At 47.9% G+C, this 60,100-nt stretch overlaps 1 protein-coding gene across 1 annotated transcript; it reads left to right on the forward strand.

The window, feature by feature from the left end:
* The first annotated feature begins 3,151 nt into the window (after positions 1 to 3,151).
* Positions 3,152 to 51,856, forward strand: TBL1X (transducin (beta)-like 1X-linked). The gene is made up of 14 exons (XM_006892355.1): positions 3,152 to 3,230; positions 29,576 to 29,721; positions 31,310 to 31,559; positions 32,268 to 32,400; positions 33,194 to 33,335; positions 34,618 to 34,681; positions 35,006 to 35,103; positions 40,520 to 40,580; positions 43,171 to 43,292; positions 44,597 to 44,671; positions 45,108 to 45,235; positions 47,705 to 47,870; positions 48,941 to 49,042; positions 51,824 to 51,856. The coding sequence occupies exons 1-14, from the start codon at positions 3,173 to 3,175 to the stop codon at positions 51,848 to 51,850; spliced, it is 1,572 nt and encodes a 523-aa protein (XP_006892417.1). The 5' UTR covers positions 3,152 to 3,172; the 3' UTR covers positions 51,851 to 51,856.
* The last annotated feature ends 8,244 nt before the right edge of the window (positions 51,857 to 60,100 follow it).

Consider the following 60,100-nt stretch of genomic DNA (forward strand, 5'->3'; position numbering starts at 1 on the left):
TTCAGCACAAGAGTCAACAGGTTTGCAGGCAAACAACCTTACTCCCTTAACAGGACAAAAGGACTGCTTTCAGAGATCAGAAAAGCTCCTTTAGGAATACCAAACCCCACCGCCATGGAGTGGATTTGCCCTCACATGGACAGTGGAGGGCAGGGTATCAAGGCCCTGTAAGGTTTCCAAGGCCGTCATCCTCAGGGAAGCAGACAGGCTCAGCTTTCTCCCTCAGAGCCGTTGATGGGTTCAGATGGCCAACGTCTGACTCAGTCACTGCAGCCAGGGCTCCCTCTGTTGATAATGGGGTGTGTGGTGGTGTGCTGCAATCCCAAAAGCACAGGGTTTGAATCCACCAGCTGCTCCTCGAGAGAAAAATGAGCAGCTTCCTCCCGTGGGATTTAAAGCCTCTGAAAATCCCCCAGAGGGTTGGCTATGGCTTGGTTCTGACTCAGTGGTACTCAGCAACATCCATTGCCTTAGATCTGACAACAAGCCTTGGTGGGAACATGCAAGTAAAGTGAATCTTTGAGGCTCCACCCTTAGGTCGCCTAGGGGTATGGCTTCTAGCTGCCCCAACTGTGCACGTTTGGTTTGCCATTCATCAGTGTCTCCATTATCAACAGCTATGAGACCAACGTGAGAGAGCTCTCAGACTGTAGGCAGACTGTAACAGGTGTATCTTGATGGAGCCAGGGCTAGAGCTCTTGAAATGGGAACCTCAATGCCAGGAAAGAAGAGAAAACAGAGAAAGCAACACACATCCTTCGGGGGCTATTGACTGATAAACTGCTGGGTTAATTGAGGAACTATATCTTACTGTTCTGCAGAGGCTTCTTGTATTTGTGTTGCTGGACTGCATCTGGACTTTGACTGTGATCTATCCTTTGCCTTCCCTGCCCTCCTCAACCTCTTTCCCTAATAAACCCCACAACTGTAAGGGGGAAAAATTGATAAAGTCTGTGTGGTAATTTGCAATGAGTATGAGTCAGACCCAGTAGTTAGTAGAAGTTGGTGCAGAAGCGTGAGGGACCATGCCTGACCTTACAGAAATCAGTTTTATACTGTGGATATTGTTGATGGGGCAGTTCCCTCTTGGGGAGTTAGTAGAGGTCAGACTCAGTGGTCTCCACACTGTCCTTGTTGATACTGCTTCTTTTACAGGGGATCTTATTAAAAAGGAACTATTTCCCTCAAAGAATGAAATTCTTATATTATCTCCCCTCTCCTTAAACTACGGAGCACTGGTGGTTTAGTGCTAAAGAATTGCACTGTCAGTACAAAGGGATACAATTCAAATCCACCTTGAGAGAAAGATAGATGATCTTCTCCCATGCAACACGCTGCCTCGGAAAATCTACTGAGGGTCACTTCCGACTGAGGGAGCGCAGCCACAAGCACCACCCCCTTAAATTAGGAAGGAGAGCACTCCCTTTAACCCATGTGCACTGTAAGTGTTAACTGTTTCAAAACCCATCACTCCTCTAGAGTGGTGGTGCCTATTAATTTTGACTTGGGACAACCCTAAGTGACAGAGTAGAACTGTCCCATCCAGTTCTTCCTGGTTCAGAAATGTACACATACCATTGAACAAAAGACATTCATAGACTTGCTGGATGCAGAGTCAATTCTGACTCAACAGTACACAACAACAACAATTACCTATAGATTAAAGATTTATTTGGGAGGCAGGATTTTACAAAGAGGAGTTTGGCATCAAGACTGGAGGAAGATTTATCAACAAACTTGCTTGCTGAAACTGAGGAGAACCTGAAGTGCTGGCTGTGGAAGGTCAAGGACTGTAGTCTTCAATATGGACTGAAGCTTTACATCAAGAAGGCAAAGATTCTCACCACTGGGCCAAATGGGCAGCACCACAACAGATGGAGAAGAAACTGAGATTGTTAAGAATTTCAGCTTCCTTGGTTCCACAATCAACACCCTTGGCACCAGCAGTCAGGAAATCAAAAGATGAATTGCATTAAAAAAAAGGTTCCTGTTATCAGGGACCTTTCCAGAGTGCTAAAAAGCAACAATGTCAGTCTAGAGACTAAGATGCACCTGATCCAGGCCATGATCTTTGCAATTACTTGCTACACATCAGAGAATTGGACAGTAAAGAAGGATGGGGGGGGGGAAATTATGCCTTTGAGTTGTGGTGCAGGAGAAGAGTATTGAAAATACCATGATCTGCCAAGGGAACAAACAGGTCTGTTCTAGCAAGGGTGAGGCCGGGTTGCTCTTTGGAGACAAGAATTGTAAAGCTCTGTTTCACATACTTTGAGTACGTGGCCAGGAGGGACCAGTCCTTGGAGGAGGACGTCATACTTGGAAGAGTGGAGGGACGGCGCAGGAAAGGATGATCCCAGATGAGATGGATTGATATAGTAACTCGGACAATGGGGTTAGATGTGTCAGAGACAGTGAGACTGGCTCAAGACAGGGCAGGGTTCAGAGCCATTTCTTGTGCATAGGGTCACTATGAGTGATTCAACAAAATATAGTTATGTGACATAAATCAGACATTATCTACCTTTCTTTGGGAGCTCTGGTGGCGTAGTCCATAGGGAGTTGTGCTGCTAAACCAGAGGCAGCACCGTGGGAGAAAGATGGGCAGTCTCCTTCTATGTGATTTACAGCCTCTGAGAACCCACTGGAGGGTGTCAACGGCAATGAGTTTCATGACATTTACCTTCCTTCGTGTGTATAACTTCCTGTGTATTATTAACTTCCGTCGTTTCTAAATGGAATGCAGTAAAATCTATTTTGAGTCCTGGTGGCTTGGCGGTTACAGTGTTTGCCTGCGAATTTGAAGATTGGCTGTTAGAACCCAATAGCTACTTTGCAGGAAAAAGTTGTGCCAGTCTGCTTCTGTAAAAAATTATGTTTTTTATTGTTTTTTAATGGATGCAGTTTTTTAAAAAGAGATCTAGAACATATAATTATATATAATTTTTTTATTTTTAGGTTTTTTATTTTATACTGGTTTTACTCATCTCTCCCTTCGCTCATCAAATTGTGTGACCTTTTGATTGTTTATTTATATTATATATAATTATGTTTATATATATAAATTTATAGGCAGTAGTTAACACTTTTTGCTGGTTATTTTTTTTCTCCCCTTCACACAGAGGGTGGCCCTCAGGTTGCAAAGAACTCAACGGCGAGTGGTGAGGCTAAGATGAGCATAACCAGTGATGAGGTGAACTTTTTGGTGTATCGGTATCTCCAGGAATCAGGTAAGTGGCAAGAAATTATCTTCAGCATGATATGTGCACATGCACAGCCATTGGCTAGAAAGCAAGATATGTGGCTATTTTATCTGGTTATTGTTGAAAAACATAAACAGAAAATACACCTATTCGGCACTTTGTACATACACTATTCCATGATCTTGATTAGACTCAGTTATGCAACCATTCTCGCCCTTCTTTTCCCACTTGTTCCCCCAAACACCTACAATTAACATAATTCACTATCCCCTAAAGTTACTAATATCCGAATTGCTGTTGTCAATTTGAATCCATATAGATAGCTCTTAAAAGAGCACAAGGCAGACTTCTTTACTAATTAAGTGAGATTATCATTTGGTTTAAAGAAGACTTCAAGATCATTTTTAGTTTAGGTTTAAAGATTTTTTTTTAAACTTAACTTTCCGAGATTCACCCGGTTTCCGTGGCTCAAGAAAGCCAGGGATCCATGACAATTTATAATTCTGTTCTGCATTGCTCTCGTTCTTAATAAAATCAAAACTTCAAGCTGGTTCTTCCTGGTTCAGTCATGGCTGATAAAGTAAAAACAGAACTGGCTCAAATTTGTAAAATTTGGGTCTACTAGACTGGGAAAATGTACAGATTGATGCCTGCTTAGAATCTCTCTCTTAGGAAAGAATGGCACTATGCACATTAAATATCAGCTCAGTCTCTTTGCCAGCGGAGTTGGAAGTAGCCATATCCCACTCCGAGACGGCAGCTGGCCACTTGACTTTCAGTGCTTGTCATTTTCTACAGGCCTAGAATAATCCATTCTCCCAATAATCAGGCTCCAGAGAGGGTTCTTTATGCCCCTTCTTAGTCTCTCATTCTTGGTGTTTGACCCATAATTTTTCTTTTCCTGGTTATTATTTAATACACCCACATTTTACAAATATTGACCTATTCTGATTTCACTGAGGTGACCATAACTGAACTGACTCAAAGCCCTGATCAAAACTTTGAACAATAGTAGCTGGACCCTATCTAGTTCTGCTGGTCTTATGGTAGGAGCAATATTATTAGGACTGTTCAAAGAAAGGAGAGCAGGTTCTAGATGGTCCCATCTGAGGAATGGAATCCCAGAGACTGGTTTTTCCTCACATGAAATCTTTGTTCAGTTCTGTATGCTTGGCTTGGTTCAGAGGGGGAGGGCGTTTGTGGACTGGTGTACAAGCCGTTAGCACCAGTGTGTGGATTGATCTCTGACATGCACTGATGGAGCCCTCCACTCATCCCTCCTAAATGGGCCCTGGGAAATTGTCTGAAGCCCAGGGAGAGTTCTAGTTGCTTTCAGCACCATGGAATGTGGCCAAATGGATTAGGTTCGGGTAAGTAATGAAGGAGCCAAGTAAGCACATGTGTGTCATGTTGACAGCTTGCTTGTGACAGCTGCCTTTCTTGGGGGGCAGGGCCTGGCTCTGACATTGGCCAGGGGCATTCTAGGAATAAGTCTTGTGACATAGCTGAGCCTTGGCTCGCTCTTTACAGAGCACTGGAGTTGCTGCAGACAGTAGGCCCTAAATGTAGTTAGGGGCTCGTGCTTTTAAAAGTACGGTCATTTCTCAGGTTATGAATGTTGAACTTACAGATAGTAAAGGTCCTTTCCCTTTAGTGTTTTGTAAATGTGCTTTCACTTTAGCACTGAGCCCTGTATATTGTAAACTAACAGCTCTCCCTTCTCAGCTCCTTATTTCTGTGGCGATATTAGATTGGATGCCACCAGAACACAGCAGGTTATTCTTAGTTGCTCTCAAATTAACCCCATGTGTGTCAAAATAGAACTGTGTTCTATAGAATTTTAATTGTTTTATTTTTCCTGTATAGTCTTTACAGAACCTCTAGGTGGGTTTGAACTACTAACTTCTCAGTTAGTTGTCAGGCACTCAACCATTTGTGCCACCCAGGGATTCCTTGAACATAGTATAAATGATAGTTATAAAAGTTCAAATCTATAATCAAAACCCACCACTCGTCTGTCAGCTTGCCGTACTGTGGTGGCTTGTGTGTTGCTATGATGCTGGAAGCTATACCACCAGTATTTCAAATACTAATGGGTTTACCCATGGTGGACAGGTTTCAGTGGAGCTTCCAGATTAAGACAGACTAGGAAGCAGGATTGGCCATCCACTTCTGAAATATTGAGCCGATGAAAATTCAGTGAATAGCAGTGGAACATTGTCTGACTTAGTGCCAAAAGATAAAGCCCTCAAATCAGAAGGCCCTCGTAATAGAACTGGGGAAGAGCTATGATATTTTTCCATTGCTTTAAAGGCATATGAAAGCTGGATAGTGAATAATGGAGACCAAAAGATTGATGCCTTTGAATTGTGGTGTTGATGAAGAATATTAAGTCATATGCATATATGTCATAATCATACATGCATGCCATAGTACATGCATATGGCGCTCTGGTGACAGAATGGTAAGAAGCGGTGCTGCAATACCAAAGGCACATGGTTCAAATCCACCTGCTGCTCCATAGGAGAAGGATGGGCAATTTCCTCCTGTGTCATTAAAAGCCTCTGAAAACCCACTGGAGGGTCAGCTTTGGGTTGGTTCTGACTCGACGGTACACAACAACATGGATTGCAATATTATTAATATCACATGCAAGCGAAATACTGTTGAAGATAATTAAAATAAAAAAAAACAACAACTAGAACAGTATGTAGATAGGGAACTACCAGACGTTCAAGCAGGATTTAGAAGAGGCCATGGCACCAAGGATATCACTACTGATATCAGATGGATCCTGACTGAGAGTAAAGAATACCACCAGAAGGATGTATGTTTATGCTTTATTGACTATGCAAAGGCATTTGACTGTGGATCATAATAAGTTATGACTAACACTGAGAAGAATGGGAATCCCAGAGCACTTAATTGTGTTCATGGGAAACCTAGATCAGGAGGCTGTTGTGCAAACAGAGCAAGGAAACACTACATGGTTTAAAATTAGAAAGGGAATGTGTTAGGGTTGTATTCTCTCTTCATGCTTATTTAATCTGTATGCTGAGCAAATTATTTGAGAAGCTGGACTCTATGAAGAGGAATATAGCATAAGAATAAGAAGGAGACTCATCAAAAACCTGCATTATGCAGATGATACAGCCTTGCTTGCTGAAAGTGAGGAGGACTTGAAGCATTTGTTGCAGAGGATCAAAGAAGACAGCCTTCAATATGGATTGCACTTAAGTGTCAAGAAAACAAAGATTCTTACTACTGGACTGATAGACAACATTAGGATAGATGGAGAAAAGGTCAAAACTGTCAATAAATTCATCTTGCTTCTCTCCACAATTAACATCCTTGGTACCAGCAGTCAGGAGATCAGGAGACGTTGCACTGGGAAAGTCTGCAGTTAGGTACCTCTCCTAATTATTGAGAAGTAATGATGTCAGTTTGAGGACTAAGGGTCATTTGATTCAGGCTGTGGTCTTTTAGTCACTCACTATGCATCTGAGAGGTGACCAGTGAGTAAGGATGACAGAAGAATTGATGCCTTTAAGCTGTGGTGTTGGAGAAGAGCACCGAACATCCCGTGAACTGCCAAAAGAACAAATAGATATGTCTTGAAGAAGATACATCCAGAGAGCTATTTTGAGGCAGTGTTGATGAGGCTTTGCCTCATGTTGCTATGAAGGGGCTATTAGAGAGGGCCATGGTACTTGGAAAGGTAGAGGGTCAGTGAAGGAGAGGAAGGCCCTCAACCAGGTGGATTGACACAGTGACTGCCACAATGGGCTCTAATGTGTCAGGAAGTGTGAGGATAGGACAGGGTTCAGATTTCTTGTTCATAGGGTCGCTGTGGGTCTTACTTGACAGCAGCTAATAACAACAACGTGGATTGCCAAAAGAACAAACAAATTTATCTTGGAGCAAGTAGAGCCTGACTGTTCCCTAGAAGCGAGGGTGGTGGGACTTCATCTGATGTACTTTGGGCATGTTATCAGGAAGGACCCGTTTCTGGAGAAAGACATCATGCTTAGTAGAGAAAGAGAAGACCTTCAGATAGGGATTGGCACAGTGACTACAACAGTGGACTTCCAGCAGAGCCGAAATTGTGAAGGTGGCACGGGGTCGGCAGCATTTTATTTCAGCTGTGGGATGCTTCACTGTAAGTAGGACCCCACTTGATGACACATAATCATAGCAGCATAATGTATAAATACAATGTTGTATATAAAAAATATATATACCTCACGTAAATAAGGAACTACTGAAAACCCTACTTTATCACTTTAACCTCAGAACATACAGAAGTCACTCACCCAAAGTACAGTACTTACCTATTTCAGAATGGATTTGAATGAATTTGAATTCTGCTCCTCATTTCTCTCCCATTCATCCTGTGACCAGGTATCATAGCCCCAGTCAAAACAGTCAGTGGTTTTAGCTGGGCACCGTCTAGTTCTTCTGGTATCAGAGTACATGATCTGTGGCTCTTGTAGACTTGTTCCTTCTCTGTGCTTTTGTTACCTTCTTACTGTTTTGTTCCTGGTGACTAGCGAGCTGTAGCTTACATGGCTGCTTGCAAGCTTTTAGAACTCCATATGCTTCTCAGTTCACTAGGATGCTGATCCTGATTTTTGGGAACTGTCTTATGCGAATTGATTGAGTTTTCCCATAAGTCTGTGGTCCCTAAGCTTTCAAACCTAGAAAACCATTAATAGGAGGTGTTTGGATATGTCTGAGGATTGCCTGTATTTGTGTCTTTAATACGTGGTTTCCTAGACCTATTTACAAGCATTTGTAAGTACAGGATGACAGTGGGGTGTTTTGTGTTTGTTTACTTTTATAGATATTTCTGTCTCTTCCCATATATGTCCGCCCATGACTGTGCTCAGATTTTCCAGTTTGCTTGTCCTCATCCAGAAGCGTCACTTGTTTTAACTTTGCTTGTGTGGTACTCACTACATCCACAATTGGTACCACTTTTCCCATCCCCAGAAATAGCAAGTCTGTGCTATAAGCCTACTTCCCTTGCCCATCTCTGTATCCAGGTAACCAGTTGAGCACTGGTCTCTGTAGATTTGTCTACTCTTGTTGTGTTATAAAAGAGAGACCATGCAATATTTGTCCTTGTATACTTCACTGACTTCACTTAGCAGTGTATAGTAGCCCTCAAGGCAACTGGCTTGTTTTTTTTAATATTTTTTACCCTATTTTCCTCTCACTCCTACTATTCTGAGCTTAACTACTTCAGTAATCTTTATTACTAAATTATTTTTTAAAGGAATACTACTTGATTGTGTTTTGGTGAAGGTGTTACACATTCTGCAAATTGCTATTCAAGTTGTATTGTACTTGACTAGTCATTGTTGTACTGCTAGCATTCTAGGCACATTCTTTGCAATGCGTGAACATTCTCATTATTTCTCTTCTGGATATTCCATTTCTATTTGATTTCCTTGCCCTCATACCTCCCCATCTTTGTTTTAAAGTCATTCTTGACCATTTGGTCTCATGGATGATTTTTAAAGGACACCCAACACTTAGGTGTTATTCTTTATTTTTTGATCCTGTTTGCTCTTCAGTTTCAAGGTGACCTCGGGTTGAGCCCATTTTAAAGACATACACAGTTTGTGTGTCCACCTTTCAAGCTGAGTACCATTTAAATTGTTTACAGTTTTTTTTTAATTACATATAAAGCTGCCAGAGACATTTGCTGGCAAGGATTCTGTGGGAACATCGATTACCTTCCTCTGGCGTGAACACCTAGGCTTGAGCTCTAACTAGACTGCGTGGTAAGTGTGGGGTTTGACTTTTTAGGAAGCGACTGCCTCCTTTTCATCTAACTCAGCAACAAAGCACTTAATAAACCTCAGTGGTCTTATAGATTGATTGCAGTTGCCAAGCTAATTTGTCCCCTTAGTGCATGGCACACTGGGAAGGAGGGAGGCGATCAGCCCAGCACATTTATCTGCAGGATACCAATGCACTTCCTCTCTCTCTGTGAGCTTATGTGGGAGTCCCGGTCTCCCGCCATGAAGCTGACTCAAATCTTCTGAGTCGGAGTGTCCTGGTTCTAGAACACTCTCCTTTGCCATTGTTGTGGGTTCAGCCTTCTGCTTTAACTAAAAGCTTAGGAGCGTAGCTAGGTGTCCCGAGGATAGGCTAGTGACTGCCAGTCTCTGCAGGCGACTAGGGAGCAAATAGGGACACTCCTTGCATTTGCCCACCTACCCGAGATTATCAGGTGGCCGAAAACCTGGTGATTGATCACTGTCCCCATCTTGCATTCTGTGAGTGGAGTTCAACACACCACCAGGAGGAAGCTGCTCACCCAGCCATGTGATGCTGGTGCCAAGGAAGAAGCAGTGCCAAATCCAATTTCACTCCACTTTTGCCAGGTATAAGTGTTTTACCAGTAGCTATGTGTCACCAGTGGCTATGATTCTAATGCTATTCTAGTTTTAAGTATTTTATCTAGTAAAAGCTTGCTAGCGAAGTAGTGTCAGTGTTTGCCTGCTAACCATAGGCCAGCAGTTGGATTCCACCAGCTGCACTGGGGAGAAAGCTATGATATTCTGCTTTCATAAGGATGTCCAGCCTTGGCGCCCCTTTCGAGCAGATGCGTTCTGTCTTTATGAGCTGCTATGAGTCCAGATTTACTCAACAACATTGGAGATTTTCTTTAATCATGATGATAAATGATAAAAATGACTTTCTCATTTATCCTAGCTTGCTAAGTAAAATACCTGACAACCTTATTCATTGTTAGGATGTAAAACTGTGATTAGAAGCTTCTTCTGTGCTGGAACTTGTTTCCTGATTGGCCTTGATTTGTAGTCAAAAGGCCAATGTTCTTTGTGCTTCTTGTGCTTCTACTAAAATCACCTCACAGGACCTGAGAGGTCAAGGCTATTAGTCCAAATGTCTGCACGTGAGAGAGACTCAGTTTTACTAAGATCTATCCATATATGGGGTTAAATGGCATAGATTAGACATATGCACTGGGAGCCTTGGTGACACAGTGGTTAAGTGCTTGAGTGCTAACTGAACAGTCAGCAGTTGGAACGCCCCAACCACTCAGCAGGAGAAAGACCCCAGCACTACAGACCCCAGGGCGCAGATCCACTCTGTCCTTCATGATCGCCAAGTTGGAAGGTCCTCAGCAGAAACTGGTTTATAGAACCAGTTTGCCTGGCCTTTCTTCTGAGGCACAAATACTCAGGCCCAAACCACCATCCAGTACAAATAATTTGCACCACCTAGACCTGCTTTGAGTGTGGGGGTCGTTACACAAATCTACCTCTAGGATGAAATGGCATACAAGCAGCACTGGTGGTGCAGTGGTTAAGTGCTCAGCTTCTGACTGAAAGGGAGGCTCCATTAGCGCCGACAGCCTTGGAAACCCTCTGGGGCAGCTCTGCTCTGTCCTGCAGGACTGATGTTGTTGCTGTTGTTGTGTACCAGCAAGTCAAAGTCAACCCATAGTTGACCCTCCAGTGAGTTTTCAGAGGCAGTAAATCACATAGGAGGAGATTGTCCATCCTTCTCCAATGGAGCAGCTGGTGGCCTCGAACCATGTGCCTTTGGAATTGCAGCTTTTTACCACTAGGCCATCAGAGCTCCCCTTTGCAGCATTATTATGAGGTGAAAATGGCTTGATGACAACAAGTCTGAGTAGCGCAGGGGAACATAGGTGACAACAGAGCAAAATTTGCATTCAGGAGTGTACCGAGGCCCTTTTCCATAATCTCCTGCCACTCTTGGGACATCACCTTAAGAGGACACTGGAGGGGGCAATGGGACGTGACTGTATAACAGTAAAAGAACTTTTTGCCCAAAGAAAAAAGCAAACTGGGGGGAGGAATGGCAAGGAGGAAAAAGTGCAACAATGAATGAATGGAAATTCAAGTTCTTCATAAACTTTCATTAAAATCTCATTTTAACAAAGAAAAAAAAAGAGGATGCTGGGTGATGGGTACATGAAACTCTATCCTAGTTTTGTACCTTTCTTCGAGTCCCTAATCAGTTTAGAATGCAAAGTTGAAAGATCCAACCTAATCATAATCATTTTAGGCTCCAGTGCCTGGGAACGTTGGGGTGTGGTAGAGAGAAGGTGGTCAGCATCACAGACGAAGTAGATATTGTCATTAAATGAAGCAGGTTGTTAGCCCCTGCAGGGAGTGCAGCTTCAGTGGGGGTGTAATGAATTCACGCAGCAGCCACATTCAGAGCGCATGGCTGCACGCACATTCCAGGGCTTTGGGAAACAGGAATAATGAAAAGCCATGGGAGATGAGTACTCTTGTTTTATGGATGTACCTCAAGGTTTTGTATCCTTAGAAGTTACTATGTTGTGTTTTTTCCCTACATTTGACTTACCCATTGGTATTTGGTACTGGCATGTTGATTGCAACTTATTGCAACCCCATTATGTGCAATAAATATAATAGAGTGCTGCTGATCCTGTGCCGTCTTCACAATGCTGTCTTTGAGCTCATTGTTACAGCCATTATATCAAGTCATCTTGTTGAAGGCCTTTGTCTTTTCACTGACCCTCTACCAAGCATGATGTCCTTCTCCAGGGACTGGCCCCTCCTCATAATGTGCCCAAAGGAGGTGAGACAGAGGAGTGCAACATCCTTCCTTCTAGACAGATTTATTCATTCCTGTGTGTGTGTGTGTGGGGTTACTCAATATTCTTTGCCAAGAGCAAAATTCAAAAGCATCATTTTTCTTTTTATTTTCCTTATCCTTTGTCAGGCTTTTGCAGGTATATGAGGTGATTGAAAATATCATGACTTGAGTCAGGCCTACCTTAATCGTCAAAATGACATCTTTGTTTTTTTAACACTTTATAGTGATCTTGTGCAGCAGATTTGTCCAGTGATAGACAGTGAAGAGATTGAGATTGTTAACAGCTTTAGTTGCTCAGCTCCACAATGAACACTCTTGGCACCAGCAGCCAGAAAAATCAAAAGACGAATTGCATTGGGAAAGTTTGCTGTCAGGGATCTCTTCAGAGTACTGACGAGCAGTGATGTCAGTCTGGAGACTAAGGGGCGCCTGATACAGGCCATAGTCTTTGCAGTTATGTACTATGCATCACAAATCTGGACTATGACTAGGAATGATAGAATTGCTCTCTTTGAGTTGTGGTGCTGAAGAAGAGTATAGAATATACCATGAACTGCTAAGAGAACAAACACGTTCATCCTGGAGAGGGTGAGACCAGACTGCTCCTTGGAGGCAAGGTTTCTGAAGCTCAGTCTGACATACTTTGGACAAGTTGCAAAGAGGAACCAGTCCTTGGAGAGGGACATTATTTTTGGGAGGGTGGAGGGACAGTGCAAGAGAGGAAGATCCTGAGTGAGATGGATTGACTCAGTGACAGGGGTGGAGGGGGTAGGTGTGTCAGAAATAATAAGGTTGGCACAGGACAGAGCAGGGTTCAGAGCTGTTGTACTTAGGGTTGCTATGAGTTGCAAGTGATTTGATGGCACATAACAACAACAACAAGATATTCTTTGATATCTTGACTGCTGCTTTAGTGAGTGTTGACTATGGGTCCATGTGAAAGGAAATACTTGGTAACTTTAATCTTTTTCCATTTTCTGTGATGTTTCTTACTGATACAGTTGTGAGGATGTTGTTTTCTTTCTGCTGAGTTTCTGTGGGCTGTTACGACAACGCACCACACACTAAAGGACTCAGAACAACAGAAATGGATTCCCTTATGATTCTGAAGGTTAACAATTCCAATTCAAGGCATGAGCAGAGCCACAGTCTCTGTGAGGGCTCTAGAGGATGATCTCTTCCAGGACTTCTGGCTTCTGGTGGCTCCAGGCAGTCCTTGGCTTGTGGTTGCATCCTTCCAATCTCTGCCTCCTGGGTCACGTGACTGTCTCTGCCTCCTGGGTCATGTGACTGTCTTTGCATGTTCCTCTTTTATAAAGACACCATTACTCTTGGCTTGGGAACTCCCCTACTCCAGTGTGACCCCACATTGAGCTAGTAAATAACACTTATTATTATTATTACCCTTTTTCCAAACAGGGTCACCTTCACAGGTGCCGGATGTTAGGACCGTAATGTAAATTTGTGAGAGGACACAATTCAGCCTAAACAGATAGGGCTCCCATTCACGCGGCAGGCTTCCTTCCTGGGTGGAAGGCTTAGAAACTGTTAGGATCAATCTGGAAGTTTCTGCTCTGGATAAGTGATCTGATTAGTTGAAGTGGAAGGTCCTCAATACACTACTGGAAGGACTGCAAGTGGCTGCAGCTCAGTGCCTGAGGCCACGCAGTCCCACTGCTGGCATTCGGAGCTGGACACTGGCGGGCTGTCCTTTGCTCTATAGGGTTTGGAGCAGTGTTCTTGGCTTCCACTCCAAACACGGCCCAGCTCTCCCTTACTTGAAAAGCACTGATGTAAATTATTCACTATGGCCTCTGGTTTTCTTCCAGCAAGTTGTTCCCGGTAAGTGGCTTTTCCGTGAGTTCAGATCTCCAGCTCCCATCTGTAGCTTATCTGTTCTCACTGCAGTGTTTATCTTCCTTCCGCTGCAGAGTTCAGACACGTTAGGAGCGAGCACTGTGCAGTCTAGACTCATACTCATTTGCTCTCTGGTCCTTTTTCCCTTGAGGAAGGGAAGGTCTGCATCTGTTAGCAGACAGGGAAACCATCTGGAGGGCTGGCTTTTCTTAGCACCTGGAGGGCAGGTGAGAGAGCCGGGGAGGGTGTCGTGGGGGGTTGCAGATCGTGGTGGCCTCAGAACCCACCAGCACCCTCCCCGTTGTAATCCCAGCCGCCAGCACATTCCCAGGTAGCTTTCTCCATGCTTCCTTGGACCTTAGAACGCCTTCTTATGCAAGACACGTTCGCTCTGATTCGGAGAAATCATTTTAATGGCTCAGCTATCTTAATTAAACAAAAGTTCAGAGCTCATTGTTCAGCTGAGTCTCCAAAAATATATTTTGACTACAGCGGCTCTTTTACATTGCTAATGTGTGTGTCTCTGGGTTGTTTTGGGTTTGGATTCTTTTTTAAAAAAAAATATGAAGTGCAGAATGGCAGGCATTTCTTAAGGACAGTGGCAGTCTTTGTTGTGAGAAAATATTCATTTTTACCAAATAATAAACAAACAAACAAAAAAACAGCACCCCACTGCAGTCATATCAATTCCACTTAATCCCCACCCCCACCCCCGTGGGGTTTCTGAGGCGGTCAATCATAGGGAAACAGACTGGCACGCCATTTTCCCCGAGGAGTGGTTAGTGGGTTCAAGCTGCAGCCTTTTTGGTTAGCAGCTCAACACTTAACCACTGTGCCCCCATGCATGAGTACGGAATAAGGAAGACCGGAAAAGAAAACTATAATCCGCTGCCATTTAAGTTGAGTCTAATGCATAGCGGCTGTCTGTCAGGTTTCCACAACGGTAAGTCTTTACGGGAAGAAGCTGCCCATCTTTGTCCTGCAGAGCAGCTGCTGAATTTGAACTGCCTACTTTCTGATTAGCAGCTTCATATATTGTGCGCTGTGCCGCCAGGGCTCCTTGATAATACATAAGGGAGACCCAAACAATCTTACCATAATACTCAAGGAAGAAAGTGTCTTTAAAGCAATATAAGACAGGAACAGGAGCATCTCCCATCGTGATACACTCTGTGCATCACACACCTTCTGTTACACACAATACATAACATCCAGTATAGTGCATTTGTGGTGGTGTGTCAAGGTGGTGTGTCAGTGGTGGCTCAGTGGTAAAATTCTCGCCTCCCACATGGGAGACCAGGGTTCTGTTCTTGGTCGGTGCAGCTCCTGCCAGTTGCCTGCCTGTGAGGGCTTGTGTGTTGCTGTGATGCTAAACAGGTTCATGCAACACTTGTGGATTCCAGTGTATGTTCTACTTCCAGAAAAACAGAGAACTTAAGGGAAGTGTGGAGGGGCAGGTCGTCAATTCTTCACGGTTCTCCTTTCTAGCCCAGTGGCCTTGAGGTCCTGGTGACCCCACAGATGTGGAAGTGTAGCTGGGCTCTGTAGGCTTTCCACTGGCTGGTTTGGGCAAGGACCTCACCCGGCCTATCTTCCAAGCTGCCTCTGAGTGGATGCCAGTCTTTTGGCTGTCATCCAAGTATGTTAACCATTTGCACCAAACATTTGCTTTTTCATTTCTGGTTGATATTAGGTGCCCGTGGGTTGATTTTCTCCTCAGATCAACTATGCTGTGAAATAGAACTGCCTTCATCAGCTCTGGTGGGAGCAGATTGCCACAGTATTCTCCTCCGGGGCCACAGGCTGGGTTTGAACCACCAATCTATGGCTCAGGAGCCAAACACGTGCCTAACCATTGCATCATCAGGGCTCCTTTGTCTTTCATCGAGAGACACGATTAAAACCTCACCCTACCCAGTCTGGTGGTGCTAATAGCTCCCTTTTCTCTACCAACTAAGCGTATCCATTCTACTTTGTATAGAACTAGTGGTGCGTGAATGCTACCGTGGAACCTATATTAAGTGCTAATTGTTTAATCACAAACCCTCTTGTAATGGCATTTGTTCCAAACAAGCTCCCTGTCATTTGCAGGGAGTGTTTTCCTAAATTGTTCTTTTGGTCTGATTACACCCACTTACAGTAGCAAAGTAGAATAGGCTAGAAGTGGCTGTTTCCTGCTTTCCAGACATTCATTCCCATCGCCACTGGGTGCCCTGGGTTAGCGATTCTGATTTGCCTGAGTGTCGAGCTAAGATCTCACGCTCTCTGCCCCTATTCACCAGGCCTTTTGAAGTTAGGTCTTCAGGAGTGGAGAAGACTTTGTTTCCACAGAGCTGGTAAAAGGAGTTTACAGAGCAGAGCTAACTAAGCTTCTCACTCAAGACTTGCCATTCTGGTGGCCATTGCTTCGTTAGAGACAAACGGAAGCAAATGGGAGCGAAAACAAGGCTGTGTTTCTAAATTATAGTGGTTGGAAAATGTGCATTTGTGCAATGTGGGCAAAGCAGTTCCATTAGCATTAATATCAGAAAAGGTTCGGTTCTGCTGAGGACATCTTTAATGCTTCCCCACCCCTTCCTCTTATAGAAGTGGCCGCGCCAGGAAAAGGTCTGAGGGCTCACTTTCCCTGCTTTCTGTTGGGTGCAATAGCCACTTAGCGAGCAGCTGGCCTCCTACGCTGTGCCATGGCTCTCGGGTTCTAACAGGACCTTAAGTGTCCCATAGTGGTGTGTTTTGTTTCCTGCCAAATTCCAGTCCTTCTCTCCTTTTGCACAGAGGCTTGGTGGGAGAAAGATGCGATAGTCTGCTTCTGTAAAGATCACAGCCTCGGAAATTCTGGGCGCAGTTCTATTCCTCTGTCCTTTATGGCATGACGAGTGGAATAGGTTAGGACAAGTCACTGGAACTGTCACAGAGCATTGTGGCTTTTGTCTCTTGCATGTTTGTTTGGTGCCTCCTCCTCCATCCACTTCATAAATGTTGTTTTCACCATGCTGGTGTCCTTTTCTTTCCCTCTCCCAACTCTCTGTGGTGCGTGCTGCTCCCTCCCAAGCCCGACTCTCCCTACCCTCTCCTTTGGCCCCAGGTTTGACTTGGGAATTCATTTCTTTTCCATAATCTTGTCTGTCACCTTCTTCCCTGCTCTCTCTCTCTCTCAACTCCATCAGCCAAGCCCTCTGATTACTTCTGTCCTCGTCCCCATAACTCTGTTAGAATAACGATTCTTTCCATTTATTGAGTGCTTGCTATGTCCCAGGTATGATTCTAAATCTGTGGCAATTGAGATGGTTTCTTCTTGAAACCAGCCTGGAAAGTAGATTGGGCAAATCAGCTGCACAGCACACACCACCACCGCCTCATTTAGAGACGGAGGGAGCAGAGACACTGAGAATTTAGCCGAGTGCATAAATCTCACTCCTGGGAAGGCGTAGAGCTGACATTCATGACCGGTCATTGGACCCCAGAAACCTCCCCATTCACTAATTTTCTTCTTTCTGTGCGGGTGGCAGGTTAGGGCGACACTAATCACAGCGTGCCGAGGAGAAGCTGCATTTGGAGGGCATGCTGTCCTTTTGATGCATTAGTCACTGTGGTTTGTTCTTCTTGGTAGGTATGATCTGCTCCCGCCTACCTCACCAACAGATGTGGGCTGTAATGTTCCTTTTTTAACATCCATGTCAGGTTTGGGTCTCCAGGCTGTGCTGGGCTCCAAGAACAAGTTTTCTAGGCCAGTAGCTTCAGGTCGCTGTGTTCCATTGAGACTTCATAACACAGATGAGGGCTGGATTTGAACTGTAGGCTGTACTTTGTCAACTTCTTCCCTGCATCATGAATGGAATCCAGAAATCTTTTTCCTCTCCAGCACACCTGAGACACTGCATAATGCATGTCCTCATCGTCCACCTCTCTTAGAAACTTCTCTGGTGCTCCCGCTTAGATCTTTCCGTCAGCGTGACTTTTTTGGTCATATGCACTTCCATGTACCATTCCATCAAGGAGTCTTAGTGATGTAGTGGTTAAGCACTTGGCTGCGAACTTCAAAATCCAGCAGTTCAAACCCACCAGTGACTCTTAAGCATAAAGACCTGAGAAACTATGATAACTGTAATAATGGAAGTACACAATAGGTAGGGACAAAGGGAACTGGGCCTTGAGCTCAGAGTTTTCCAGAAGAAGATAATTTGCAGCATTATCCAGAACCCATGTCAAGACCATGTGTGACAGCTTGGCTGTGCCCTAATTCTCAGTGGTTTGGCAGTTACATAATGATATGATTAAGCAATCCCCACCATGAGACCTGATGTAAAAAGTTTAAGATGGGATGTAGCTCCCGTCCTTAGGTCACAGCTCTGTTCAGGTGAAAGGAAGGTTTCCTGGGGTATGCTCTGTATCCTCTTTCCTGAGAGATAAAGACATGAGAAGAGCTGGGAGTAGAGCACCTCCTTTGGATCTGGGGTCCCTGTACATAGAAACTCCTAGAGCCAGGGGAAGGTTAGTGGTCGGGACCTTCTCCCAAAGCTGACAGTGAAAACAGAAGGCTGGCACCCTAAGTTGGGACTGTGGGCCTGCTAAGCTGTGAGAGGATAAACTTCTATTTGCTAAAGTCTTCAGCTTGTGGTATTTGTTACAGCAGCTCTTGGTGCTAAGACAATTTGTGTGTGGGTGAGTCTCAGTCCTCACGATTTCAGTTGCATTTCCGTTTTCAATGATCTGTTTGTCTCCAGATTTAGCATTCAAATATAATTTAATAGCTTCTAACTGACCAGGCTTCTCTCAGTTTTCAGCTTGGCTATCATGAGCAGTAATCAACTATAAAGAAACTGCTTTGGCTTTTCACACCTTTTTCCTTAATCTTCTGTAAATCTCAGATCTGGCTATATTGTGAAAACAGAAAACAAACCCATTGCTGGTAAGTTACTTCTAACTCCAGCACCCACACGTGTTTGAGAGTAGAACTGCGCTTCTCATTGGCGAGGCTGCCACTGAATGGAAAGAGCAGGAAGATCCTCAACTGTCAGGACCTCGCCTGGGAGCTCCAGGGAGCAGGAGGCTGGTTCTAGGCCTTGCTTTTCTGAGGCTCCCCCTCACATCCACCCCATCCCCAAGTGGAAAATGGTCACCCTGGTGAAACAAGGCCAGACAGTTAGCTCCTGAGAAGGGATGCACTCTTACTGCCCTGCCTTTTCCAGTTTTGTTTATGTGAATTTTGTTTAGGGTGGGGGGGGGTAGGTAGTAATGTGTATGGAATGTGTGTGACCAGTGAATGTGTGCTCTGGTTTCTCTATGGCCCGGGGGTGTGTGTTTGTGTGAGGTATATGTGAGGGATGAATGGGATACCTTAGGAATATGGTATGTGCAGTGTCAGTGAGTGGGGTTTATGAGTGAGGGGTTGTGTGTGTTAGAGTGTGGTGTATCTGCTTATACATATGCATGTTGTTATATGTACCTTCGAGTTGGAGCTGACCCTCCAGCAGGTTTTCAAAGACAGTTAATTGCACAGGAAGAGATTGCCCATCTTTCTCCTGCAGGGCAACTGGTAGATTCAAACTGCATACCTTCAGGATTATAGTACAGCTTCTTAGCAGTAGGCCACTGGAGCTTCCTATAGGTATGTGTAGTACTGGTGAATGGGGCCCATGGGGGAAGGTGTGTGTGACTGTATGTGTTGGTGTGTATAGGATGTGAGTATATGTGCTGGTGTGTGTGATGTGCGTGAACGGAGCAGGATGTGGCGTGTGGGTGTGTATGAACTGAGACTGTGCGGGAGTGTTCCTCCCTGTTTGGTTTCTTTGCTTTGTTCCCGTTTCATCACCCTGTCCTCCCTTCCATCAGCAACCCTCCTTGAGTTGCCCTGTCCCAGCCCTGGGTGGGCTGGGCAGTTGTCCAAGTTACTTTGCTTGTGCCAACCGGAGACACCTTTACGATCCAGGAAACAGAGACAAAGAAGAAGGTGTGCTGATTCCTTGGGGAACGAGGATGCTTCAAGAATGCATTATTTACAGAAACAAGAGGAAGTGCCCTGTATAAATGAGAGCCCTTGCCTTTGTTTTCATAAGGACTGTGTTGTAAAACCCTTCCCTTTAGTCAGATTGGACAAGATGTTTTCTTTGTGTAAAATTTTAGATTTCAAAGGGCCCTTGGGGCTCCCAGCATTCCACTGGTCATGGCAAGTAAGCTCCTGGGAGTCACCCCAGGGTATCAAGGTCCCAGTAAGATAGACACTCTCTCCTCAGACACAAAGAATCACACCAAGTTTCTCTGTGGCCACTCCCTGTTTTGTTGTTGTGTGTTGTTTCTTTTGTTTCTATGGGCACCTGTGAAAGTCAGGTAATCTTTCCTGGTCATCTCCACACAGACCTTGTTTGCAGTTCCTTTTGTTCAAGTGTGGAATGTTAATGGTGCTACCGGGGAACTGTTTTCTTCCTCTTTGAAAGCGGTGCCATCTCGAGCCATCAGAGGTTTCCAAGCATATTTATGTGTCTGTGATGTGCAAGTTAAGAGCATGCAGTCCAGGGTTATGGCTGAGGCCAAATTTGTCATATGCTAGCCACCTACCTTTAAGCAAACCACTTACCTACTTTCAGTTTCTCACTGAAAGATGGAGATGATAGCACTAACTCTGGTTTTTCACCAAGTTTTGTGAGGTGGTTCACAAAGAGGGCTTTAGGCAGTGCCTGTCACAGTGGGCAGTCTCCTCCCATGTGATTAACTGCCCCTGGAACAGAAAAGCCAGAGGGTCATCTGTGCGTCAGTTCCGCCGAACCCGGCACACAAAAGTGTTCTCGCTTACCTCGATGGCTGAGTCTTCAGAGTTCTGCACGTGGCTTGGATCCTTTATTATGTTTTGAGATTATTGCGTGTGTGCCAGTCATCTTCAAAAACTTCGCTTTCTTTTTAGTGTTCCTCTGGGCCTCCATTCTTCAGTCTCTCATCCTTAAGATAGTGAGGGCCAGTTTAGTTCTGTCTCTTGATGAGCACGGCCTCTGTTCGCCATCTCACTTGACCTGTTGAGCAAGTCCCTCCTGAGCACCAGTCACTGGGTGTAGTGTAGGTAGGATGGGTGCTCTGTGTGCCTGAACGTGAGTTTAGAAGGGCCCACTGAGGAATGGCCGCCATCAGTAGTAACACAGCAACTTTATGGCCTGAGTTCACGGCCAACCTACTACTTCAGTGGAAAGCAGTCAGAGGTCATCGGTGCCTTTCACTTTGGGGAGGCAGTATTGGCGGCGCAGAAACACAGGGGAACCAGTTGAGTGTCCAAGACTGCATGCACGGTCCAGCCCAACGCCCAGCTAGGACCCCATTTCCCACTCCGCCAGTAACTCCTCAGCAAGGCAGCAACACATGTCACTTCTGGGCTTGGATCCGGGCGTGATTGTAAGATTCCTGGGATTACGCAGATAAACACGAACCCAAATACAGACCAAGAAGACGCGTCCTGTCTGAGAACTCAGGAGAGAGAAATGGAAGCGTGGAGTGCAGAGATTTCTACATGACTTGATCAGCCATGGTTGTGTGGACTTTGACCAGAGGGTTAAACAACAGGAAAATGCTTTCAGAAAAGAAGGGCTCCCCACCTTCATTGAGTTTCAGCCTCAGGAGCTGAGAAGTACATGTGAATAAACCAAATGTGTGCCCTGTCCTTGGGAAAGACGGGGGCCTGACTCAGAGGAGAGAATGTGGGGACCTCACATCAAAAGGCAAGAGAAGGCTTCCACGGAACGGGGTGCTTGGCTGGGGCTGTTGTTGCTGAAAAGTTATTAGCACTGATGAGAAACAGATTTCTACATGGTATGTCTCAGCCTCAGTGTTGTTCACACCCAGGCTGGGCTCTTCTCTGCCTTGGACGTCTTCCTGGGCGCTGTCGGGTGGTGACCAGCATCCCCTGCCTTCACCTACTGGTCAGTCATTCTCTGTAGGGCGTGGAGCAGTATACCTGGCCTCCATGCACTAGATGTTGTTAGTGTCTCCCCCAACTGGTGACAACAGCAAGGACATAGACCAAAAGTGGGGGCAGAGAAAACGGAAAAGACAAGATTGGCAGCAGAGATATGGAGTGAGGAGAAGTGATGAGTCTGAGTGATACCATGTGTGTGTTGGTGTAGGTCAAGTGTTGGCACCTTTCCCCCCCCCACCACCATAATGCACCAGATGGTAAAACTTGTCATTTTGTGGACTACAGTCTCTGGCTCCACTCGGCTGTTAGAGTGCAGAAGGCAGCCATAGACAATGTGTACACAAATGGGTGTGCCTGCGTTTCAATAAAGGTTTATTTATACAAACACAGGAAGAGGCCGAATTGGGCCAGGACAGCCTTCTGCTCTAGACAGGAGTGAGTACACGATGTCTGTTGACTCTGGCTCAAGTCCAGTGTTCCCTGGCTGCAGGTTGGTTAAGTGCTTTATAAAAATTCCGCTTTTAATGGCACAGGTATTTTGTTTCAGCTGAAGATGCAAAACTAGCCCCACAGCTGCCTGAGTATTAAATATCTACTACTTTCTGCCAAGTAAGCAGGATCTGTAAGGGCAAGCGAGCGATAATTTAGCTGGTTTCACTGAAGAATCAGGCCAAGATTAACTGGCTAAAGTGGTTCAGTGTGTAACTCATATGGTTTGTGAAGGAGCTGTGATTTAGCGGTGTCATAATCTCCAAAGACACACAGAAAGTGCGCTGGGTTTGTTGCATCTTTCCGTTGCCTGGTCCGATGAGCCACATCAGCCTGTAGGCTCTCTTCTCCTGGGGGCCTAACGACCTGCAGGACAGAGGAAGCTTCCCTTCCTGTCGGGTTTCTAGGCTGGAATCTTTATGAGAATACACTGACTCTTTCTCCCACAGAGTCACTGGGAGAGTTTGAACCACCAACCATTTGGTAGCAGCCGAGTGCCTAATCATCGCATCACCAGGACTCTCTCATTTCTCCAGGACAGCGCTTGACTTCTAAAAGTCTTTTTTTGTTTTGTTTTGTTTTTTTTAAAGTCTTTTTATCACTCTTTATTTGGAGTCTTTTGTGATTTACTCTGGCCATCATCCCATTTTCCTCCCAGCAAGCCTTCTGTCCACATCTGGCTCATCTTTGTTACTGCGCATTATCTGAATCCTGGGAGTGGTTGGAGGTGGATAGATGGTTTCCTTTTCAATGCCAGCAGCCCACCTATCGCATTCCAAGACTGAGCAGCAGCGAGAGGCAAGCAGAACAGTAGATTGGATTTTGGGACATCCATTCCCCTTCTTAAGTGACTTTCGACTGACGCCAGTTTGACTCAGTTGAGCTATAGGGACAGTGTGCAGAGACATGCTTGATTGTCATACCTTTTTTTCCCCCCACAGTGTAAAAAGGATGTCAAGCTTTACTGTAGGAAACACATCAGATTCCCTTTTATTACAGTATATTGACGAGTAGCATTTACATAGACTGATGTCGTGTTGTTGCCATGTGCCATCAGGTCACCTGCAACTCATAGCGACCTTATGTACATTAGCTCCGAACCCTGCCCTGTCCTGACCCAATCTCATCATCTTCGACAGACCTAATCCCATCTCTCCAGTCAAGTCCAGATCCCCAAGTGTAGGTGTAAAAGCAAAGTGTAAAATCTAGGTGCTAATAATTAAACCATAGGTAGTGTTTTAAAGAAATAAACATAAAAAGGGTTTTCAGCACAAAGAAGTGAAATGAGGTTTCAATCAAAAGGAGACTTAATTCTATGGGCTATCTTCCCTCCTCCCTGATGGCAATTAGTCTGTCTATGATTCCCAGTGAAGTGACAGTGTTATGCCTCAAGGAAACAGACTCAATTCTTAAGTCGTAAGTTTGAGTAGGCACCATAATTTTGCCTTCAGTTTTTAGATTTTGCTTTAGAATCAAGTGAAACAAATGAATCAGAGAGAACAACTTTTTGACGACAGACTCCTAGCAACTGCTGGCCTCAGAGATGTCACTGTGTGTCTTGCCAGACCGAAGAGAACCCCACCACAAATAATGATTCAACCCTAAGTCAGTTGTGAGGCAGGTGCACCATCAAGAAGGTCCCTTCCTGTGAATTGTGCTTGTCAATACTGTCTCATCAAGTGTGCCAAATGTGACAAATGCGAGCTGTACTGTTAAAGGAGAAAATTGGAGTGAAGGTGAGGAGAGAGTGTGTGTGTGTGTGTGTGTGTGTGTGTGTAAGGGGTTATATGCGAGCACTCCATACATTCAGAGCTCTTCTGAAAAATAATCAGATTTATTGAAAACATTGATGTAAAACCAGGAGCTCTGCTGTCTTAAAGCAGGTGCAGGAGCCCCAGCTGAGTAGATAGGGAGCCGCTTTCTGGATTCAGGCTTCTGCTGGCTGCTCCTTCCACACCAGCCCCTGGGTCAGTCCACACCTTTTCTTCTCTGCTCCCACTGGCATCCTGATAGCTGTCCCTGCTGCTGAGAGCCGCAAAGTCATGGCCCTCATAACTACTTGTGCCCGCGGTCCTGAGCCTCTTCTCAGCATTTTCTGCGCGCAGCCTTCAGTGCACCTTGACTGAGTCAGAATGGCCAGATAGCTATAACAAAATCTTAATAACAAATAGAGCTCCTCTGACATTCCCAGCATTTTCCCCACGTGGTCCCTCTCTCACTTTGCCTGAGTGAAGCTGGTCAGAAATCAATAAGAAAGTCTTAAAAACAAATGGACTGAAAATCCATTGATTTGCAGGCCATAAATAGATCCACCCACAGCATTGCGACTCATGGAAATGGAAAGCAGCGGACTGGCAAGGCGCAGGGAGCGCTCTGCCTTATGGAGAGAGCTCAGGTGTAGCCGGGCTGCCCTGGGATCTCACCCAGGAGCCACGTGGCCACCAGAAGTCTTCAAGATGGCAGTGCTCACCAGCTTATCACCGCTTGGCTTTGGACCAACTCGGTGGCCATACCTTTGGTTCTAGTGGGTCCGCTTTGGTCTGGGGTGAGGGGTTCTAGCACCCTGCCTCAGTGCTTCTTTTCTGCAGATTCCACTTGCAGACCTTGGCTGTTGTTAGTTGCTATTGGCTTAGCTCTGAATCGTGGTGACCTTGTGAATAACGAAAAAAGCGCTGCCTGGCCCTGCACACCATCCTTCCACTCATTGGTGTGTGTGCGTCCATTGTTGTAGGGTCCATCTTGTCAGTCCAACTCGTGAAGGGCTGCCCCGCCTCTGCTGGCCCTCTACTTTACCAGACTTGATGTCCTCTTTTAGTGCCCGGTCTCTGGTGATAGAAGGGAGCTGGCATGTCTCCATTTGTGCTGCCGGGAGCAGGTCCTTGCCTACCTTCGCTGCTCCACCATTCATGTCAGCTTGTCTTGACTGGAATACCGAGCAGCAGCTGATCTTGTTCCAGGACTCAGACCTTCGGGGAAAAGTATTTGCATGGAGGGAGAGAAGCAAGCCGTGCAACCAAACTGTTCACTCGGCTTGAAAGATCAGAGAATCAGCTGAGGTTCAGTGAAGCCTTGTGTTGCAGGCAGACTTGGTGCCAAGCTGCTTACTGCACTCCCCTGAGCTGCATCCATGGTCACTTGGGGTCTGGGAATGGAACTCAGGTCTTGGTTCCATGTTCGTTAGTGTCGTGTACAAGAGCAGTCTTAGAATCACCCAGTCTGAGATGCCAAGTTTAAGTCAGCCACTGATCATGGCTACAGACCTGGAGCAGCTTAGCAAATTGATCTGATGATATTCACCTGCCTTGTGTGTAAAATGAAATGTTACTGACTAAAAGAGATTACTGTGAAGGTCAAGATGGTGGTCACAGTGCCTTTAGACTTGGCTAAATGTGGTCACAGAATCAAGACATGAGCAGCGTGCCTTCAGTAGCCATTCATGCTCAGGGCTGCTGGAGGAAATGAATGGATGATGGATGGATGGATGGATGGATGGATGGATGGATGGATGGATGATAAATGAATAAATGACCTGTACCCAAAGGTGACCTTTCCTCTCACATAAATTCCAGCAGAGTCACTGTGAAGTATTTGGCAGGAGCCCTGATTAGCAATTAGTGTTCCACACACAGACCTCATTTTATTGCACTCTGCAGAAATCCCTTTCTACAAATTGAGGGTGTGTTGCAATCCTGTGTTGAGCAAGTCTCTTGGCATCCGTTCACTTTGTGTCTCTATCACGTTTGGGTGATTCTCACACTATTTCACACTTCCTGATAATGCAGTTATATCCTTAATAAACTACTGAATCCAGAATGAACTCGCTGCTAAGTCCCTTCCAAGTCCTAATGACCCTGTACCATGTCTCGTGGTGTTCCCACGGTGGGACTCTCCCAAAGCCGACTGACTCATCTTTGTCCATGTGGGGACAATAGACTGCACGAGGGCTCGAGGGCTCCGTTAGTAAATCACAGACTAATGTAAATGTAACTTTCATGTGAGCTGGGGAAGCCGAAAGGTGCATGAGACTTGCTCACCTACAGTGTGTCTCTGGGGTCTGCTGGGTTCAGGCTGTAGTCAGGCCCAGGGGACCCAGGGTGGCCACGGCCTGGGCCCAGGGCTCAGACCTGCTCTCCAAGCTGGGGACCGGGGTGTGACTGTGAGGTGGTGGGAGGTTCGGGTGGATCCCTGCAAGAGTTCTGGGAGCTGTGCACAGGAGTGCAGGCTCCATATAAGGGCTGCTGTTGTGACTGTGGTGGGCGTGGTGCGGCAGGAGACCTTTTAAGGGCACCAAACCAGCTGTCTTGCAGTGGCTTTCCACCTCGTGTGACACACCCCTTGTGTGTCAGGGAACTGTGCCCCGAGGATTTCCCCAAGCCTGTCTTCCGAGGTGCCCCCGGGTGGACTGTCAGATGAGAGTCTAAGGTTCTGTGCAAACTTTGAAAACGCAGTAAAATACTATTTTTAAAGAACCCCTGTGAGTTACGATAATCCGATCCTCAGCCTACAGCGATGATGGGGGAGCAGGCTGTTCCTGTGGTGCGCATGGGGTGCGGGGGAGGGGCAGAGTGGAGTGGCACTGAGAGCTGCAGCATCAGTTTGCTGTACAAGTCTCTGTATGCTGATGGTCAAAGTAAAGCGCCTACCTGGTGACTCCGTTAAACGTATCTAATATTTCATCAGTCTCTTCTAACCCTGCAGTGGGGGAGGGGGGCGGTGGAGGAGCGCTGGAGAGAGGGGGGGAGGGGGGAGGGAATGAAGAGTCAGGCGGGGGAGGGGCTGCTGAGGTTCTGCCTTTCGTGGGTGAACAGCGCTCTCTGCTGCGTGTTCCGGCTATTGCCATTTGACTTCATAATCGCAGGTGGGCGCCCCTGCTCCGGAACCTGACTCTTGCCCTGACTACCGTACTCGGCTGAAGGCAGGTTTATGTGAGGAGGAGAAGGCAGGAGACCTCAGAAGGGCTCCGTTCATGCCGTGAGCACACAGGATGACGAGGGGGTCATGGCAAAACACGCCGAGGAGCAGACCGACCCCCGCAGAGCAGGAGGTGGGCCGGTGGATTCCAGAGAGCCAGAGCTCATTCCAAGCAAGGTTGCTAGACTCCGCCTCATAGAATAGCCAAGTGCTCATCGATGCTTTTGAAGGAATGTTTGACTAGCCATGGAATGCCAAAAGAACAAGCGGGTTACGTCTGGAGAAGGTGCAACGTTTGGAAGTAAAGATGGTGAAGCTTCAGCTCATGTGATTCAGACATGTGAGAGGCTGCTCCTTGGAGAGGGACATTGTACTTGGGAAGGTGGAGGGACAGCAAGAGTGGAAGACCCCCAACCAGGTAGATGCAGGTAGCAACTGCAGCTGTGGGCTCAAATGTGTCAGGATGAGCATGACACAGGCTAGGACAGGGTTTAGATCTATTGTACTCGACTCAGTGACACCTCACAACAACAACTACTGATCCTGCCTTGGATAAACCACTTAAACCAGTCACCTTTGGAGTCATCTCCAACTCACGTTATTTCTATGTGTCCGGAGTCGGACTCTGCTGTATGGAGATTTTAATGACTGAGTTTCAGAAATAGGTTGCCATGATTTTGTTCTGCGGAGCCTCTAAATGGATTCAAACCCCCAACCTTATAATGAGTAGCCATATGTTTCCACTACCCAGGAACCTCACTGCATTAACCTTAAGTTAGTTGACAGAATGCCCCAGGAAGACAGCTCGAGTGTTCACTTCCACAGTGCCAGCTTTTCTTCCAGTGTGATCAGTGAAACCCACGGAAAACCAGGAGCAATCCAAGGGTCCTGACCCCTTCATGGGACTCCAGCAGCAGCCACAGAGCAGACTGTGGGGGCTGCATCTCTCCCGTGAGCTTCCTGGGTGTTCACCTTCCCAGGGCCTTGAGCTCTCAGCCCCACTCAGAGGGTACCCGTTCTAGAGCAGTTTGCGGTGGGCCTTCTGCATTCCTCTGTCCCCTCGAGGGGCTTAGCCGGCTTTACCATGGACGTGTTTCTATGGGTCATGCTTGACTTGAAGGCAATCAACAATTACATGTACCGTGCGTGTTCCATAAGGGAGCTCTGGCAGCCTAGTGGTAGGAAGCTGTACTGCAATCCCAAAGGCACGTGGTTCAAATCTGCCAGCTGCTCAACAGGAGGAAGCTGGGCATTCAACTCGCATGCGATTTACTGCCTCTGAAAACCTGCTGGAGGGTCAGCTGAGGGTCAGCCAGCAACAACAGTGTTCAATAGAAACAGGAAACATTTCCCTGAACATGATGTTTCCATGGTCCACACACGTAATAGTAGGTTTGGGGCATCGTTGTGTACCATTTCACTCTTAGCTTTTCGTCTCTTGGTTAGTCATTGACCTCTGTCCACCTTCCAGCTGTTGTGAGTCGTGCTGCAGTGCACGGCAGCAGGAGATTAACCCTAACCTTAACCCTAACCCTGCATCGCTTCTGACTCCTAATGACCCCATGCGACAGAATATGTGGTTTCCCACACAGTCATCTTTGATGGCCTGGGCCAGTCAGTATTTCCTTCCATTGTACTGTATTGTCTGAACCGACTGGGTATCACCTGACAGTGACAGCGCTCTTCATGGAGGAGGGTCACCAGGCCTTTCTCCCACTGAACCATCTCTGACCCTTCAGTTAGCACCCAAACACTAAAACCATTGCTCCCCCAGGGCTTCTTGGACATTGGCATATACAGTCTTTTGATTCAAGGTCCTACATCAAGACGCTTACCCCGGAGAGCCTCTGAGCTGTCCAGCATTTGATGTACCTGGACTCGGAAGGAGAAACATTGGGTGCGGGAAAGCAAGTATCAATGACTGGAAGGAAACCTCCCCTTTTTTTCTTAAGAGGACATTTCTGTGCCTCGTTAATTGGTCCAGGGTGGAATCTCCTCTTTGGGATGTGCTCCTCACCCAGGACCTAACAGTCCTCGTCAACAGCTGGAGAAAGGCCTCCAGCACGTGAGGAAGACAAAGGCTTGCACCTTGAGCTTCGGGAAAGTGATACAAGCCGGAGGGGAGGGAGAAAGCCCGCTTTCATGTCTCTCACTCAGCCCGAGCAAACTCCCTTCTCTGCTTTGCTTTTTGGAAGCAAAACCTTTGCACCTTTTAAGACTACGCTTCCTCGTATGTGGAATCCCTGGGTAGTGTAAAACGTTTGCGCTTTCAGTTGCTGTCTGAAAGGCTAGAGGTTCAAGCCTACCCAGGGGTGCCGCAGAAGAAAGGCTGGTCAGTCCACTGTCAAAATCAGTAAAGCACAGCAAGACGAGTTGCCAGCAGGTCATTCCTACACAGTGACGGCCCCGTGCGTCCCAGAGTCGGCCTGCATCGTGGTGTTTCCTGGTCATTGTCTTTCCAGGTTCACATTGCTAGAGCTTTCCTTCCGCAGCGCCACTGGGGGGGGGGGGACTTGAATCCCTGCCCTCCAGGTTAGTAGTCAAGCATCGCCCATTGGGCATCCCCGGGCCTGTCTCCCTTCTGCAGGTTTCTCCCACTCGGCCTTCACGTTTGGAATCGAAAGCCACATCAGTCAGTCCAACATCAACGGGACACTAGTGCCCCCGGCTGCCCTCATCTCCATCCTCCAGAAGGGACTGCAGTATGTGGAGGCTGAGATCAGCATCAATGAGGTATGTCCGCCCCAACCCCGGGGCCTCCTAGACAGGCTCTGAGCGTGGGCTCGGATGGGGACCCCCATCCTCTCACTCATGGCGCCCCTGTTTGCAGCAGAGTCCTATGCTGCCCGATCCTGCCCCATCTCTATGGCCAGTCCATTTAAGTCCATTGTTGGGGCTATTGGCACCCCCACCTACCCACCCCAGTCTCAGGGTCCCTTTTCTTAACCACTGACCCTTCTGGTGACACATCCAGAATAAGTGAGTTGTGAAACAATAACATCCTCAACATTAGGACAGGTTTAAGTTATTGTTATTAATTGTTCAGTGCCATCCAGTCAGCTCAAAAACATAGGCTCCTGATGTGAACGTCGTCCCGTCCAGGCAGTGAGGACAGCCTGGCCCCATCCCATGTGTACCCAAAGGGACCTGAGAATAACTTGGACCTTTTATGGTTTGGTGATTGGGCCTGTCTTGGTCCCTTAGTGCTGCTATAACAGAAATGCCAGAAGTAGATGGCTGTGAGAAGCAGATTTATTTTCTTGGCATTTAGAGGCTAGAGATGTAAATGCAGGGCATTTCGGGGGCGCTCGGAGGACACTGTGTCCCTGCTGACTCTGTCCCTCATCTGTCCGCTTGTGTTCTTCTTTCCTTAGCGATATCCATTGTGGCACGTATCCCCCCCACGATGCCTTTTCTGTCTCATCTAGATCTCAACGGTGATTGATTTAAGAGACACTTTACACTGACAGAATCTCATTAGCATAACAGAAAAAAAAATCCTAATCCCAAATGGAATTCCATTCACATCTGTAAAACCAAATCTCCAGTTGGTTCTGACTTACATTGACGCTGGCACAGAGTAAAGTGGTTTCCAGTGCCATCAGGGCTCCTTCTGGCAGCTGCCTTATTGGTCTAGTGCTGCAGCAACAGCTTTAACACAGAAGGACAGTCTCCTCAAGTTTAGGAAGCTAGTCATCCAAATTCAAGTGCCAGCTCTCCAGGAAGACCCCAGTGTCCTTGCCTTCCCTGGTGTCCAGGAATTTTCTAGTGTAGGGAGCGGAGTTGTTTTTTGACAGGCTAGAGGGTGAACCTGCCTGTCCATCTACTCACTTTCCTCCTCTTTTCTCTCTGGTGAGATCAGAGGTGTTAACAGGCCACACTTGGGAGAATGCCCCTCACAGCACGTCAGGGCTGGGGTGGAATTAAGGGGTCTTGTGCACCACCCTTCAGTGTTTCCGTCTGTTTGGTCTGTCAGATCATAGGGAATCACTCCACACTATCTTTGCATACATTTATTTGGGGGGACACACACATAATTCAATCACGACAGGGTTTGCCACATATGTCTTATGAGGACATTAGTCAACTCATAGCACTGGGGCTGTCCACAGTGGGTGCTGCCCTATCTCACTCCTTTCCGTCACCTCTCGTCTACTGTGGATCCCTTCCCAGCCCCCGGCCCACGTACCCTGGGTGTGTGGTGCCAGGCAACCCCCTTAGTTCCTGTCTGCCCTAGTGCACCTGCTCCCCTTCTGCTTGGGGGGGGGACAGCGAGCTGGGGAATATGCTTGCTGTGTGCTGACGGGAGTCCTTCCACCAGGATGGCACGGTGTTCGACGGCCGGCCCATCGAGTCGCTGTCACTGATCGACGCGGTGATGCCTGACGTGGTGCAGACGCGGCAGCAGGCCTTCCGAGAGAAGCTGGCCCAGCAGCAGGCCAGCGCGGCGGCCACGTCGTCGGGAGCGAGCACATCAGCTTCGGGTACCTCAGCAGCTGGGTCCCAGAAAAGCATACCAAAGAACGGGGAGACCTCCGTGAACGGGGATGTGAGCGGGGCACATGCAATAAGTAAGTGAAGTGCCATCAGGTGCTCCCTGGCAATCCTGAGAGGTCTGCTCAGTAGGTTACCGTTGGGCACTGCCAGCTTCATCCCAGCTCCCGTTGCTAGGCGCCAGCGAGCCGCCGGACTCATAGTGAGCCCGTGGACAGCGAACGGATCGGAGTCCTGCCCTATTCTCACCATCCCTCATCTGTGTCGATCCATTTTGTTGAGGGGCTGCCTTTCTTCTGCTGACCCTCCTACTGACCAACTGAGTAGAACTGCCCTGTACACTTTCCTTGGCCGCAGTCTTTAGAGAAGCAGACTGCCAGGTCTTTTTCTCGTGGAACCATTGGGTGGGTTCAAACCACTAACCTTTCTATTAGTAGTCAAGTACTTAACTATTGTGCCACCAGGGCTCTTTTGAGTTAACATGATGAGAACAGTGCCACTTGGTTGTTACCCAGTGTAATAAAAAGTTTTCCTTTGTGGGCACTTCAGTCCGCCTTCCTGTGGAGGGATTGATTTCTTCTTGGCTGGTGCAATCAAGTAACATAACCGTTCAGCTGCCAGCCAAAGGATTGGTGCTTTGAACCTACCCCAGGGAGCCCCACCCAGTCCTTCAGTACTCATGAATCCGTGAGGGCACTCTCCTTGTCACCTAAAACACAAGCGTCCTAAATACTCCTTCATTTTGTATTCGTAAGTCACATGTCTTTTCTTGCTTCCTGCTGCAGATAATAATTCAAAACCAATGGAGGTCGATGGGGAGGTTGAGATTCCCTCCAGCAAGGCCACTGTGCTTCGGGGCCACGAGTCCGAGGTGTTCATCTGTGCCTGGAATCCTGTCAGTGACCTCCTGGCATCCGGGTAAGGATTTCGGGTCCCAGGCACGCCAGATGCTGGGGCCTGAAATGACATGCTCGCTTGTCTGAAACCTCAGGGAGCATGGTCTCACCTCACTCTTAGCTCACAGCCTCTGTCTTCATAGTGTATGTGGAAGGCACTCAGAAACTCATGGGCGTCTCATGTTACAGGAACAGAGAAGTCCTTGTCCTAAGACACTTTCTCAGTGGGCCAGGAGCAATGCAAAGACATTCCCCATTCATAAAGGTCTTAGCTTGCGAATGCTGTAATAGACGCAACAGTCTGTGGCTTTGGTGAACAGAAACTTATTTTCTTGCCATTCTGGACGCTAGAAACCCAGATCGAGGGCGCCAGCTCTAGGAGAGGCCCACTCTGGCAGCCTGAGGACAGGCCCTTGTCTCTCTTCAGCTTCTGTCCCTCAGTCCCTTGGTGATCTCCATGTGGCAGGACGTCTGTCTCTCCCATTTGTGTGTCCTTGCTTCTGAGCCTGATATGCTCTTTCAGATCTCAAAAGTGGCCCAAGATGTAGCTCAAAGTGAAAAGGCCTGACAAGAAAAGAAACTCTTCCCAGGTGGGATTTGGTAGAGGGTTTAGGGTGCACAACACAGATTCAGTGACAAAAGGCAGAGATTGGGAAGTACGCATCTACAAAGCGAGGGAAATGACAGAGGCGGGAGACCTGCTAGACGTATCTGAGCACTTCACTGTCTGAAGAGGCGCGGACCCACTAGACGTATCTGAGCAGTTCGTTGTCCCCCTCAGCCAACACTGAGGGTCACTTGCTGTTCTTGACCAGGTCTGGAGACTCGACTGCAAGGATATGGAACCTCAATGAGAACAACAGTGGAGGCTCCGCCCAGCTGGTCCTGAGACACTGTATCCGCGAAGGGGGCCACGATGTGCCCAGCAACAAGGATGTAACCTCGCTGGACTGGAACGTAAGTGTGGCCCATCATATCTGACCGAGGGGGGCTTCCTGCCAGCTGCCTGCGGTTCCCCAGGCCTCACTCCCCATCCAGCAGTGCCGGTGGGGCCTGCTGCCCAGGCTGACCATTCTTTTGACTGTCTCAATCTTTATTGAGGAATAACATATCAAATACGATCCACCCAGCGGGGTGGACACTAGAATTTCCCGCCACATTCTTCCTCTGTTCTCTTGGGCTCTGCATTTGCCTGCTGGAGGTATTTGCACACTTGAGATCATATACAAGACTTGCTCTTCTGTGTCTGCCTGCACGCGGCGCCCTGCTTCAAGCCCCAGTTGTGTTGTAACGTGCGGCATCACTTCCTTTCTCTCTGTAGCCGAATGATAATATTCCCTGAAGGACCCCTGTTGGCACAGTGGTTAAGTGCTTGACTGCGAACTCCAAGGTTGATGGTTTAAACCTACCAGCCACTCTTCAGGAGAAAATGCCTGGTCATCTGCTCACATGGAGGACAGCCAGGAAATTATGAGACAGTTCTTTCCTGTCCTGTGGTCACTCAAAGGCAACCCGCAACAAAACTGCACAGACGGACCCCTGGGTTGGTCCAGCCAGGCTGTTGTGAATAGTGCTGCAGTGAGCATGAGTGTACAAGTTTAGGCCCCTGTCTTTTAGGTTTTGAGGTACACTCCTCGGATTTGGAGTACTGAGCCATTGTGGGAACTGTTTAGCTTTTTGAGGAACCATCAAATGGTTTTTCAGTCTGTTAGGTAGTTGCGGTCCGTTAGTGCAGTGTGGGGAACCAGGCCAGGAGGTGCCCCATGACCGTTCTGGGGTGAGTGTATGGTGTCTGTGTGTCTACACGGATTGGGACACACACCATTCTTCACCTCTTTATTTTCACTTCCTCTCTTGCTTCTTAGATGTTTCTACAAACTCTGTCCTTTCATCACCAAGTCCTGTTTTCAGCTGTATGCAAGCAAATTTCCAAAAATTTATCAAAGTCTTATATGATTCTCTCTAGTGTTATTATTTATGACGTTTAATGATTAGATGCCCAGAAAGCAGAGTGTGGCCACAGGGTTTGTTTCTCCCTGGTTTCCTGGCGAGCCTTTGAGTCCTAATGGAGGAGTCTGGTGGGCAGCCAGCAGGTGTGATGGAGCCACTCTTGAGTTTTGCGCGATGAGTGACTGATGAGAACTCCAATCCTAGGGTAGCAAGGAGGGCACTTTGTGCTCTTTCTGTGTCATGATGATGGAATTCTTTTGACTGCTTTGTGCTTCTTTCTGGCCCCTAGAGCAATGGAACACTGTTGGCTACTGGCTCCTATGATGGCTTTGCAAGGATATGGACGGAAGATGGTGAGTCCTGTGGCCCATGTGTTCATGTGACTGAGTGGTTACACACTTGACTCAAAGGGTCAACGGTTTAAACTGACCAGCAGCTCCGTGGAAGAAAGCTTCTGTAAAGACAACAGCCTCGGAAATGTTACGGGCAGTTCTACTCTGTCCTGCTCGGTTGTGGTGAGCTGGCATGACCCGATGGCACGGGGTTTTGTTGGTTGGGATTTTGTGTTTGCACAGTATAAGAAGCGTGCTGGAAACTTTCCACTGAGTGAAAGTGTCATAGCTTTGAAGCCAACATGTTGGTTTGTTTTTTTGTTTTGTTTTTTTTTCACATAACAGGCAACCTGGCCAGCACCTTGGGCCAACATAAAGGCCCCATCTTTGCCTTGAAATGGAACAAAAAGGGGAATTACATTTTGAGCGCTGGTGTAGACAAAGTGAGTACCACCTGACTGCCTCTCTTTGATCTATAAATGCTTATTTCTTTTTCATCTCTAGATAACATTGTGGTTTCTTTGAATTCTAAAGCACTCTGTTTCCCCTTAAGAAATCAGGTGAACTTGTTTAGAATTTATTTATTTTTGTCCTTTTGATCTTACTGTTATTTTTTTCCCTTGAGTGAAAGGGCTTTTTTTTTTTTTAAATTGTGGTAAAGATACACATAACAAAACATTGACCAATTCAACAGTTTTCACATATACAATGTAGTGATATTAAGTACGTGGTTCATGTTTGCAGGTTTCATCTCTGTCTTGAAGTATTCCACCACTACTAACAGAAGTTCTGTTAGTTTCCTAAGTCCCCAGGCAGCATTCCTCTTTCCTCTCCTGTCGCTCCTGCTCACCACTGATAAATTTGGCTTTCATACTGGTAATTTCTGTCTCATCATAGGAGTCCCTGAGTGGCAGACACTGAACTGTGAACGCAAAGGTTGGTGGTGCACACTCCCCACCAGAGTGCCTCACCAAGCGGGCTTGACAGCCTGCTTCCAGAAGCAGATGGTTTGCCTTGTAACACATCTCTGAGTACAATATGTTGTTTCGGACTCCAAAAGGCTTTTGCATTTGCACGGTGTTTTCACAATAATGAAAAAGATCTTATTAGAGTACTATTTTCTTTATCTTCAACTTCTAAAAAAATTATAGGAAAAAAATAGACTTGACATCAACACAATCATCAGACTCTTTAAACAATTTTATCGTGGATTCAGATATACCAGTGATCATAAAGATGGCCCCAGATAACCAGGCATTCACTTGTGCATGGGATTGCCACGTTTTAGAGCTAAGTAGAAACCGATGACAGCAGGTGGTTGTCTGGTAGGGTCCTATATTTACATGCTGCATTAAGGCAGGGGTCAGTGAACTCCAGCTTCAGGCCAATTTCAGACCTCTGTTTTTATAAATAAAGTTTCAAGGTACACAGCTGTACCCATTTGTGGCTACCATCCCAGCACAGTGGTAGAGTTGAATTACTGCCTTAGAGTCTATTGAGGCCACAAAGGAAAAAAATATTTATCGCTGAGACCTTCACAGAAAATATGAGCCAACCCCCATTCCTGAATATGACCCTCTAAGTCAACAGTTCCTCCGTTCTCTGCCTCTTTTGTAAGCCAAAACACTCTGCTGAAACTTGATTGCTGTGATACACACCTTTTCCTTATCTGGCATTCTACGTTTACAACAATACTTCAAAATCTGCTATCTGACTGTTGTGCACGTTCACAACATATGTCTGGCAAAATAGCAAAGTGTAAAGCGAAAGGGATGGTTGTGGTGCTTAAGGTTGAGTGTCAGTTTGCCTAGGCCACGATTCTCTGTTGTGGCATTCCTGTCAGGATGTAGTCATCGTCTATTTTCACACAACACCAATTTCCACATAAGGACTTGATCTTTGGAGCATAACCCTGTTGGTACGTGAGGACAGAGTGTAATACCAAGTAAAGCTGAGCCGCTGTGGTCGGCACATTCTCTGTTCTCCTGGGTTCCAAAGCTGCAGTGGAGACGTCAATTTAAGTAGGCCTGTACTTGCTTTCCTTCATGGGTGTCAGTCCCCATCAGGGATTATAAAAGTGTAAAAAAGGCTTTGATTCTGAAGGCAGGTACTGAGGGGTTGAAGGGGAGACTGGTGCCAGTCATACCTGGAAGTAGAATATTTATGGTAAAAAAATAGGAATTTTGTTCTCTACAGATTAGTAAGTAGTCTTATTACTTGTTAGTACAGTAAGCCCTTACCGACCTTGCTTCGGGGCGATCTGACTCTGCTGCCCGGCGATTAACCGTCCGATCGGTGGGCCTGCGCCCGTGGTGTCGACGTCGTATACTCTCCATCTTGATCACTCCATCAGCCTTGGCAGGCATGCTCTCAACAGTTACAGAGAGAGAAAATGTAATTTATAGGATGCCTGAATCGATCTTCAGTATTTACCTTATCCCAAGTAACTAGAGTGTTGTCTTGTTGTTGTTGTTGTTATGTGCCGTCGAGTCATTTCAGACCCATAGCGACCCTATGCACAACAGCCCTAAACCCTGTTCTATCCTGCGCCAACCGCACCGCCTCTGACACACCCATCCCGATTACCCCAGTCACCGAATCAATCCTTCTCATAGAGGGTATTCCCCTCCTGCGCTGTCCCTCCACCCTCCCAAGCATGATGTCCCTCTCCAAGGACCCGTCCCTCCTGGCAACATGTCCAAAGTATGTCAGACGAAGCCCCAGAATCCTTGCCTCCAAAGCGTAGCTTGGTTTAATCCTCTCCAAGATGAATCTGTTTGTTTTCCTGGCAGTCCATGGTACATTCAGTACCCTTCTCCAGCACCACAGCTCAAAAGCATCCACTCTCCTTCTGTCCTCCCTAGTCACTGTCCAACTCTCTGATGCATAACAAGCAATTGCAATTACCATGACCTGTATCAGGCGCACCTTAGTCTCCAGAGAGACACTGTTGCTCCTGAGTACCTTAGAGAGGTCCCTAACAGCAGACTTTCCCATCGCGATACGCTTTTTGATTTCCTGACTGTTGGTGCCAAGAGTGTTGACTGTGGAGCCGAGCAAACTGAAGCTGTGAACACTCTCAATCTCTTCGTCATCCATCCTGACGCTGCTAATTGGTCCAGTGGCAAGAATCTTTGTCTTCTTGACATTGAGCCTTAGTCCATACTGAAGGCTGCAGTCCTTGACCCTTCGCAGCAAGTGCATGAGGTCCTCCTCAGTTTCAGCAAGCAGGGTTGTGTCATCTGCATAACGGAGATTGTTAATAGATCTTCTACCAATCCTGATGCCACAATTCTCCTCATAGAGCCCAGCCTCTCGGATAATCTGCTCTACATACATGTTGAAAAGGTATGGAGACAGGATGCATCCCTGGCGTACACCCTTCCCAAATTTGAACCATGCAGTGTTACCCTGCTCTGTTCTGACTACTGTCTCTTGGTCCAAGTATAGGTTTTGTATTAGCACCATTCTTCTCAGAGTCAGCCACAGTTTGTTATGATCCACACAGTCAAATGCCTTTGCATAATCAATGAAACACAGATAGACTTAGAGTCGTAAAAACTTCTGGATACTTGGGTTGGTTTGGTTTTTTCCTCTAACATAAGCAGTGTAACCTAAACATTAACTGATGGCATGTGTGAAAGTGTGTCGTAGAATCGTGAAAGGTCTGTTTGCATCATCCCCACAGTGGTGGGTTTCTTGGTGGGTGGCTGCATTAAAAAATGAAAGCTGTTGGTGGCACAAGAGTTAAATACTCAACTGCTAACTGAAAGGTTGGCAGTTCGAACCCAGCAGTACAGCACGTCCACAAGAGAAAGCCCTGACAGGCTCCCCCCACAAAGATTTCAGCCCAGAAAACCCTGACTTCTTGGCACATGGAGTCCCTCCCCACCAATGTTTTTCCAACTTTAATTGATCTGGAACTGGTGCTTAAGACACTTCTGTGAGTCTTCCTGAAAGTATCTACAGTCATTGGGAAATGAAGTACATTCTCAAAAAAGAAGTCGTTATTCTTGTGACGTACAAAAGACGTTCCTGCTAAGGTGGCCATTGCAGTCGATTGAGAGATGTCCTGGGAGTCTGGTCGAGCTGCCCCCAGCAGTTTCCCTGACACTCTGCTTGCTGACAGGACCACGGGAAGAAATCAGGACTGACTTGCTTTCTCTAGGCAGGTACCTCTCCTGCCAGCTTCCCCAACTCCACGGAGATTCCCATCCTCTGCGATCCTGGACCCACCAGTTCATGGGGTGTGCAGTGGGGAGTTTCTGAAATGCCAGCCTCTGCAGCTTTGCAGTTGGGAAAGAGCCAGGAAGACTTTGCAGATGGGCTTTGGTCAGATCTCTCACTTGCCATCGTTTCAGATAGAGAGAATGCCAGGCACTTGGGGTGTCCAGGCGCTTGTTTGTACACGTAGCACATGCAGTTCAGTGCTTCACTGTTGAGTACTGTCGAGTCAGAACCAACCCATAGCTCACCCTTCCGTGGATTTTCACGGGTAGTAAATTGCCTCTGAGAAGACTGCTCGTCTTTTTCCCGCCAAGCAGCTGGTGGAGTATAGTGTACCTTTGCTTCGGCAGCACTGTGCCTTACCTCAAAGCTATCTCAGCTCCCTCATCCTAAGTAGGTCTTCTAACCAAAAAAATAGGTGGTTCAAACCCACCCAGAGCAACCTTGAAAGAAAGGCCTGGAAACCTGCTTCTGGAAGATTCTACCTTGACCCTGTGGAGTGTAGTTCTGCTCTGTGCACACAGGATCTACGCGACATGATTTGGTGTGTTCTTGACAGCAACTGGGAGCTTTGGCACAAGTTGATAAACACGACGTCATATTATCTCATGAATACTTTTGTATCAGTTCTCCATTGAAATTGAGTGGAATAAAATGTGTTGTGAACATGGATTTGATAGTTACCTATTCCTTTCTTCCCCCAGTGTGGTTGTCGGTAAGTGCCGTTGAGTCAGTCCCAACTGCTGGCGAGCTTACATACAGCAGAACAAAGCACTTGTTGGTCCTGCACCACACTCACAACCATTGCTGTGTTTGAGCCCGCCGTGCAGCCTCTGTGTCAGTCCAGCTCGCTGGAGGTCTTCTCTCTGTCACTGACCCCTACTTCATCAGTCATGCTCCACGGTGCAGCCCCTTCTGTTCACATGTCCAACGAGCATGAGACAGTCTTGCCATCCTGGCGTCGAAGGAACCTTCTGGCCACACTTCGTCCGAGACACACTTGTCTGTTGTTTTGATCCAGTCCATGGTATAGTCAATGTTCTTCACCAATACTGTGATATAAAGGCGTCACTTCTTCAGTCTTGCTCACTTGTCCTGTACATGCTGTTGTGTGCTGTAAAGTCAGAACCGACCCACAGCTGCCCCTCCGGCAGGTTTTCCGAAGCAGCAGATCGCACAGGAGGAGAGTGTCCGTCCTTCTCCCGTGGAGCAGCTGGGAGATTTGAGGTGATTAAAAGTACTATGGCTTGGCTCGCTTGCACCTTAGTCCTAAAATTCACATTTTTGCTTTTTTGCAATTTAAAGAATGACTTTGGAGCAGATTTGCCCCATCTGATGTTCGATTTTTTTGACTGCTACTGCCATAATCATCGATTGTGGACCCAAGTAAAAAGAAATCCTTGGCAGCCACAGTTTATCATGGTACCACTTATTTGTGCTTCGTACTGTAACCAGTGGGAAACTTAGAATGGTCTTCCTAGCTCTTCTTACGTCGTTCTTGGATAACGCTACCAGAGAAAGAAGACGAGGGCTCTCTGTCTTCTTTTGTATGCTACAGTTTGCTTTCTTTCTCACTCGTTAGAGAAAACTTTGCAAGAACAGCTACTAACTTCTTTTGTTTCCTGAGTGCAGACCACAATAATTTGGGATGCTCATACCGGAGAGGCCAAACAGCAGTTTCCTTTTCACTCAGGTGAGTATGCTATGATATGTCTCTTCCAGTCGCTGTGAGTTGCTGAGCACATAAGCCCAGCTGTCAAGGAGGAAACGGTGCTCCTAAGGCTTGAAGGTTATGAGTGCTCGCTTACCCACCTGTTATAGAGTCTGAAGGCATGGCGGAGCGCCCACTGCAGTGTTGGACTGGGCTTCTTTCCCCTGGGATCCAAGAGGATCCTGTCTAGGGCTCCAGGACCACCCCCGAGTTTGCAGAGTCATGCGGAGGACTCGGCGGATGGTGGCTTACATGGCACGGTCCGCAGAAGTAGGAGGCACATAGACCGAGTCTAGGTCAAGCAGGCCCAAACTTCCAGGACTATCTCTCATGGAACCACACTGAAGACACATGTCTCTAAACAGATGTGACGGTTCACTGGCCAGGAAGCTCCTTAGAGATGCTGCACCCAGAGTTGAAGGAGCTCTGCTCACGCAGGCACCTAGCAGAATCCCAGACCCCCAGAAGGAAAGTAGGTGTTGAGCGTCAACACCATCGTGCAAACAATCTGGGCACCGTGGCCAGATAGAAAATGCTGGGAACGCCCCTGAGATCCCCGTTTCTGGGTCCTTCCAAGGTGAACACTTAGATCTGTGTGCACAGATAGCTGCTGCTGCTCGGGGACCAAGCCATACACTTTTAGGTGCCTGGGACCACCAGGTGTCCAGAAATTCCAAAAACATACCACACCAGCCAAAACAAAAAGATTGTTAAAAGGTAGACAGAAAGCTAACAGAAGGAAGTAGGTTCCCCATCCTTTGGAGGGAAGTCTCTTCCTTTTGGGGTCTTCTCTGAGTGTCAGGTGTAAACATTTTCTTGGTTATCCGGCCACTGGCAGCTGTCCTGAGGACCTCTATATGTGGAGAATGGGGTCTTGTCTCTTTGGACACATTTGGGTGCCTGTGTCTGTGGCACACACAGCCTAATATTGACCATTAAGTGAGTGTTTCCGTTTCCTAGAGCTGCTGTAACACAGCACTGCAGGCAGCGTGGTTTGTAAGGCGAGAAGGGTCTTCACAGGTCGAGAAGGCAGAAGTCTAAAGTTAATATGTGGCAGTGCTGACCTGTGAGGACTTCCAAGGGAGAAGCTGGCCTGGTGCCTGCGGGCGTCCCCTGGCCTCCTTGGACACACCACATTTCTCCCTGCCTCCCGCTTCCCTCTGCGCCTTTTCTTTTTTAAGGATCTCACTCAGGTGGGATTAGCACCCCCTCTGCTTTTGCCTGACCTCCTGTCCACCTAACTGTTCACAGCTTTGAAGATTGTTTCCAAGCAAGGTCATTTTCACAGGTACCAGGGGTTAGAACTTCTCTATAAAGCTTTCCCCTCCCCTTCAGGAAGAGCACAAAGCCCTACCCATGATGTTTAGTTCATTCACATTACTGTGCAGGTATAGGCACATTTCTAGAACGTTCTCATCATCCCAGTAGGGAGCCCACTAAGGAGTTGTTGCCCATGCCCCCTGCTCCTCGGCCCTGGCATCCCACCTGCCTTGTTTGCATCCCTGCGTGTCCTCTCCATGCTGGACTCTGGCTGCCCTGTGCCTAGGACTCTGCACACCTGTCTACACAAACCCCCCAGAACAGCTCGGCCCCAATTCCTGTCACCCGTCCACAGCGCTGCTGCGATGCACAGGCTCCAGGGGCCCTAAGTGGCTCCAGGGGCAACTTAGACTTGGTCAGCCCCTGACCACAGAGGTTCCATGGTTGGCATCTGGGCTCTCGGGAATATGGGACTCCAGCTTGACTGTGGGGAGTCAAGACCCAAAATGTGGAGTAGTGAAGGGAAAGCCTTGCCTCATGGACAGAGCGAGTGGCATTTCAGAGAATAGGTGCTGGCCTCAGCAGGCTGGTAGAGTCAAGTTCACATTGTCCCCTTTCCAGGGGGCACCCATGGAGCCTACTCAGAACTCGGGCCCCTCCTGCCTGTGTCTCCTCTTCCCTGGACATGGCCTCGTTCATCCTATGTACGCTTTGTCCCTTCTGCCAGCACCTCATCGTGGGGGAGCTAGGTTTTCTGCATCTCACAGAATAATCCTCTCAGTGGAAGGGCGGGTAGGAGGGACGGTTGTTTAAAACTAAGTCCTAGTGGGGCAGTGAGGCAAGTATTAGGCTGCAAACGGAAAGGTCAGTTACTCAAACACAGCAACTACTCTGCAGCTGAAAAATGTGGTGGTCTACTTCTAGAAGGTTTCAGCTTGCAAACCTGCTGGGGCAATTCTGCTGTCCTGTGGGCTTGTTAGAAGGCTGACTTGACAGCTGTGGGTCTGTCTCAAACACTAAGTCCTCCCTCCACAGCATTATCCCTGAAAGAGGAGGCAGGCAGCCACAGACAGTGCTTGCCCGGCAAGAGGCGTAATGACGTCTCCCTGGGGAGGCAACTGGTCATCCCTCTGGATGTAGATGGGGGGGGCAAGGTCTTTGAAGGAAAGGAACTGTGCCCAAGCTAGGAATGTTTGTCACTGAAGGATTAGGCGTGGCTTCTTGACTGTGCGTGCACATAGGTGTTCTGATGCACGAGCTCGCTTCTGTGCATAACTGACTAATGGACGCCGTTGTCCTTTCTCCCCGACAGCTCCTGCTCTCGACGTGGACTGGCAGAACAACAACACTTTTGCCTCGTGTAGCACGGACATGTGCATCCATGTGTGCAGACTCAGCTGCGATCGCCCTGTGAAAACTTTCCAAGGGCACACAGTAAGTGGGACTGCTGAGCACTGGACTCGAGTTCGGGAGGCAGTGCCAGTAGGTGGGAGTTGCTGCTTCTGTGGTGTTGCTGTTTGTCATGTGCCTTCGAGTCAGGTTCTGGGCCCTGCTCTATACTGAGCCAGACTCACTTCCTCTGACACACCTACCCTCATTCCCCTGGTACTGTGTCACTCCATCTCCTCCAGCGTCTTCCTCTCCTTTGTTGTCCCTCGACCCTTCTAAGCATGACATCTTTCTCCAAAGACTGGTCCTTCCTGGCTACATGCACAAAGTACGTGAGATGGAGTCTCAAAATCCTTGCCTCCAAGGAGCAGCTTGGTTTCACCCTCTCCAGGACAGATCTGTTTGTTCTCCTGGCAGCCCATGGTATATTTAGTACTCTTCTCCAGCACCACAACTCAAAGGCATCAATTCTTCTGTCATCCTTTATCATTTGTCCAGCTCTCTGATGCATAGCAAGTAATTGCAAAGACCATGGCCTGGGTCAGGCGCACCTTAGTCTCTTAAGTTCACAGGGGGTTGGATTAACCCAGATGTGACTAGGCATTAGCAGTGGTATTGAGGAGATGAGTTGAGAAATCAAGTGAAAGAGAATTTTGTTTTGGTTTTTAAGAAACGTGAATTAGGCTGGCACATTATGTATGGCAAAGTGGAAGAAAAAAAGAGTTTGGAAGCCCTGTAAAGGAGCCTTGGTGGTGTAGTGCATAACTAACTGACTGAAGATCTGCTAACTGAAAGATCTGCAGCTCGAATCCACTGGTCACTCTGCAGGAGAAAGATAGGTAGTCTCCTCCAGTAAAGATTCAGAGCCTCAGAAACCCAGTAGAGGGTCATCCTGCGTGGGAACTGACTTAATGGCAATGAGTTTAGTTTGGGAGTTCTAAGCCTTATTGAAGAACTCTGGTGGTGGAGCTCTTCGAGAGTTGTGCTGCTAACACAGAGGCTGTGCGTCCTTGCCAGTTCGAATCCACTAACCATGCCGCAGGAGAAAGCTAGGAAGTCTCCTCCCATTTGACGTACAGCCTCTGAAATCTGCTGGAGGGTCACTTTGCACTCCACAGCAGTGCGCTTCAGGTCCTCTTTAGTAAATCCAGATGGGCTGCTGGCAAAGCTGACCCAGGCACTGCTGCACCCTGCTGGAGAGTGGTGGTCCATGTCCTAGGCTTTAAAAAAAAAAAATAGAATATATAGATATATATATAGCTTGACACATGCCAATTAGATTCTTCCAGTTGTGTAACCAGAGTTGCTCGAGACCTTCCTTTCTCTTACAGCATTTTTCTCTCTTTCAGAATGAGGTCAACGCAATCAAGTGGGACCCTTCTGGATTGCTGCTCGCATCCTGCTCTGATGACATGACCTTAAAGGTAGATCACTCGCCCACCCCTGATGTGAACACTTGCAAGGCTGATGCTCGTCGCCCACCTCAGTTATTATTTTGTTACTGTGCACATGTTCTGTCCTCTGTTATTTTTTTTACATGGCTAACTTAGTTAGTTATTTGAGTTCTTGGGTGGTACAGTGAATACACTCAGCTGCTAAACAGAACGCTGGAGGTTCGAACCCATCCAGGGATGCCTTAGAAGGAAGATGGGGCAATCTGCTTTTAGAAGTTCACAGCCATTGAAAGCCCTTGATGATTAAAGTTCATCTAACTAACTCCTGTTTACCATCTGAGGATTCTGCGGAGAACCCCAGCCTTCCTCTCACTTTGCCCCCCATCGCTTCTGTCCCCTTTGCTGAGCCCATTCTGGAGTTGAGGATGCCACTGTGTGCTCATGGCTCTCTCACTTGCCTCCTCAGATCTGGAGTATGAAGCAGGATGTGTGTGTCCATGACCTGCAGGCGCACAGCAAAGAGATCTACACCATCAAGTGGAGCCCCACTGGGCCAGCCACCAGCAACCCCAACTCCAACATCATGCTTGCAAGGTAAGAGGAGCCTTGTGTGTGTCTAGGCAGCGCCCTGGTCACCAGAGTTACTCTCAGACAGAGAGAGCTGCACACTTAGCTGTGCCATGATGCAGATCACATCAGGCCCTTCCCAGCCACATGATACGGTAGTTCTCAGACAGCAGCTTGTATGACACAGAGTGCTTTAGCCATCAGGCTGCAAGAAGGCTGACATTATATGGCCAGGTTTCAGGCACATTGCTCTGGGGGCACATTCTGTTCAAACAGAGAAAGCAAACGAAGTCTTAGCCTCAGACTTGGGCCTGGTTGTGCTTGGTCAGCTTAGATGTGCAGGTAGCAGGATGTCAGAGTGATGCTGGAGGTTACCCTAACTCTGGCGCAATGGTTAAGGGCTCAACTTCAGGCTGAAAGTTTGTCAGTTCCAATCTCCCCAGCACTTCCATGGGAGAAGACTTGGCAATATTCTCTCTTAAATATTCCAGTCTTGAAAACTCTGTGGGGCAGGTCTCTCCTGTCCTGCAGAGTCACCATGAGTCAGAATGGACTCAGGAGCACCACCAACAGCCAATAGCAGTAACCTGACCATTTATAGAGAGGTTCCATCAGGACCAGCATCCCACACTAGCATCACAAAGGGTGTAGTGTAATGACGGCCTCCCCAGAGCCAGTTACTGCCCGCTGCAGCAAACTATACAGTAGCTCTTTGACGTGGTCAGGCCCATTAAGATCCACTCTCCAGTACTGTGTTTTCAAAGGCATTTTTACAAGAAGAAGCTGGAACAATGCTGAGACTGCAGACCAGGCTGGTTAGGGGTCTGGAAACCGTAATAGGAAGGGCTGTGGATGTCGACTTACCCCAGAGAAGAAAGAACATGGGGAACTAGCCATTTTACCAAGAAACAGAACTCAAATGATTGTGTCTAAATGGTCACCTAAGTTACCATGGTGTAGCACATACTAGTCAGATTCATTTGTTGTTTGGTTTTTAATAAGATTTTATTGTCTTTGCAGTGAAGGTTTACACAGCATTTGAGGTTCCCATTCAAATATTTCTCTACAAATTAATCAATGATATTGGTTCCATTCTTCACACTGCCTGACATTCTCCTTATTTCCCTTTTGGTGGTTCTGTTTTTATTCATCTTGTCTCCCTGTCCCCTTCCATTCTCATCTTTGCTCACCCTTTGGTCTTACAGAGATCATTTGTCTAAAAGAGCACGAGACTCACGGATAATGGTCATCATTTTGTGAGCCAATTTGTTGTGCAACAAGAAGTTGACCTCAGAGGCTAGTTCAGTTTGAAGGTTTGAAGACTGTCAGCCTCAGGGCCGTAGTCACAAGGAACCCATCAGTTTCAGCCTGTGCAGTTGGCCTAGTGATTTGGTTTGGTTTTAGGAATTTGAGGTTCTGTCCCATGTTTTGTCTGCTGTCAGAGTCCTTCACTTGTGACCCGGTACACTCGGATCAATATTGGTGCTCAGGGGTGCTTTTGTATCACGTGGCACCCAGTACGAACTTCTGTTATCCTTTTTTTGGGCAAGCACAGAAGGGCCCTGTTAGGGTGTCTGGAGTCCCCGTCGAGAGATGGTATGACAGAGCAGCTTTGTGATGTGCACTGCTCTCTTCTATTTGAAAACTAAAATGGGATCGAGTATTTGGATGCGATCATGTTTTAATTCTTGCCGGATTAACATTTTCAGCCATTTGATTTGTGGGTTTTTTTCCAAATAAGGCTCTCTGCATTTGGTTAGCTGGTAATAAGAGATTTTTAATTTTACATTGTAATCACACCTTAGAAAACTTAGTAACTATTCCGCAAAAATACATGTCTTCTGTACCTCTAGATAATGCTCGCACTCATTGCAGTGGAGTCAGAACTGGCTCATAGCTGACCCTGCAGTGGGTTTTCTGAGGCTGTAAATTGCACAGGAGACAATTGCCCATCTTTCTCGCATGGAGTCGTTGGTAAATTTCAAACCGCCAGAGAAGAACCACTTTGTACAGACCTCGCCACCAGAGCTCCCTGCATACCTGTGCAGAAAAAACTTGAACTAATGATGCAGATTTGCATTTATTTCCTTGGACACCCCATCAAAAACACGGGACAGAGTTTGTTTTATGGGTCTCTTGAGTGGTACAAAGAGTACTGTGCTCAGCTGCTCACAAAAAGTTTGGAAGTTCAGATCCACCCAGCGGTACATTGGAAAAAAGGCCTAGAGATCTAATTCCAAAAGGTCAGCCACTGAGAGCCCTCTCTGCCACATGGGGCTCACCAGGGGCTGTAGGGTGACTCCATGGCAGCTGGGTTTCTGGTTGGTTTTAAAACTCTGGCTTTGTTTTCACTACATCTGAGTGACATTTTACGAGAGAATATTCACCAGTTTACTATCTCTCCCACCTGGAAAACTTGGAACAAAAGACAGCTTGTTAAAACAGGGACAAACGGACATGTTCCCAGCAATCGTGTTTTCTCCACTGTTTTGCCAGTGCTTCGTTTGATTCTACGGTTCGGCTCTGGGATGTGGAGCGAGGCGTCTGCGTCCACACACTCACGAAGCACCAGGAGCCTGTCTACAGCGTAGCCTTCAGTCCTGATGGGAAGTACTTGGCCAGCGGATCCTTCGACAAGTGTGTCCACATCTGGAATACTCAGGTAATCCCCAAAGCCATCACAGTGCATGTTGCCAATGACCCCGGCTCTGAGCAGCAGCCCTTGATGTGCCCAGTGAGCTGCTCAGTTGGATGGCTGGGAGCAAGACTGCCCAGGTGGACCCCAGCCCCAACGCCATGTTTCCTCTGCTTCATATAGGCCATGGGGTCTTCCCCTCAGTGCGCACATAGAACACTCAGTGGATCCCTCTCCTAGGAAAGGGTCCAGTTTCAACTTTCCCTGGAGCTTTTAGCCATTAAACTCAGAGATCCTCACTTTTTCTGAGCTCCTGGCATCTCATCTTCAACCTGTATCATTTTCTTTAGCCGTGAGTGGTCATCTCACAAAAGCATTACCCAATAAATCTCCCTCTAGAAACTGAGCCGGGTGCGGGTGGGGTGGAATGGGTGCGCTTCCACCCGAGTTACCTAGAGTGGGGCAGCTGCCTAGGGGAATGTCATCCCCAGGCGCTCGACCTTATTTAGTCTGGAAGTTGATCATACCCTAAGGAAACTCTTTTCAACCAATTGGTTACATTATGGAGAGTGATGACCTTATTTTTACATTTAAGATTGTTATGGAAAGTCAGCACACTGCATTATGGAGAGTCACTGTGTTACATTATGGAGGGTGATTACATTGTCTTAACACTGCATTGAGGAATAGCAACTAGTCTATTGTTTGAGCAAATCACTGCAGCTATAACCTAGGCAAGTTGACACATCACAAAAAGGAAGAGCCTCAGATAAAAGATGTTTCAGCCAAACTGATGGGGAGTCCTTGAGCCAAAGTTGCTCATCACACAAGCCTGGTGTCTCGCAGGCCTAGGCCTCGCTCCCTCCGCCACACTGTCTGGCCTGCCGCTGCCCCCTTGGCCTCTGCGGGAATGTGACAGTGGACATGGTGAGCAGTAGGAGTTCTGAGCTGCGCATGCTCACCGCCACCACAGATGTTCTCACTCATTCCTGCATGTGTTTGGAGGTGTGCTTGGTAAACTACCAGGTTAGAATACTGTGTACTCCAGAAGTGTTCCAGGTTCATGCTCACATTGTGTTTCTTGCTTTGCCTTGCAGAGTGGAAACCTCGTGTACAGCTACCGGGGCACCGGTGGCATCTTCGAGGTGTGCTGGAATGCACGTGGGGACAAAGTGGGTGCCAGCGCATCTGACGGCTCTGTAAGCAACTCCAAGGGGTTACAGGACCAGTGTGAGATGGGGAGGGTGACAGTAGCTGAGCCCCGAGAGGGATGGGCTAGCCGTGTTTGCAGGGGGCTCTTATCACTAGGCCTGGTGCTCAGCCAGTGCCTGTCACTCAGCAGGTGCCACCAGGTGGACGTGAAGCAAAGGAGACTTTCCAGCTGGTTCCCATTTGAGTTGAGCGCCCTGCCCCAGCCTGGGAATAGCCAGTTTTCATCTCTTGTGGAATACCATTTCACTTACTATTTTTACCATTAAATTAGTAGTAGTCTGCTAGCATAGGGGACACTTGTCAGCAGTGCCTGGAAGTATTCTGATTTGCCACAAGTGAGAGAGGTGGAATTTACTATTCAGCGCCCTGCACGGTGGACAGGATGGCCCCAACCACAGAGAGAGGACAACTAGGAGGTGGAGGTGCGGGATGCTGCTCCACACTCAGTACACGGGAAGGCCTTGACAGCTAAGAATGTTGTTAGTTTCCATCAAGTTGGCTCCAACTCATGGGGACCCTGTGCGTGATAGGACAAAATGTCACCCCTCCCTGTGTCATGTTGACGGTCATTTGCGTGCTGAAGTCCACTGTTGTTGTGATCAGTGTATGATGTTCTGACTCCCTTCCAAGCCAGGGGGCTCATCTGCCAGCACTGGCTCAACAATGGTCCACTTTTCACTGACTCAACTTCAGAGGAAGATATCTAGGTTTTCTTCCTAGTCTGGCTTGGGCCCTATAAGTTTCACCGAAACTTGCCCACATAGATGACCTTGCTGGCCTTTGAATTGCTGGTGGCGTAGTATCCAGGACTGGAGCAACACATAAACCGGCACAGGGCATGCTGAAAGTTGGCAGGACCCAGGTCTCCTGAGAAAACCTTTCTCATCAGACTCTTGAAGGAAGTGAGCCCTCTGCACCGCTGTCTGATCGTACACTAACTCATAGCCCAGCATTCATTTCCATGGCGACTGTCTGTCTTTTCCTCACCCTTAGTATCCCTGGTGTTAGGAACAGAATTGTTCTCCATGATGGGGACTATCCCGTGCACTGTATGGTGTAGGGCAGCATCCCTGGTCTCCACCCACTACTCAGTCTCTCTTGGGAGCTGTACTGTTCACTGTAGGCTATTGAGCAGCATCTCTAGTCTTTACTCACTAGTCATTTTGTGAGGTAGAGGCCATCGTGTAGGGCATTGTGTAGCATCTCTCATTTCTACCCACTAGAGGCCAGGAGCATCACTCCCTCTAAGTTGTAACAATCAGAATGGCCTTAAAGACTTTACCAAATGACCTGGAGGCAGACTTAGGAAGGTTGAGAGTGCTTGAAGATCCTGACGCTGTCGGACGCCTGCCACCATGAAGTTCAACCCTTTCGTTACCTCGGACCGCAGCAAGAACCAAAAACGCCACTTCAATGCCCCTTCGCATGTGCGCAGGAAGATCATGTCCTCCCCTCTGTCCAAAGAGCTGCGGCAGAAGTACAACGTGCGCTCCATGCCCATCCGCAAGGATGACGAGGTGCAGGTGGTGCGAGGACATTACAAAGGTCAGCAGATTGGCAAGGTAGTCCAGGTGTACAGAAAGAAGTATGTCATCTACATCGAAAGAGTGCAGCGTGAGAAGGCTAATGGTACCACAGTGCATGTGGGCATTCACCCAAGCAAGGTGGTTATTACCAGGCTGAAATTGGATAAAGATCGGAAAAAAATTCTTGAACGTAAAGCTAAGTCTCGGCAAGTTGGAAAAGAGAAAGGCAAATACAAGGAAGAACTAATTGAGAAAATGCAGGAGTGAATGCAACCTGAGGAGCAACCGCAGTTTAACTAGATTTCCATCTGAGTATGCGTTCTTGTGATGTTCCAAAATGACCCTCTCATTCAGAAGTGATTATAAATCTGCCTTTGCAGTTTTGATTCCTATTTTTAAGAATAAAAATTGAAAATGTTAAAAAAAAAAAAGGAAGGTTGAGAGCCATTGTTCTAGAATAGTCTGTCCTGAGTTGTTCTTTGCTGGCTCCCCAGCCCTCGGACATGCAGCACATAGTAGGTGCTCACTCCTTGTTTGCTGTGTGATGCCTGGATTAACTGGTTCGTTGAAGATCAGAAGGTTGTGCCCAAATTCGATCTGACTCATCTTTTTGCAGTAATGTGGTTTGAGCCACCAGAGGGAAGGGACTTTATGTGCAACTAAATAACAGCAAAATAACTCTCACACTTAAGATGGGTAACAGAGAACTGTCTTAAGTCAGAGTGACTTTGTTCTCTTTCCTGATTTTTTTTTATACTGGATTTTTTTTATTCTAATTTCAGTTGAACAAGTTAAATTTCCTTTGATGATCAAAGCATTTAATGGCATTACTCTGAAATTATTATTCATGTTGTTATTGATTGCTTTTGAGTCAAGCACGACTCATAGTGACCCTTTGAACAAAAGGGCTGAAGCCCCTCTACAATCCTCAACATTTATCAAAGTTCATAGAGTTTCCGGAGGCCTGTTGTTCAGGAAGTGGATGCCACTCCTGCTTCCAAACTCTGAAACAGAGGTCAGCAAACTGTGCCACAACTACTGAACTTTGTCACTTTAGTGTGAAACCAAGCAATTGACATAAAAGCCAATACATAAAAGGTTGTGTTCATGTTTTAATAAACCTTTATTTCAAAAAGCCGGTGGAGGGCTGGATGTGGCCCAGGGACCAGTATGCAGACTGCGCTCTGCAGATATGATGAATGTTGTCTCTCACGTTAACAGGCTCTCTGTCTTTCCTTCCAGGTGTGTGTTTTAGATCTGCGGAAGTAATCACAACTACTACAGAAACACGAGTTCTGAAGAAACCACAGTGTGGGGTGGCCACACTCTTTCAAAATATTCTGTCAGCTTCAAAACCATACAAACCTGACTTTCGTTAGAGTGTGCTTTGATATCACCTTGTCCCTGGCCACAGGAGTCTGTATTTTTGGTAACTTTCAAGAAGTTTAAAAAAAAAACCAACCCCAACCAACAGTCCTATGACAGGGGGAAAGGATGGTGTTTCCACTGGGGCCTCTCCCGCTGCCTGGTGACGCAAAGCCACCCATGTGTGCACACACGCTTTAGCTTCCTTAGGGAACCAGCTCTGATGGCAGAAAAGAAAAAGTGAAAACTGTGCCAAAAACAAAATGCTGTGATTAACCAAAAGGGGAGATAAGAAATCCCTCCTCCCTGTGGTGTGTGTGTTTCCCTCCCTTTCAGTTTGGACACTACCGTTGTTCTCACCATGACCTTCCAAAACCAGTATGTCCCAAGGAAATGTGCAGCTCTGTAGTGTGACCACTCTCTCTTTTCTAGTACCCTCTTGGCTAAAGAGCTGTAGTGGTAAGATGCTGCGCTGCAGTCTCAGAGGCATGTGTTTCCAGTGTGCCAGCTGCTCCAGGCAAGAAAGATGGGCAGCCTTCGCCTGTCCAGTTGACTTCCTCTGAAAACCTGCCCGAAGGTCAGCTCTGGGTTGGTCCTGACTTGATGGCTCACAGCAACAGGACCCTTTTGGTTGAGTGGCTTTTTTTCTAAGGGTTGGAGCTCTGTAATTCGAGAGCCCTTCTAGTTGGGGATGGAAAAACTCTTTGGGGTCTGTTGCCTCTGTCTTGTTGTCCCTGGTTCCTCTTGCCCATCCCTTTTGTCTGGTTTTCTTGTGTCCCCATATACCCTCTATAGCTATAACCAGAAGGACCTGTGGCAGAAACTGTATAATCGCCTTCCTCACCCCTCTTCTATCTCGTCCACTCTTTCTCTCCCTGTCCCTTTGGTAGTTGCTTCACATCTTAAGTGTCTCAGCGGCACTTTCCATGTATAGCAAGTGCTTTATGGAAGAATGCAGGGCAGGGGAGACTTTTTACAGCACACTCTCACACACACACATACACACACAAAAAAAATTATAAGAGAGCCCAGAGTATTTTTGGGGAAAAAATATTTTTATGTTGAAATAATTTTAAATCCTAAAATGGCCATCAGATATAGAAAGCTTTGTTTGGCTCATGTTTTTGAAGATTTTACAAGAACACAGGCAGAGTCTTCGGTAGTTTTTTCCTTCCGTTTCACAAAAGGCTGTCAGGAAAACACTAGTTGGAAAGGCATCGGTTCTGCAGATTAGCAGCAGGACAGTTCTGTAGCCAGTGAGGAAAATTCCCGATTCTTGGGTTCAAAGAGGAGCATTGTCTCTGCTGATATGTTCACCTCAGTAGGCAGCAGGACAGAAATTAAGAGTGATGTGCACTCTGACCCCAAAGAACATTTCTAAAACGAGGTGGTCTTGAAGAAGTCCCTGACAGTCACAGGATGATCCAAGTCTCCCCTATTTCTCACTACCTTCTTACAAAGCTGACTTCACCATCCCAAGGTCTGACTGGGTCTCACCACCAGAAAATACACATGGAAGGAAGGTTTTTGTCCTGACGGGGAATCACAGAGGTAGAACATCACTGATCCTTCCTGCTGCCTTTATCATTACTATCTCCCGCAAGAGACAAGAGGGAAAGGTTTTCTTAAATAAGGCATCATTTTTACTGGTTTTTCAAATGTTAAATGTGACTTCATGTTTGGAGAGGAGTCTCCTTTCATTGAATTTGATGACCTGTCATAACAAGGCACTGACCCAGTTTTCAAATTAGCGGGGAAAGTTCTGATGAAACTTCTGCAGGCATAGGAAGTGGGTGGCCAGGCTGGTGGAGACTGGCAGTGGGCAGGCATCAGCAGGGTGTGTGTTCCAGAAAAGAAAGAGCTTCTAGTAGGACCTGGAATGTGCCAGAACCAGCTATAGTCGCCAGGGTGGATTTTTTGTTCTCAGTTGATTAATTGGCCTCCTCTGGGGTGTTGAATAATCCAGGCTCCGTCTGTAGAAAGCCAGGAAGCGCTATGCTTACAAATGGAGTGTTTTGTTCAGACTGTTGCCTAACTAGCCACTTCGCCAAAAGGCCATGGGGCAAGGAGCCAACACTCCCATCCTGGGGGCTAGGAGGCAGCACCAGGCAAGGATGGTGATGGGGGCCCAAAACAGAACTGTGCCCATCCCAATAGCATCAGCTGTGGGGGCGTGTGTGTGCTAAGTGAGTTGAGACGATCTTCACACTAGTGTAGGTAGCCAAGTGTTGAGCCTCGATAAATCTAACCAAATTCAGATCCTCACCTTAGAGCTGAGGTTGCCAGGCCTGAGAAGAGGCTGAGTCTCTGTGCACAGCATTGCGCCCCCTACAGGCGAAGGAGGACCATGTCCCCAGCCTCCACCTGAGAACCAACTGCCTGCAGTGAGTTTGCCTGCCTTGAATCACACAGGGGACCAAACTCGAGAGTGTCACCCCCAAGCACCCCATGGTCGGAAACCCCCACTGCTGCTGCCCCAGCGGCCATCTCCGCGCCCTGTGTCTGCCCACGAGCCAGTAGAGTCCTCTTTGTGGTACAGGGACAGCCCTTATGTGAAGTTAACCCCTTTGTTTACAGTTCTCAATAATTCAAGCTGCGTGTTCGTGACCAAATCAGAGGCTAATTCCGAAAGCTGGCCGACTTGGCCGCTCCGGGCTGGATTTGAAGCGATCAGGTTAGAAGATCGCGCCCACCCGGGGGATGCGCCCCCGCCCTGCTCCACCCCGCGCCACTGCCCAGCTGGACTCTTTGTCTTGAAACCACATCACGAAGCCTAGTGAAGTGCACTTTTGTCTGGTGGAAGGGTCTGCTTTCTTCTGTGGTTTCTCTCCTTTAACCTTGCCTTTTGCCTCCTCTTCGATGGTGTTTCTTGTTGAATATCGAGCTGTTCTCTCCGCCACTCGCTGACGTTTAGAATTCTGGCTTCTGCGGTTTTTATTGTCTGTGTCAGACGTGCAGCCGGGCCGGGCCTCCGCAGCTCTCTGCGTTCCGACCCCACCTGTGTTCACCTCCGCCCACGCGCGCTCACACCCTGAAAAAGAAATCACTCTGCGTGTTGTAGCTCCCTTGTTGCCAGAGAGAATCAACAGATCCTATTCAGTGTCTTGAATAAATTGCTCTATTTTGATATGAGAACTCTCGAGTTGTCTTCCTTTGTCGTTTGGGAGTGTGGGGGCCCCTCGGGGACAGCACCTTCTCACCAGGAAGCTCAGCTGAGCAGGGTCACTCAGTTTAACAGGGAGAAGGGTGCGCGATGCCACCCCAACACCACAAGGCAGCCCCTTGTTACTAGAATCAGTTATTTGATTGAGAAGACCCTTTTCATTATTTCAAGCTGGCTCTTGGGACAACTTCAAGCAAGTGCATTTTCTCTCAAGAGCCAGTGGGTCGTAGGGCTTGGGTTCAAGGTTTACCCTTGAGTCATCTAAGAAGACTCAGCCACTGCTATTGTGTCAGAACCAACTCGGCTGCCCCTCCAGCCGTGGGGCGGTACATCACATGGGAGGAGAGCCCCCATCTTTGGTGAAGCAGCTGATAGATCAAACCACCTGCCTCTGGGCAGTAAAACCCACTAGGCCACCAGACCTCCCTTATACTAGTTCCTTCCCCTTCCTCCCCCCCTTAGTCTATTTCTAAAAGGCCCCAGCCATTGAAAACCCTCTTGGGGCACCCCATTCAACATTCATCTCCATTCTGAAGGCTTACAGCAGGTGAAGGAGGGCCCTGGATGATGCCACGAGTTAACAATAACCAAAAAGTTGGAGGTCTGTGGTACCTCAGAAGAAAGGTCTGGTGATGGACTTCTGAAAGCTCCACCATTGGACCCCGAGTGCAGTTCTTCTGTGACGTGCACAGGGTCAATGTCAGGGTTGAGTCACTGGCAAGTGGTCCATTGGACTGCATGATGAAAGTCAGTGAACCTCACCAGCCTGGTCGAGTCTCTGAGTTGAAGGTCTTGCCATACAAGGGAGTCACGGTCACCGGTTGTTTCTCTCCTCATCTGGTCTGGTCGCCTAGTGGTCAGAAACTGGGCAATACCAGCTGCCCTGTGGGAGAAGGGGGGACAGTCTCCTGTGATCTGCTGCCTCTGAAGACCTGCTGGAGGGTCCACTGCGAGTCAGATTCCACTCAATGGCACATGCCAACAAGAAGTCTGGTTCCTACGTCCGAATGAGGGAGCAGGGGAAGGAGGGCAACCCTCCCTCGGGGGGTGTCCTGAGTCCTCGTGGCCCTCATCTGTGGCACGTGGTGACTGAAGGCTAGATGTCAAAGTATCAAGCAGCAGCTGTAGGAAAACTGACTCCTGTTTCCCGGTAGGGCCTGGGGGTACTTCGGTTTCAAACATCTGGTGCAGTGTTGGAGCACGCATGCAGGAAGGGGGTCTGGGTGATGATTAGGACCACGGGAGAATCTGGGGGGCCGCCACGCAGCACACGTGTGGCCGTGAGCAGCAAGAACAGGACTGGACCTCGTAGACACCCCAATCTCTGTGTTTACCTGTGTCTTTCCTTTATTTGGGGGGCCTGGGCTTGGTGGCATAGTTCACAGGGAGTTGTGTGGAGAAAGCTCTGTGAGGGAGACACACGGGAAGCCTCCTCCCGTGTGGTTTGCCGCTTCTGGAAAGCTCTGGAGGGTCAAGGAGTCAGCTCGACCTCACCACCAGATGAGTTGTGGTGGTGAAGCTTCACCCCGGTGGCGCTGGATGCTGTGAGTTTAGGCCCGTTTCACCCTGTGGAACAGAGCAGCTCAGGGCTTCCAAGGCTGTAATTTTGCAGAAGCAGATCACCAGGTCTCCCACGGAGCCCCTGGGTGGGTTCCAATCACTGGCCTTTTGGTTAGCAGCTGAGGTCACTCTACTTATTCTGACACGCAGGGTTGCTGTGAGTTCGAATCCACTAGATGGCAGTGGGGTGAAGGCGTTCGCACTGTGGCTGACTGTGGATAGACTAGAATCCCTTTGAGAAAAAGTGGAAGATGGGAGACGCTGAGTTCTCTCCACTCCTTACTCACACCTGACCCTCTAGTGAGTTTTCCCAGGCTGTAAACCTTGCAGGACATGGTCCATCTTTCTCCCAAGGAGACTGGAACCACCTGCCGGGAGGGAGGTGGCAGTGCAACTGCCCATCCACGAGGCCATTGGAGCTCTCTGGCTCTCAAAAACCTCACGGAAACGGCGTTTGGCTGACAGCCTGGGCCTTCTCCCCTCCAGCAAGGGAGCAAAGGAGGGGGGCATGGAAGGGGCTGGGCAAATGGCGCGAGGAGAGCCTCAAATGATACAGCCCTTCCACTGAAATGGCAAGGGAATGTTCTGGAAGATTAGAGTCTGGGCTGGAGAGAGTTAAGTCAAGGACCTTGGAGGCCCTTCAGGTTCATTTCCAGGCCTCCACAACAAAGCAAGTCACGCACACGGTTTTTATGTCCCAATGCGTTAAAAATGTGTGTCTAGCGTAGCAAGTGTGCAATAGCTTTATGACATTTACAGTATTTCAAGATTTATCGAAATGGGAGCCAGATGTGAAGTGAACACTCGCTGGGGGCAAATGGCACTGGCTCTGGTGGCTTGGAGCTAAGGAGTTAAACTGCAAACCCAATAGCCTGTGGTTCAAATTCACCAGCTGCTCCGATGGAGGGTCAGCTATGAGTCGGTTCCGACTCAACGCTACATAACAGACGCGGGGTGGTTACACACTTTCCACGTAGCATAAAACATGACATCTGCGAAGTGCAAGAAAGCAAGGTCAGCCTAGGTGACATCCGCAGAGAGAGAGTGAGTGGAGCTGTGACTTCCTCTCGATCCCTACAAAACTATGATTAGAGCCTACTCCAAAACAGAGGAAGTAAGTAAGTGCACTTATTTAAACGTTGTTTATGGTGTGAGAGCGAACGCTACACAGACCAAGGAATTCAAAATCAGATGGCAACAGTCTCTTCCACCAACCCCTGGGCCCCAGGCCCCTCTGTCCACAGCCCTTTCCTCATTCTCACTGTCACGCCCACCTAGATGCCACCCTCGTCCCATCCCCCTTGCCTCTTCAAAGGCTCCGTCTTGGCTCCCCTCCCATCACCAACTCTTCCTTCTACTGGGCCGTGTCTGGGGCATCTACACTCTCCTTAATGGCCCCCATTGTTAAAGGAAGACAGCACAGCACAGCTCCTGGGGATCCACCCCCAACCCTCTGCCCCTCCGCTGGCCTCTGGGAGGCATTTTCAGATGGTGGGGTCTCCGTCCGGGTGGTGTGCTCTGTTACTGCAGTCTCGTTCCCTGGGTGGACTGAATGCACCAGATTTCTGAGAGCCATTTCCCCCAGGGCCTGACAGGGAGCCATGAGGGGGCCTGGGCACCCTCCTCTTCTGGATGCACCTTGCGGCTATACCAGGGGCTGCCGCTGCGAGTGCTGCTGAACAGAGTCCTTTGAACCAGACAATCAGAGGAGTTCCTATTTGCCAGCTTTAGCATCTACCTCTAGCTCATGTGAGCCAACAATGATGGCACTGGGCCACTGTGAGGGTTGGTGGACCAGGCTGGGTGGCTAAGCGGGCAGGAGCAACGACCCACTGCAGGGACAGGACCAGAGCTGTGTGACTGATGCTGCCTCTGACCTCTATAGCACTAGCTAGCTTCCAGTGCGAAGACTTGGGGGATACATCTCATTGGCTCTGCTGGGTCATGTGATTCTGCTTTAGCTGCAAGGGAAGCTGACCAGTTAAACAGGTGGCATCTCTGCCCCTAGAGTCAGGGGAGGGCCATGCCCAGCTGGTGGGTGGTGCTGGTGGTTGAGTGCCCTGGAGTCCATGGAGACTCCAAAGGACCAAACAGAACTGCCCACTAGGGTTTCTAAGACAGCAGACAAGGTCTCTTTATGACATCAGAACTCCACGGTTTTCTCCTGCAGCGCCACTGGGTGGGTCTGAACATTAAGACCTTAGGTCGGCAGTTAAGTGCTCAACCAGTGAGCCATCAGGTGAAGACAAATTGGACCCCTGTGGCATACCGTGACGTAGTCTCTGGAAATGCGCTCCCCCCCCCCCATTTCCAAGATGAACAGAGGCTGTCGGCAGCAATGTGTCGGCAGAACCTCCTCCCTCCCTCTTGCTGGCCATCCAGAGCCTTTCTTATTTCCGGACCTCAAAATGTCGTTCCACACCTCTTGTGATGCCTCCTTCACTTGAGCCCAGGAGCAGGTGTCCCCCACTGCTCCACCCCACCCCTCGCTACCCGTCCTTGTCAAGGGCGCTTCTGGAAGCCCCATCATGGGCTGGACCAGGTTAAGACAAACTGCTCAGTGGCGCTCCCTCCACTTGGCGGCCAGGGCACATGCCATACCCTTGCTGCGTCTCAGCTGAAATCCTCGCATCCCCTTGGCAGCTACAGTGGCAGTGGGCGTGGGCCCTTACACCCCAGATGCAGCCAGCAGGGTGGGCTCTGCATGCAGGGCAGTAGGGCAGCTCTCGGCATCTACCAACCCAGGAGCTTCCCGGGCAAGAGAAAGGCAACCCTAACCTTGACATGAAGGGCGGTGTCAGTGGCAGTGCTGTTGGCACGTCCTGAGAAAACAAGCAGTCTTGCCTCATTGCACACAGCCAGGGTGGCTTGTGACCCCAGTGCAGGCCGCAGCATGTCCCCAAGCAAGCTTCGGACTGGCGCACTGAGGGAAAGTGAAGACCTAAGCAGGAACCTGGCCTTAAGGGAGAGTCAGCACCCAGGATTCCTTCAGCTGTCCCCACAGCACACGGGCCAAGGGTGAGGATCCCTGGTGGTGCAGTGATTGTACTTGGCAATGAGCAAACAGGCTGGAGGTTCAAACCCATCCAGGGGTTGATCAGGAGACAAGATCTGCCCCCATAAAGAGGGTCAGGTCTACTCTGTCACGCGGTCACCGTGAGTCAGAATCAACTTGACAGCACCCAACAACATTATTGCTCCATGACGGCAAAGATGACAAAGCTTCACCGCACAACATTCGGGGTATGTTGTTAGGAAAGGCTATTCCTTGGAAAGGGAAATTGTGCTCGAAAAGGCAGAGGGTCAGCAAAAGACAGGAAGAACCCCCCTCCCCGATGAGATGAACAGACACAGTGACTGCTGCAATGGGCTCCAGTGTGTCAGAGATGCTGAGGATGACACAGCATAGGACAGGGGTCAGGTCTGTTGTT

The sequence above is a fragment of the Elephantulus edwardii genome, unplaced genomic scaffold (genome assembly GCF_000299155.1).
Source record: "Elephantulus edwardii isolate Elephantulus edwardi_28Jun2011 unplaced genomic scaffold, EleEdw1.0 scaffold00115, whole genome shotgun sequence".
NCBI lineage: Eukaryota > Metazoa > Chordata > Mammalia > Macroscelidea > Macroscelididae > Elephantulus > Elephantulus edwardii.

What these genes read in the sequence shown, in the direction of transcription:
- TBL1X (XM_006892355.1), top strand. Translation starts at nt 3,173, where the DNA reads ATGAGCATAACCAGTGATGAGGTGAACTTTTTGGTGTATCGGTATCTC. An exon ending in CTGAGATCAGCATCAATGAG is followed by an intron (nt 29,722 to 31,309) that starts GTATGTCCGCCC and finishes TCCTTCCACCAG; the next exon opens with GATGGCACGGTGTTCGACGG. An exon ending in AAGGATATGGACGGAAGATG is followed by an intron (nt 34,682 to 35,005) that starts GTGAGTCCTGTG and finishes TTCACATAACAG; the next exon opens with GCAACCTGGCCAGCACCTTG.